We start from the raw sequence: 72,089 nt of genomic DNA, 5'->3' as shown, positions 1-72,089 counted from the left end.
AGGGGCAAAAGTATTTATTTTAGAAGGATTTGTTTATGGAATGGAAGCTTATTTGTGCAACGCTTTTCACACAAGTCACCGATAGCCTTTCACACACACTGACATCTTTCACACTGGCCTATTATACATGTTTTTAGTGCCTGGGGGAAATCTATACAGACACAGGGAGAACATGCAAACTCCACAACGAAACTCAAACCATCACCTTCTTGCTGTGAACTACCTTTTTCAGAAATTCAACAAAACGTCCAAAATTCTATCAATAATAATAATAATAATAATAATAATAATAATAATAATAATAATAATAATAACAATAAAGTAGTAATAATGTCAACCTGCGCATCCATGAAATATGCTTTTTTTCCATATAAGAATATACATGATTGAAACCAAGCAATATCTTTTTTCGTGTATGCCAGCGATCTGCACCAATAGTTTCAAGGGGATATCAATCGCTAAATTGATTTCAGTTTGTTCTCCATTCACCTCGCCCCATGGTGCCATAATGTGAATGTTTTAGATGCATGTTGAGAGGATACTGACCATAAGATTCGTCACAATCCGTGGACTTGATACAGATCAGGATGTGCTGGTCCAGGAGATACTCAGGGTCCGAGATAATAGGAGTGAGCTGGAAAAAAACCAAACATCTCCAAGTATTTACAAATGCAATTATGTAAACAATACAATCCCTGCTGTAAAATCCATTTGCCAATGTTAGTTTGTGATTATTTGTTAAGTGCATTGTGGGAGGGCTTTCTTTTTGGAGTTTGCATGTACATATTTGTGTGCATTTCCTAGGTACTCCAGGTAAACTCCTGGATATACTTTATCAAACCTTGCTCAGTTCTAGTCCTTGTTGCATTTAAAGGGGTTTTTTTCCCTATCTTTCCCATAAAGAATACTTAAAGGGACTATACAGTTTAAAAATGTTAAAATTATGTATTTTCCTCCCCCTACAAGTTCCAGCAATGTCCTAATGTCTAGAATGAGCCCAGACCTGTTCACCAGAACTGTCTTTAAAATCCTGCACTGTCACTCAAAAAGTTGTTACTTCGGGTCCAACGTCATTCACAAGCTTAATATAGAAGGTGCAATTACACACATGACCTGAGGTGGCAGTAGTGAGTATAAAATGGCCAACTTGCATCTAGTCTCTTTAAAGTGCATATGACACATTAGACACCATTTTTGCTAAAACATAGTTAACACGATTATATTTAAGATTTTGCTAAAGATTGTACCCAGCTTTCTATAGTTTGACCAAATTTGTGATGTTTTTAGTGTCTGTTCCTTATTGGACACTGACAGGAAGTGACATAGGAAGGCAAACTATTTTAAACTGTTGCCGTGCCAACCATGTTAAGTCAATGGGAAATTAGTGAATCAAACTGCTATTGAACTTTACCTCTATCTATGTAACGTCCTGTCAACGGCTTAAAAATTCCAATAAAAAAAAAAAAAAATCAAAATTTCTTCAATAAAAATGCTGCTTCACTGAAATAAAACGATAATTACGCAACTGATGAACTTTGTTGCAAATGATGTTATCCATCTAAGTAAGTCCTATTTTCAAAAGCATTAAAACCTGTAATTTGCACTTTAAACCTACCTGTACTTGATTCTCAAACCACACTTTTATGTATCCATCTGTGTGCTGAGTATTTTCTCCTTGTGCGGTTTTAACTGGTTCTGTTTGAGATTGAGAAAAGATTTTACGGTTTACATTTTTAACATCTGACTTTTTAACACTGTTCCAAAACACGTACTCTCTAAGCAGCTGGAATGATACTCGATGAAGAAGCGCGTCTGTGATTTCGTCAGCAGACTGGCCATGCAGTTCATGATCTGGATACCGCCTTGAGGCGCACACTCCGGGTCTGAAAGATCCAAAACCTCATGAATCATTATTTGTGACCCACTCATTTGACAAGCAGCAATTTATCTCTTCGGACAAATGTACCTTGCTTGGACACAAACTGCGAGGCCACTCCTACTTCATATGAGGCAAAGACTGGAGAGTGGTCACTGGTCACAATGTCATTTGTGCACCCTGCATGATAAAAGGCGATTTATGTTCAGTGAATAAACGTTTTAATGAAATGGGGAGGCATTCCACTTACCATACGCGTGGCAGATGACATGAGCCAAAGGATAGGACTTCCGTAACACTCGATCACACCAAGAGGGCAAATTATACTTTGTCTGAAGAAACAGATGAAGCGAGATTTCTCATCATGCATATTCAACGTTAGCCGTGTTTGTCCATTGATTAGACCCAATTTAGCTTTGGCAATGTGTAAACCTAATTTCAGCCTTATTGTCATTGTTGTGAGAATGTGCATTGATGAATCTAATAAAACTTAAACAAGTAAAACAATCTCAATGCTAAAGTTAATTCTGGACTAAAATTTTGACAAAATATACAATGATGTGAGTAAACCTGAAGTGCATATGACAGGTTTAGTACTTATACTTAAATATTACTTAATTAGATGGATAACATCAGTTGCAAGTAACAATTATCATTTTATTTCAGTGAAGGAGCAAATCAATGAAGAAATGTTATGTTTATTTGAATTTTTAAGTTTACTGACAAGAAGTGACATAGATGGAGGTAAAGTTCTCATCAGTTTGACTCATTGACTGAACATGGTTGCATGTTATGTCAATGGGAACATAACATGCAATGTTATGTTGGGTTAGGGACATAACAGTAGAGAGGCAAACCTGTTTGCATATATATATATATATATATATATTCACTATATATATATATATATATATATATATATTCACTATATATATATATATATATATATATATATATAGTGAAATTATAACCATCACAAAAAATGTCAAACTGGGTTAAATTTTTAGCAAAATCTTAAATATACCCATGTTGTTGCAAAACATGTATCTATAATGTGTCATAATGCACTTTAAAGGGATATTTCAGGATTTTAGACATAGGGCCTCATTTCCTAGTTATCCAGAGTGTTGTTGATTTTTTTATATTCTTATATTTGAAGAGTTTAGTGGTGCAAGACTAGTAGCCTACATTCAAAACTTTTTCAAAATCATGGGGTCGTCCTCCAAACGTTGCCATATCAGATTTGTAGAAAGCTCCACGTGTAGTAATGCTGGCTGCAGGTAAACAAACTACTGTAGATCCGGAAACCTATAGCAGATCACTCCGCCGCTGCGTAGCTTACAACCAGAAAGCTGATGCTGCTTCTTTTCTGTTCTTTTAAATGCAAAATGGTTGTATTCAAAAAATGGTTCAGTCAACACAGACATTTATATGGGTAGTCTGATGTTATAAGTGATTTGCCTCAGGTGCACTGTGCTTGGGTCAGATTGTTTTTAATGCAGGCTACTAGTTACCATAAACATGCACTAGCCTAGCACTAGCCTAGCACCACTATTGCGTCCATTGTTTTACCTTGAGTGTGTGCGGTGTGCTTGTGTGTTGTGTCTCTGGGGCGGTGGGTGGGGAGAGTGTGAATGCGACAATGTGTCTGTATTTGTGGGAAGAGGTGGGCGTGAGAAAATGTTTTTAAATCTGTAAAGGCACTTTGTGTTACATGAAATGTATGAAAAGCGCTATATAAATAAAGATTGATTGACTAAACTCTTCAAATATATGGACTGCATGACTTAAAAAAAAAGAAAATCTCCAGAAATCAACAACATTCTGGATGTTCACTCTGAACTAGGAAATGAGGCCCTATGTCAAAAATCCTGAAATATCCCTTTAACTTAAAAACAGTATATAGAAATTGTCCATGAAGAGTGTAAAATGAACAGATGAACTCACGCCGGTGGCTTTGGCCTTTGTGTAGGCGTACTTCTCTCGTGTATATCTTTCAAAGCGATATGTCGGTGCAAATGTGATTTCCTCTTCGTCTGGGAAAACAACACCACTAAAGGTTTAGAAATACTCACACTGAATGAGCTTACAGTAAATCTAAGTTTGTACGTTTTACAAGAGTGTAATGTTGCAGACGTCTCTCACCGAAATGCAGAAACACCTTCTCCTCGCTCCTCTCCATGTTGAGCTGGTCTTTGCTCAGCAGCTCGTGATACTGCTGCTGCTTGATCTTTGTCACCATGTACTCGGCTTCCTGCGCACAATGACAGCACGTTTTTCTTTAGTATTCCAATTTAATCTATTATTATATGCTTGATTAAAGTTGTGCCACGTGTTTTTGGCTTACACTGGACTGCATTTCCACCCTGTAGTTGAGGTCTCCGAGCCAGAACAGGTGAGTGAACTGGTTTGTGATGTCGAATGGAGTCAGCTTCTTGTCTCCCAGGTTTAGAAACCGCAGAATGGAGATGTAGTTCTGATTACGCCTGCAAAATCAGGTCAAGGGTCATGAAAATACAGAAAATATATTGCACATACAAGATAGGTTTATATACAGTATAAGGAGTATAAATACTTGTTTGGTTTACCTGAGTTTCTTCTCACTTCCGGAGGTCAAGTGGCTGTTAACAAAACCAAACTTTGTCCCGTTGAACATAAAGGAAACACCCACGGCTCCTTTGTTTCCTATAGAACAACATTTTAAATCTGGAAAACGATCTTGCTGTATAATTTATGAAACTGGGAAATGATTATGCTGACCGAGCGTATTAGCGATGCCCGTCTTCACACTGTCGGAGAAGATGTGGGAAATCCTGTTTTCATGTTCGGGTTTTGCCAAAATCACGATGCGGATGCTCCACAGCGTCTGAATGGCCACCTGCACGACAAATGGTGTTTCATTTATTTGTCACTATATAGGAAGCGCCCTTTCCCCTCCATACCTTTTATTTATTTGTATTATAGCCTATTTATTTATCCAAAGCTCTGCCGTGGTCCTTCCCAGTGGTTTTGCCCTTATTAGCCTTATTAATCAATAAAATCCGAAATGAACATGCCCCTGGTTAGTTCATCGTGTTGTCAATGCCCCGCCCATCTGCAGCAGCGGGCAGAGGGCATCTCCTGCACAGAACAATGATCTCTGCACCTTGTGCTTTAGATCGCTCTTTACTTTTTATCAGTCGGCCTCATAATCGCGGACCAATGAGGTCAAAAAGCCGACAGTTTTGTATGATCTAAAAATAAACCATGTGTCAGACGCGAGCACTATTTACCGTATCCTTGCAACGTATTTTTGTCAATATCTCAGCTCTATGTTCTCTCAAAACAAAGTGAAACTCACGCCCAGACATTCTCAATAGTCTACGTCCTTTTCTTAAGCCCCTGTTTTCAGCCACGACCAAATGAAGTGAGTGAAATGAGGGAGAAACTTGTGAAAGTCTGTGTTTCTATAGGGGCGCTGCAAAGACACTTGAGGCCTGTGGAAGATGCCCCATGCAAAGTACCCCACTACCAAAAGATACTGGCAAAAAACAGATTTGATAACATTAAAGGGGGGTATTATGCAAAATCGACTTTTTTCAAGCTTTCCATCATGTTATTATGTCATTCCCTCATTAAAAAGTGTTGCCTTGGCACATTCACGTATTTTTGAGTAATCTGTAAAAACTCTGATGGCGGCCATCTTAGGGATAGGTTTGCCTGAGTCCTCCTAGGAACGCCCCCACCTCCTGGAAACGCCTCCGAGCTTTCGTCACCAGCCGAGTAACCAACCACTGCTCCTCAGCAGAACCCCCTCCCCACTGATGCCACAGACAGCGTGTGGAGGGGGCGTGTCGGAAAGGGTCAGAGGTTCTTAAAGAGACAGAGGCCTATTTCAAGACATTCGCTACAGCCATTTTGAGAGAGCAATTTTATACAAAGCAGTTATTCTAATTTACTGCATTTACAGACCAACAGAAGGTTTTATCATCATTGTAGTGTGATATAGACTGGTGCTATGTGATTGAAAAAAACATAATACCCCCTCTTTAAATAATAATAATAATAATAATAATAATAATAATAATAATAATAATAATAATAATAATAATAATAATAATAATAATAATAAATTAAAGCAGTTAGCTTTCCCCAAATATATATATTTTTAGCTCCTACAGCTCCTTTAACTTTAGAATAAAATAAATAAATAACAAGAATTGAACAATTGACAGAAGAATTGACAAGTTGAGGTATAAGGTATGTCAGTGTCAATGTCCATGTCAACTTAATTTGTATAGCACATTTACAACAACACTGGGTGCCAAAAGTACTTCACATGCAAGGCAAAAACACACAATGTATAAACAATATTTTTTAAAAAGTGAGTAAAAAACACACATGATCAAAATGCAGCTCAGCTTGAATTAAATGCCAATGCAAACAGATGTGTTTTAAGGGCGGGTTTAAACGTTTCTAGAGTTGGAGCCACTCTGATGTTTTGGGGGAGATTGTTCCAGAGTTTGGGAGCTGCCACACTAAACACCCTATTTCCTCGCTCAGAGAGATACTCAGGGGGCATTAAGGCATTTAAACACAAGCATCAAAATCATAAAGTCAATCCTATAGCTGACAGGGAGCCAATGGAGGGAGGCCAGCACAGAAGAAACTCTTTGAAAAACTTCTTTATGGCTTTATTGAAGCAAATGAGTGGATTGTTGCGATTGTGAAATAGTGGCAGATTCCCCTCACCTGTTTGAAGCTGATGTTAGTGATGTTCCTCAGGGTGCTCTTCACCGTCTCGCCCCACTCCCTGTCCCCCAGCGGGTCCTCCTGCGTCCCGATCACGTAGATGTCATGTGGGATGTGCTCCGCCGTGTCGTCCCTGGTCTTGCCCTGCCCTTTGCACTGGAACCACGAGCTGATGTTGAGCGGAGGCGCAGCATTTCCTACAGAGATAATGCAAATTCAGTCGCAGAGGAAAAAGTATATTACAGTGAAGCCGTTCAAAGTGAAACATGGATTTAGATTGAAACGCTCAGTGAAATGCACCAAAGAGGCAACGTTATAACACTGATGTAAACAGTGACTTTCATACAGGCTAGTGCTTTTCTACTTCATTCACTTATTCACTCATTCAATCACCAGTGTACACAGATGTTGGAGGGAAGGGTGGGGCCAGGTGTCTTGCCCAAGGACTCAACTCAACATTATGAACTGAATTAGTGCCTCATCCTGGCCCCTTTAAGGCTGCCATGCTTGTACATTAGGATGTGAAGCAAGGGAAGAAGGTAAAGAGTAAGGATTGTGGTGGCTATACGACTGGGTTTGAAACTGCAGATCTTGTGAGATGTTTCTGTTCGTCAGTAGTCAGTATTTATCAAAAGTAAGGGAAGAAAATGTTGAATTTAGTGAGAAAAGGCACATGGTCATAAAGTGTTGCCCAATCAGTGTATTTTAAAGACACACTGTGTAACATTTTTGATTACACTGTTGTAAACAATACAAAACTAATGATCAGCTCGACACAGAAAGTGCTTTTTTGCAGTGGGTGATCAAAGAATGGATTTGGATGAGGGTCTAAGCTATTTTAATCTCATAGATACAGACGGCATCTCTGGAATCAGCCATATATGGTCATGTTTGAAAACAGTTAAGGGGGGAAACAATTTGGAGAAACATCTCAACTTTTTCTAATTATTCCAAAACTACTTTAAAGGAATAGGCCACCGTTTTTACATACTGAGATATGTTCTTACCTTAGCTTTGACGAGTTCTTTAGGACCTGTCTGGTCTTCACCCGTGCCTTCAATCACGTAAACACAGCGCAGACGGCGTTAGCATTTAGCCTCTCCTGCTCTCCAGTATAGCTCCAAAACAGGTCAAGATAGAAGCTACCAAGCTCTTCCACGTTTTCCCTATTTATATATGGTTACGTGAAGTGTTCCACTACAAAGTATAACTACACAAAATTAAACAATGTGGATTTTCTAAGCGGATAAAAGGGGGAACTATATTGTAAGGCGTAATAATACCAGGAGTAGTTCGAAATCCGCGCAGTAATCTTCACTTTACTGCGCAGTAATCTTCACTTTACTGTGCGGATGCCAAACTACTCCTGGTATTATTACGCCTTACAATATAGTCCCCCTTTTATCCGCTTAGAAAATCCACATTGTTTAATTTTGTGTAATTATACTTTGTAGTGTAACACTTCACGTAACCATATTTAAATAGGGAAAACGTGGAAGAGCTTGGTAGCTTCTATCTTGACCTGTTTTGGAGCTATAGTGGAGAGGGGGAGAGGCTAAATGCTAACGCCGTCTGCGCTGTGTTTACGTGATTGAAGGCACGGGTGAAGACCAGACAGGTCCTAAAGAACTCGTCAAAGCTAAGGTAAGAACATATCTCAGTATGTAAAAACGGTGGCCTATTCCTTTAACAAATGCTGAAATATGAATATAATTTTCTACTAAATAAAGATACAAAGACATGGGGAGGAGCAAAGTGGTTCTGTGGCCCATAAATACATAAATAATGGAGAATGCTAATTTGATGCTTCATGTTTGCATCGGGCTAATGCTAACGGTTAGCTAGCGCTAGCTACAACAGCCGTTTTTTCACTTCTACTAAACAATCTGTTGTGAGAAAATATCCATATGGGCCCGATTTACACTTGACTTTATGTATATGTGATAAATAAGTTCATATTCCACCAGAAAATGGCTAAAACAGTGGAAAATTGGGTTTCTCTAAAGATTCTATTTCCCCCCACGCCCCCTTCTATGACGAGATGCCGTCTGATCTATATTTGGCTGCCTTTGGTCAACATCTCCATGGAGACGAGCTGGAGACATCCCTCTCCCAGGAACGTTCTATTCATTGGGGTGAAATGTTATGCGGTGTGGCTTTAAATGACAAGTTACTGTATGGACAATAAGCAAAAGTAATGTCAAGATGGATCTAACCCATGTTCCAGGTGCCGACAAACACTGTGATCATGTCAGGTTCAGGTTTCTCTGTGTGCTTATTCTTCATGAGTTGTAGCAGCTGACAAAAGCCTTCCCTTTTCTAAAAAAATAAACAAAACAAATCACTTCATGCTGTAAATATATGAAATTGAAAATAAAAATGGTCTTTTAAATGGGAACTACCTTTGTGTCTTCAAACACAAACTCTTTCCGCACAACTTTCTCTTTCTCCGTCTCCATGTTGATGCTGATCTTGGCCGGCATCTTCTGCGATTTGACCAACTGTAAAACTGAGGGAAAACAAAACATGCAGTATTAAACATTTACTTAAGAAGGTTTAGGGTTGGTAAGGAGTTGAAGTGTCTGTAATGTAATCTTCTTTAACAAAAATGTATAGACTTGTTTTGTACCCATTGGGCATTCAAGCGGCAAATATCTTCCACACAAATCCGTCATCCCATGGCAACTCACGCAGCAGGTGGGAAACTTACTATAGTGGTTCAGACAACACCCTTTCATGCTATAAACGTTTTCATAAAGCTGCCCCAATCACTGGACATGGACTAAATTACTACATAGACATTTGATAGAACCTTGAGTGGAGATAGATAAAAAGACTTCAACATTGGTCAACAAAATAACATACTATAGACTTAATGGAAAGGGTGACAATCTATCATAGGCTTTTGTTATTATCATTGCAAATAAAAATGAATGCTTACTTTTATTGTGAACACAGTATTTATCTTCTGGACCATCTTTGGATTTTTTTTGGAACAACTTTCCACTCTCTACGTCCACTTTGAGGAACATCTTTGTGGGTATGCCCAGGGATTCCTGCTTCACCTTTAGTGAAACAAATCTTGTTCTATTATACTATGCTAAATGTGCTTATATTCCATAGAGTATTCGGTTACCTCAAATATCACTGCAGGAATGAGGGATTTTCTATGGCCTCCTTCAAAACCAGCAGACTCGAACACAACACCTTTGGCCTAAAAACAGCGGCACATTGTGACATCGTCGGTTGCTATGTAGACGAAGAAGATTTTGTTCTCGAATAGTTCTTACCTTGTCTTCAATGGAGTAGAGCAGTTTGGTCAGATGATCCAAACGAAATGATGTGGACTGGAGACAGTCTACAGAAATCTGGAATGCAATAGAGATTTGAACCAAATATTCAGAATAAAATGTCATGGGCAAAATCAGCAATGTCTTTTTTTAAACAAGCTGCAGCATCTGTAGATTTGCATGAACCAAAACTATATAAAAAAGGAAGCGGGAGAGCAGCTCGTTCAACTGTCATGTCACACCTAACTCACTATAGTTTTTCACAATTTCACTGTCAACTTGTTGAAAAATATTGAAAAATTACACCATATTTTACTTTTACTTTTAAAATTGCGATTGTTTTATAATCACAGGGGGAATATACGGTATAAAGTAGTAACCACAGAAATTATATTACTACGAAGTTCTTTTTTACGTGCTAAACATTACTTATATTGATTGATTCACACACACCCTTTTCAGTTGCAGTTTTGGAATTGAAAACAACAATTCTCTTTCCACTGTTTGATGTGATGTGTTTGCAAATCTTAAAGGGGGGGTATTATGCAAAATCGACTTTCTCAAGCTTTACATCATGTTATTATGTCATTCCCTCATTAAAAACATGCCTGAAGTGTTGCCTTGGCACATTCACGTATTTTTGAGTAATCTGTAAAAACTCTGATGGCAGCCATTTTAGGGATAGGTTTGCCTGAGTCCTCCTAGGAACGCCCCCACCTCCTGGAGACGCCTCCGAGCTTTCGTCACCAGCCGAGTAACCAACCACTGCTCCTCAGCAGAACCCCCTCCCCACTGATGCCACAGACAGCGTGTGGAGGGGGCGTGTCGGAAAGGGTCAGAGGTTCTTAAAGAGACAGAGGCCTATTTCAAGACATTCACTACAGCCATTTTGAGAGAGCATTTTTATACAAGGCAGTTATTCTACTCTGCATTTACAGACCAACAGAAGGTTTGGTCATCATTGTAGTGTGCTATAGACTGGTGCTATGTGATTGAAAAAAGCAAAATACCCCCTCTTTAAGGAATGAATTATGTGTAAATAAAAATCTGCATTTGTGGCATTAAAATGTAGTATTTGGGCATTTAAATAGCATTTTTAATCATTCATGAGAGCCGAACTAATGCAAAGGGCCTATCGGAATTGAAGTGGCCTTATGTAGGGTTGGGGAGCCTATATTTCATGGTTAGCTCAGGGGCCTATGGGTAGGTTAAAGCGGCCCTGATGGTCCTAACATTAACCTGTTAGTTGTTTGTGTGCGTGTGTGTGTGTGTGTGCGGGGGGTCCTGCTGTGAACCGCTTTGAGTGTCTTGAAAAGCGCTATATAAAGAGATTATTATTATTATTATTATTAAAACATTGGTTTAATGATGTTAGTTTGGGTGCTGTATTTGAACTAAAATATACTGTTTTCAAAAATACACCAAATTCAATGTCAGAAATGTAAAAGAAATATTGTATCAAAACTAGAAATTTTTGCAATTGCTGCGCAATTGCGATTGACTGCGGAATAGTGTTGCTGCAAAAGTTAGGTGAAAAATCCTTGAAAACTCCTGAAACCTTGAAACACCCGAAACCGTGAAACTGTTAAAATTGTTGAAAGTCCTGAAACCTTGAAACACCCGAAACGTTGAAACTCTTAAAATCCTTCAAACCCCTTCAAACTCCTGAAACCTTGAAACACCAGAAACATTTGTCCTAAAAGTTCTAAAATCATTGGAATTTCTGACACCTTGATACTCCTTAAATCCTTGAAATTCCTGAAATCCTTGAAACTCTAGAAATCATTTGAACTGGTTAAATTCTTGAAACAGTTGAAATCCTTGAAACGCCTGAAATTTAAATTGTCCTTGAACCTGTTGAAATTCCCCACACCGCTGAAATTATCTGGTTCTGGTAAATAGGGCAACCTGGTCTAGACTTGGCCCGTTTCTGTGGTTTGCCTGGATCTGATTTTGGTTCTGGTTACTATGGCAACCTGGTCTGGACTTGGCCTGGTTTCTGTGGTTTACCTGGGTGTGTTTTTAATTCCGGTAACTGGTTGTTTAGTCCGGACTTGGCCTGGTTTCTGCAGTTTACCTGGTTGTGGTTTTTTTTCCGGTAACTATGGTAACTTGGTCTGGACTTGGCCTGGTTTCAATGGATTTCCTGGTTATGGTTTTAATTCCGGTAACTATGGCAACCTGGTCTGGACTTGCCCTGGTTTCAATGGATTTCCTGGTTATGGTTTTAATTCCGCTAACTATGGCAAACTGGTCTGGACTTGGCCTTACTTCTGTGGTTTACCTGGTTATGGATTGAATTCAGGTTACTATGGTAACTTGGTCTGGACTTGCCCTGGTTTCAATGGATTTCCTGGTTATGGTTTTAATTCAGGTTACTATGGTAACTTGGTCTGGACTTGGCCTGGCTTCTGTGGTTTACCTGGTTATGGTTTTAATTCTGGTAACTATGGCAACCTGGTCTGGACTTGCCCTGGCTTCTGTGGTTTTCCTGGTTATGGTTTTAATTCCGGTAACTATGGTAACCTGGTCTGGACTTGCCCTGGTTTCAATGGATTTCCTGGTTATGGTTTTAATTCCGGTATCTATGGCAACCTGGTCTGGACTTGGCATTACTTCTGTGGTTTACCTGGTTATGGTTTTAATTCAGGTTACTATGGTAACTTGGTCTGGACTTGGCCTGGCTTCTGTGGTTTACCTGGTTATGGATTGAATTCAGGTTACTATGGTAACTTGGTCTGGACTTGGCCTGGCTTCTGTGGTTTACCTGGTTATGGATTGAATTCTGGTAACTATGGCAACCTGGTCTGGACTTGGTCTTGGTCCAGGTCTTGGGTCGGATCTATGTCTGGGTCTTGGTTTGGGTCTTGGTTTGAATCTTGGTCTGGGTTTTGGTTCGGGTCTTGGTCTGGGTCTGGCTTTTGGCTCCAGTCTTGGTCTTGGTTCGGGTCTTGGTCTGGGTCTTGGTCTGGGTCTTGGTTCGAGTCTTTGTTCTGGTCTTGGTTCGGGTCTTGGTTCGGGTCTTGGTCTGGGTCTTGGGTCGGATCTATGTCTGGGTCTTGGTTTGGGTCTTGGTTTGAATCTTGGTCTGGGTTTTGGTTCGGGTCTTGGTCTGGGTCTGGCTTTTGGCTCCAGTCTTGGTCTTGGTTCGGGTCTTGGTCTGGGTCTTGGTCTGGGTCTTGGTCTGGGTCTTGGTTCGAGTCTTTGTTCTGGTCTTGGTTCGGGTCTTGGTTCGGATCTTAGTCTGGGTTTTGGTTCGGGTCTTGGTCCGGGTCTTGGTTTGAATCTTGGTCTGGGTCTTGGTTCGGGTCTTGGTCTGGGTCTGGCTTTTGGCTCCAGTCTGGGTCATTGTTCGGGTCTTGGTCTGGGTCTTGGTCTGGGTCTTGGTTCGAGTCTTTGTTCTGGTCTTGGTTCGGGTCTTGGTTCGGGTCTTGGTCTGGGTCTGGCTTTTGGCTCCAGTCTTGGTCTGGGTCTTGGTTTGAGTCTTTGTTCTGGTCTTGGTTCGGGTCTTGGTTCGGGTCTTGGTTCGGGTCTTGGTTCGGGTCTTGGTCTGGGTCTGGCTTTTGGCTCCAGTCTTGGTCTGGGTCTTGGTTCGAGTCTTTGTTCTGGTCTTGGTTCGGGTCTTGGTTCGGGTCTTGGTTCGGGTCTTGGTTCGGGTCTTGGTCTGGGTCTGGCTTTTGGCTCCAGTCTTGGTCTGGGTCTTGGTTCGAGTCTTTGTTCTGGTCTTGGTTCGGGTCTTGGTTCGGGTCTTGGTCTGGGTCTGGCTTTTGGCTCCAGTCTTGGTCTGGGTCTTGGTTCGGGTCTTGGTTCGGGTCTTGGTTCGGGTCTTGGTTTGGGTCTTGGTCTGGGTCTTTGTTCCAATCCTTTAAACTGCAGAAGTGCGGAAGTATTTGAAACTGCAAAAGTATTTGAAACTGCGGAAGTATTTGAAACTGCAGAAGTATTTGAAACTGCGGAAGTATTTGAAACTGCAGAAGTATTTGAAACTGCAAAAGTATTTGAAACTGCAGAAGTATTTGAAACTGCAGAAGTATTTGAACTGCAGAAGTATTTGAAACTGCAGAAGTATTTGAAACTGCAGAAGTATGTGAACTGCAGAAGTATTTGAAACTGCAGAAGTATTTGAACTGCAGAAGTATTTGAAACTGCAGAAGTATTTGAAACTGCAGAAGTATTTGAACTGCAGAAGTATTTGAAACTGCAGAAGTATTTGAACTGCAGAAGTATTTGAAACTGCAAAAGTATTTGAAACTGCAGAAGTATTTGAACTGCAGAAGTATTTGAAACTGCAGAAGTATTTGAACTGCAGAAGTATTTGAAACTGCAAAAGTATTTGAAACTGCAGAAGTATTTGAACTGCAGAAGTATTTGAAACTGCAGAAGTATTTGAAACTGCAGAAGTATGTGAACTGCAGAAGTATTTGAAACTGCAAAAGTATTTGAAACTGCAGAGGTATTTGAAACTGCAGAAGTATTTGAAACTGCAGAAGTATTTGAACTGCAGAAGTATTTGAAACTGCAGAAGTATTTGAAACTGCAGAAGTATGTGAACTGCAGAAGTATTTGAAACTGCAGAAGTATTTGAACTGCAGAAGTATTTGAAACTGCAGAAGTATTTGAACTGCAGAAGTATTTGAAACTGCAGAAGTATTTGAAACTGCAAAAGTATTTGAAACTGCAGAAGTATTTGAAACTGCAGAAGTATTTGAAACTGCAGAAGTATTTGAACTGCAGAAGTATTTGAACTGCAGAAATGGCTGAAAGACCTAAAGTCCCATTAAAATGAATGGGCCTATTAAAATGAATGGGGCAGAATTCCCCATACAAATCAATGGCAGAATTCCCCATACAAATCAATGGCAGAATTCCCGATCCCGTAGAAAAAAACTAGAAAACTGCAGAAGGCGGAATTTTTCTGAAAACTGACAAGCTGCGGAAGCTGAACAAGCACAAACTGCAGAAATCGCTGAAACTGCGGAAAAAACTGCAGAATCTTTGAATTTGAGGAAGCCCCATTATAAGTAATGGGAAAAATCGGCCGAATTCCGGCCCGATTGCGGAAAAAACGGAAATCGCTGAATTCCCAAAAGTAATAGCACAATTCTCTCCAACATGCTGAACGTTTAAATGTATAACTTGCTGAAATTGCTGAAACAGTGAAAGCTGTGAAAGCTGCAGAAAAACGGGAAAAACATAGATTAATAATAAAGAACATGAAAACCAATGGTTGACTGCGGAATGTATTCCGCAGTCAATCAATAAGGGATGCCTGTTCTTTAGATGTGGTGATGCTGTATAGTTTTCTGAGTGTCACTCACTTGTCTGGACAGGTGCCCGATCCCCGGAGAGAGCTTTTGGTCCAGGACTCTATTCACCATCTCCAGAGAGGGCAGCACGCGGGTGATCTCACTGCACAAAACAGAGAGGATAAACACTGTGGTGTGTGTTGTTAAATACATAATACTTTGATAATGTATGGAGGGCTGGTACTTGTTGAGGGTTTTGCAGAGGATCATGGTTAACTTCTTCAGCCCAGGGAGGTTGGGGTTGCCATTTTGAACTTGTTCAACGTCCAAACAGATCGAGGTCCGGAAGTACTCTTGGAGGGCCAGCTGATGCTCCTCTGTTAATCTGAAGAATTAGAAATGTAGGCACAAGGTGAGAAATGTATGGATTTAATAAAAGAAAACATAGTAAGAGAAGAGGATATACTTTGAAAATGATACAGGTAGAAGAGAAAAGTCTATATATATTCTATATATTTATGATGAAAATGTAGCTGAGAAGTATGAATGAGATCCTTTTGTTGTTTGCCCTGTTTTAACCAGAGAGAATGCGGTGAGTATGAGGCACACATAAATAGCACATACAAATAGAAGCTCATAAAGTCATTGTTCCATCATGAAAATAGGTCTATAGGCTCAAAACAGTGCAAAGGAAATATGCAAACTGAATATTCAAATATTTTAAACATGCACGAATGTTCTGCTTTGTGTCTGTGGGTTTCCTGTAGCAGATATATAAGAAAGTTACTGAAATATGAGATCTCTATTGATAACACACAGTTTTCAAATGCTTTACTCCAACTATACTGTCATGAGGCAGGGTGTACCCTTAACAATAGCCATCGAGTCACTGCGTAAAAATTTGTAGGCAAACAAACATGTGCACTAACATAGAAAACCAATGCGACCCGATCAAATCACTTTATCATAGTTAAGTCAGTCAGGAAGACCTTTCTGAAATTAGATGTTAACTAACTTCCCTTGGTGTAAGTCGAGCTGAAAACAAAACCAAAATGAAAGAAAAACGGATTAAAGCGAAAATATGCAACAGTCGAAAGTTAACATAAACCCAGTAGTAGCTGAAGTTTGATGAGGCTATTTTTTGCTTACATAGTCAGGTCCATGTGCTGCAGTCGGGCCAGGTAAGTGTCAGACAGAGACTTCAGGGCTTGTTCTGTGTCGCTGGTCGAGAAGTTTCGCGGCGGGAGTTGAGGAGGGAGGCTGGAGTCTGCAGAGAAAGAGAGAGAGAGATGGAAACACGTATTTGTCCTGTGTCTGTAGCCTATTACATATCCAGAATGTGAAGTCGCTCAATATGAATTTTAAAGCAACACAGGTTCGAGAAGCCAAAGTTTACAGGCATCAAAACACTACGGCTTACCTTTTCAAAATATTTGATTTTTAATTTGGGGTTTGTACAAGCTGAGCCATAATAATCAAAGGCTACATATCTCACTTTGCATTTAATGAGTATCATATATTAGTTTCATGGTTTAAAAATAAAAGGAAATGGATGCACTTTTTAACGATTCTAATTGTATATGGCCGAGAGTCAATGAGACTTATAAACTGGAGCTATGTTTAACCTTAGTATGGTCAGTGGTTTGACACATCACCTATATCGGCCTCTGTAGACACAGTTATGTAGCTGTAGCTGTAGCTGAACCGTTACTCACGCATTTCCACTGTAAAAGCTCCAATAACATACACAAAGTAGACAACCCGAAATGAAATAATAAATATAACATTATTTTATTTACAGGTACGTACACTCCTCTCCTGTTTGCTGACCTTGTACAGGCAGTACTTACCTCCATCTTCATCTGTCTCCTCCTCACGCTGAACGGGATACTGGAGCCGCGTCTGCAGGCCCATGTTGGGGCTGTAGTAGGCATCCACCAGCTCCAGTAACCCAGAGAAGAACCGAATCGGGACCCCCTCTGAGGCCTGTGGAGGGTAAGCCGTTATGTACTGTACGCAAGTTAAAGCACATAGGCATAAGCGGGTTCAACGTGTTCCCCCATTGTTCAGCAGTCAAAAAAAAGTGTTTGCATTGTGTTTATTTGCGTGCAGACTTTATTGTCCCAATAGGGAAAATAGTCCTCTGATTTGACCCGCCGTTACACCAGTCCCTCAGGGCGGCCAGGAGCAGTGTGCTCACTTCAACCAGGACCAGCCAATGTATTAACCAATGATGGCCACTGATAGGGGAGACCGGGGCTATTTGTCACGCCAGGTTAATTTGTCAAGTTGCTTTTTATAGTCACACTAGAGGACGCTGTACGCTGGTACTGATATATAATATGTGTATTGCTATTCCTGATGTCTTCCAATAATAATTTTCTCATTTGGACTGAAGACATGAGGACAGGGCACATTTGAATGTTTTTTATGCCTTTTCCCAAACTTTAATGTTTGGGCTATTTTTGTAATGAGAGCTTTCCTTTTGTTAGCGCCGTAAACAAAAGCACGCAGATGCTAGCATTGATTTGAGCCGTTTTAGAGCTAACATGCTAAAGCCGTTTGTTAGCTAGCTTACATTGTTCATAAAGTGGACACACAGTTACAGTATTTGTCACAAAAACTGAGGGGTCATTTGTCACATGGGGTATAGCATGGTGGGACATTTTATTCTTTTCAGTCTAATATGTTTTTATAATCACTTTATTTTGACATTAGCTTTTATAGAGGCCGTATGCTTGGGTCATTTAAGTGAAAAAAAAAAATCAGTTAGAGATTACGAACAATAGTGACAAATAACCCCACGCATTGTGACAACTTGCCTCGCACATGGGGCACGTTGTCACAGTCGATTTTATCGTGTTTGACGGTTAATAACTATTTATCGCAACATGACAGAGAAAAGAGAGCGGGGTCTCCTTCAAGTCAAGGGTTCAAGCTTTCATTTAATGCAGGTCTGACTCTTGTGGGGTTTTCTGTTGGTGAGCTCGGTGAAGTGTGACAAATAGCCCCAACTCCCCTATATTTACCCACTAACTATAACATTGTAAGTGTTGTTTTTGTGACCTTTGTTTAAAGGCACTATCTATACCTGATTTTTTTTTTTTTGAGTAGTGGAACAAAAAAAAAATGTTTGTCCTTGTTTTAGTATTATAAACCTAGACATTGGTGGCAGAAAACCCCCCCCACTGTGCATCTAATTATAAAGAATTTGTATCAATTTCATGAACTTGCGGGCTAGTTTTCTGGCATTCATGTGAAAGTGAATATAAAGTGTGAAGAATTGGGAAGCCACAAATATGTTACGAAGGTTAAGAATGAGTTTGGACTTTAATAGTGTCATCAGTAATGTTAACATTCGGTGGAGTCCCTTTGGCAGCTACAACAAGGACTTAACCAACTCATTACATATTCTTCTTATCTTCTCAGCAATCTTTCCCTTGCAGATGTACTTTGGCATGAGATAAACATACTAACAGTTTCCATTAGATATTTCAAGGCTGTAACCAAATGAGACCAGAGCTTTACGAGAGGATGTTTGATAAATAGCACACTATGCAAATGCCACACACAAACTGCACTGTACCTGCACAGAAAGCTTTTTGTCCTCACTGGGCAGAATCCTATAAGTGTACACACAGTTCTGGTATCTGCGAATAGTAGCATAGACATGAATTTAATTGTAAAGCAACATCAAAAAACTTTAGTATTAAAAAAAAAGAAAGGTTTAAAGGGCATAGCGGTAGTTGCATAGACAGAAAGGTGTTGCTTGGTTGTTTCTCTCTATTCAAATAAAGGGGAACTAAGCTTGCATTGTGCTACATATGTGTAACCAGTTGCACACTTTTTACTGTGCTTTCCCCCATTGTTTAATATTATAAATGTAGTTTTTTTTCCATGATATTCTAAAACACACTCAATTTCAGCTATGATGAATATGCAAGTTAAATCAGTGGTTTTTAAGCAATAAATAGGAGTCATTTCATGTTAAACCTGATATTTCTAAGTCAATAAGTACTTTCTACTTACAGGACGCAGAGGGCATATGCTCCCTGTATCGACTCGCTGTCCCGTATAAGGAAGCTGCCATCTCGAGGCTCTCTGGATAGCAGGTCTTCAGCCCGGGACCGTGTTATCATGCCATGGTACCAGGGCTGGTGAGTTGGCATCTTGACCCTCCTCCTAGAAACTGCTGCAAGCGCACTTACAACTCCACCATCAAGCTCAAAACGCCGGTCCCAAATGTAAAACAGCCCCCGTTCTATTTAGCAATGTTCATATTTAAGTGTCTAGCTCGGCCCATGTATCAGAAACCTGCAAAAGGAAGTAGCTAGTGGCTCGCAGCTTGACTTCCTCATTTCATGAAGTTGAGAGAGGACGTCCCTATTCCCTCTATATGCATCGAGTGGTTTATCTTATGCTCTCCCCAGACTTTTGATTCAATACTTAAATATAAACCAACATTGCTGGCTTTATAAATCGATCTGCCACATTAGTTGTCGATGATATACTGATTAGAACTCAACAGTGTGTCCTTAAAAAGCCTCAAGAAAAAGAGGAAGTAAGACACACAGTACAATGCAGCTTAATAAATTCACATCTGCAATTACTGGTCATTCACGAACTTTCATCTTCACTATGAGCTCACGCGGTATGGCCACATTGTTTGGTAATGTTTTAAGATGGAAACAAGGAAACGCAACTGTACTATGGCTTGTTCATGTGATGGACAGGAAGCTATGCAAAAAAAAAGAACCAAAGGGAGGAGAAATAAGGCAGCCCTCAAACCACAACTTTGGTCACGTGACGCAAAAGGAGAGCGGAGGAGTGACGAGCGCCACAAACTGTAATCCTCATAAAGACAGGACGGAGCACATAAACAACTCATGAGTCAATTATTTTATGTAGCTTTTGAAAAAATCATGAATGTGACAAATGCCAGCTTTCATTTGTTTCATCATTTTGTTTTGTATTTGATTTTATATAAACCAACAGGGACCCGAAGAAAACATTTTCTGCATAAAGGCTGCACTTACAGCTGAGTAAGAGCAGGAGAATAAGACAGAAATAGCCAATAGGCACTTAAAAGTCTAATAACATGGTAATTGTGGTTATTACAGGACATGCAATTTGAAAGCAGGCACTAAAGCAGATTTTTTTTTCTTGTAGTGGAACAAGTTTTATAATAGGTTCCCCTCTGGGGCCAGGACTCTCTTGTAAAAGAGATTCTTAATCTCAGTGGGACTTTCCTGGTTAAATAAAAGTAAAAAATAAAAAAATAAAAATCCTTTAGTATATCGTAAACTCAGACATTTGTGGGAAAAACACTGTTCATCTTATGACAAAGCATTTACTACAATATGAAAAGTTAGGAATGAGTCCACAACTAATATAATAATTTACTGGCTTCCGCTTTCATTGTTTGTAATCAAATTATCAGGTATAGGGCCTTTAATTGTTAATTTACTTCAAAGTAATATTATTTTTTATTATCCTTACCCCCCAAATCCAGTCAATAAAGTCAGTTGAAAGTGAGTAAAGCTTTTATTGAAAACAATAAATAATTTGAAATAGTTTTGCAGCTGATTAAAGGTTTAAGACCACAAAAGGTCAAATCTATAAATCTATGCAAAAATGTGGATTCAGTGTAATTTTCTGTCAGGTATTCACACTGTCATGACGTCCTGATGGCAAAGGCAAAAAGAAATTATCATTTTGAGCGTGGTCGGGTTGTTGAGCTGCACAATCAGGGCCTCTCGCAGCGCGGCATCGCTGCTAAGGTGGGATGCAGTAAGTCTGTCATTTTGAATTTTTTTTTAAAGATCCTGACAGGTTTTGGAACAAAAATGTCAAGTGGAAAACCCAACAAAATGTCCCCAGTACTGAGCCGGAGGATACGATTGGCTGTCTGTCAAGACACTGGACAATCCTTGACCCGGTTACTGGAGTCGACTGCAGAAAGCACATTTTAGCTCAGATTTGGCCTTTTAAAGGCATGTGGTCATAAACTTGTGATCAGCTGCAAAACTGCCAGTTTTATTGTTGTTTTCAATTAAAGGTTCACTCTTTTTTATGTCTCACTCCCTTTTCTTCTTGTTGCATATTGAATGTATGCTTGGAAACTTGTTAAGATCCAACCGTGCAAAACTTTGGCAATTTTTTAAGTGGTTTGATCCAGACTGTATTACTAGGAAACATGGGCAGTATTTTCTTGATAATGATGTGGAAACAGGGCTGCAATATCAACTATTCGCTGTTATTGCCTCTCATCATTACCATGTTTGTTACTGTGCTCAAGTGAACTGCAACTGTGAAAAATACAAAACTACTGTGAACAGTGTTTGACACTTTAGTTCTGCATTTGAAGTCACTCTCCCATGAACAAAACCAACGCACACATAAAACTGTGACTCATGCATTTCTATGTAAAAGTACTTTATTACAAAGATTATTCAGTACAAAAGCATCTTCAATAAGTACAATATACAAACAGATTAAAAATGATTAGTGTTAGTGAAGTGTTATATAAAGCCATAGTGCAATACGTGGGTTTAATAATAAATGCATAGAAAATGTCCAGAACGGGACAACATATGGTAGAATTGTCAAGCACAAGAAAAGTAAACAATAAACACTTTCAATAATAAAAAAGTCATTTCAAACATATACAGTTATAAATCACAGTAAAAAAACAGTAAATGGTAACATTTGAAAGTACATTTTGCATGTGGGGTAACAAATTAATGGATTCACAATATACATACATAGTGTTATCTTCAGAATACTGTATACAAACTTAAAATTACAAAAATGTTCACATCCTGTAATACAAAATAACAAGCACATTATGTCCTGATTTCCAATAGTGGTTAAGCGCTTGACACATTTCAAGTGCTCTACATTTTCCCTAAAAACATTGATCAGTGTTGATGAACCTTGCTGTATTTCTCATCCAGGAGATTTTAAGCTGCTGTTTTTGCTATTTAAAAATAAGTTTAAAAAGCCACTGAATGCCAAGATGTATTATTTTATTTTAAAGTAACCGGCAAATGGGAGTGCTTGTCTCTGAGGCCTTAGTGGGGCATAGTGAGTTGCATTTACAAACTTTACCACCAGATGTTGCAAGGTTCTTGACATTGTACATTGTAACTTTAAATTGTGGAAGTTAACAGGAAAGACACAACAGTCATTTGATTCTTTGGAAGCATTGCATTTAAAGGAGCCATATCTTGCTAAATCTTTTTTTTTTTTTTTTTTTTACCTTTAAAGGGGCTAGATGCAAGTTTGCCATTTTATACTCACTACTGCCACCTCAGGTCATACGTGTAACTGCACCTTCTATATTAAGCTCGTGCATAACGGCACTTCGGACCCGAATTAACACCTTTTTGAGTGAGTGAACAGGTCGGGGGTCATTCTACACATTAGGACATGACTGGAACATGTAAGGGGAGGAAAATACATTATTTTAACATTTTTAAACTCTGTATTGTCCCTTTAAACCATGTTGTAATGTTACCGGTCGCTTCTTCTTGGTTTCTTCTTCTACTGTACTTCAGTCTGTACATCCCTGGTTGTAGCATTGTATCTTAGGGAAAACAACACAACTTTCCTCCACATTTTGACCTCTTAACCCCCACCTGAACCGAGCACACTTTGTTTGGCTTTACCCAAATCTAAAAGCTTAAAAAATGCATCAAAATAGCGATAAAAGCAGGGATTAAACGCAACAAAAAAGTAACACAAAAGAGAAAGAAAAATGGAAGAAAAAGTGACAAAAAAAAACGCAAAAAATGCCAAAAGAGCGGCCAAAACATGACAAGAAAAGCAATGACAAAGTAACAAAAAACAACAAAAACATGACAAAAATGAGACAAAAGACGCTGCAAAAAACACAACAAAAACATTCACTGCAAAAAACGACAAATGTAACAGAAACATGACAAAAAAGCAATAAAAGACAAAAAAAAATGACAAAAAAGTGACAAATACGCGACAAAGGAGCGACAAAAACGCAAAAAAGTGACAAAATCCAACAAAAATATGACAAAAGAGAGACAAAAGACGCAGCAAAAAAAACAAACAAATATTAACGCAGCAAAAAAACGTCAAAAAACGACCAAAACGTGACGAAAACACGACGAAAATGCTTTAAAAATGTGACAAAAACAAGTTACAATCAGTTTTGTTGGTCTAACAACATATCACTGCAGACATGAAAGTCAGCAAAAGTGTAGTGGCTATCGGCTAATTTAAGCTAGACTACTTGTCATGTGTTGCTGAAGTTAGCTTCGCCAAAGTTATTTGATTGATGTAGACATGCTTTTTGAGGGGATGACATGACAGACCGGTAACGCAGGTCATGTGTGAACTGACACAACAGTGTGAGCGGATGATTAATTTTTCTTGTTCTGAATCGTGTCTCAAATCGCACAATGTCTGCTCAGCTTTAGCTTTCAAATGAGGTATTACACTGTTCCTCTCCAGTTGAGAAGCTTTTAGATTTGGATAATACCAAACTGGGGAAAATGCACCCGGTTCAGGGCGGGGGTAATCGGTTAAGCCCCATTATCAAACATTGATTCCCTCTGAGCAGTTCTGCGCTCAAAGCCTGTTCACTGCGACACACACTTTCCACTGCTTCCTGCGGGGGGAGCTCCAGACACGCTCCCTAACCAGCCCTAATCCTTAAAGGAATAGGCCACCGTTTTTATATACTGAGATATGCTCTTACCTCACTTTAGCCAAGTTAATATATCCCCGTCTGGTCTTTGTCCGTGCGCTCTGCCAGGCAAACGGAGCACATACGCAGCCTCTCCCACATGTCACATAGCTCCAAAAAAGCTCACGATAGAAGCTACCAAGCTCTTCTACGTGTTCCCTATTTAAATAAAGTTACGTGAAGTGTTTTCATGCGAAGTATATTTACACAGAAATGTAACATGTCGATTTTATAAGCAAATAAAAAGGGGGACTATATTGTGAGGCGTAATGATACGAGGAGCAAAACGTCCGCGCAGTAACTCCTAAAGACTTCCCCCGCTCACTTCCGTCAATAACCTTTAGGAGTTACTGCGCGGACGTTTTACTCCTCGTATCATTACGCCTCACAATATAGTCCCCCTTTTTATCTGCTTATAAAATCGACACGTTACATTTCTGTGTAAATATACTTTGCATGAAAACACTTCACGTAACTTTATTTAAATAGGGAACACGTGGAAGAGCTTGGTAGCTTCTATCGTGAGCTTTTTTGGAGCTATGTGACATGTGGGAGAGGCTGCGTATGTGCTCCGTTTGCGTGACAGAGCGCACGGACAAAGACCAGACGGGGATATATTAACTTGGCTAAAGTGAGGTAAGAGCATATCTCAGTATATAAAAACGGTGGCCTATTCCTTTAAATAGACACTAAATCAATCCTCAGCTACCCAATGTATGTTTTTAAACCCCTCATGCATGACTTTAGAAATTGTCTTGTTAAAACTCAGACTTGGCGCTGACCGAGCTCTCGTGCGTGCCCTTGAGCTCGCCGCTCGTTGCCGCTGACATGTTGCCTTTGCCCTTGCAGAGCAGCCTGGTGAGCGTCCCGCGAAACTTCTCCGCCCCGAACAGATACACCAGCGGATCCATGGCCCCGTTCAAACAGGTGAGCAGCGACGTGAGGCGATTGGCCAGACTGAGCCCTCTGCGCATCCCACACGAGATGTCGGGGTGGTTGTATCCCAGGATGAAGGTCGCCCGGCTCACGTGATAGGGCAGGAAACAGACCACGTAGATGAGCAGGACGAGGCCGATGGTGCGCAGGGCTCTGAGCTTCAGGGTGGGCTCTAGCCTGGAGCCGTGGTGCAGGCTTTTGATTATGAGAAGGTAGCACGACAGAGTGGCGAGGAAAGGCGGGGTGAAGGCGACGGCTAAGGATATCAGAGCATTGCGTGTTGCTTTTTCGCGATACAGCTGTAAGCACACCGTCACACCATCGACTTCGGCTGTTTGGTGAGAGACGAGAAGCGGCGCCATGGAAACGGTGACCAACGCCCAAAGGGAAAAGCTAATGATGTGCGCGTAGCGAGCCCGGCGGACTTTGAGCGACCTCACGGCGTGGACGACAGCGAGATACCGATCCCCGGCCACGCAAGCCAGGAAGTACAGGCTGGCGTACATGTTGACGTAGAACAGGAAGCCGGCCACCCTGCAGGGCACCTCCCCGAACGGCCAGTGGCCGCCCGTGAGGTGGTAGGTGGCGCGGAGTGGCAGGATGATGACGTAGGACAAGTCGGCGACGGCGAGGTGGACCAAAAACACATTGGCGGGCGAGGAAGAGGTGCCGCGCTGGTGGGAGAAGATCCACAACGCCAAGCTGTTCCCGTTCAGAGCCAGGAAAAAGACCAGGACGTAGACGAAGCCGAAGATGGTGTTCTCGGTTGTCATGTCGACAGGGGGGCAGCTGTCCGACTGGTTGGAGAGGGGCGAGGGAAGCGAGGTGGTGAACTCCATCGCTTTATCCTGGGGAGAGAGAGAGAGATTAGTCTTGCGAGATCATTTGAAATAGCACGTCTTAGCACGTCAAGGTCAAGGCCCGCAGGCCACATGCGGCCCTTAGAGATGATTTAATGTGGCCCTTTGAGGAGCATCAATTCCTGAACATGTCAAAAAAAAAGCAAGTCTCTTGCCCATTCCTGTGCGGGGTTATGGATTTAAATAAAATAACCAGTTTGCTCACTCCAGCCATTAGGGGGCAGCTTAAATTTAAAAAAAGAAAAGAATTCAACATAATAATAGGATATAAATATAATAGGATATAGACAGCATATTATAGCCACGTGGTAAGTCGTCATTCTGCCCCATAGCGGCTGTGGCTACAATAGTAACTTACTGCAATCGTCTATCGTAACTCTTATCGTTTCATGTCAGTTGCAGAGCTGGGTAGTACTCAGTTACATTTACTCAAGTACATGTACTTAAGTAACTTTTTGAAGTAATTGTACTTTAGATGTAGTTTTTTCATATAGTACTTTTTACTTCTGCTTGAGTAATATTAAAATTAAGTAACTGTACTCTTACTTGAGTAAAATAAATAGTAACTCATGCCACAGTGGGTAAATCTTTAAGTGACAAATGATACGTAAAAAAATATGGATTTCTTGATTCGTTTACTTAATTCTTTATAATGATTTCTTTTTATATGTTTTTTTTTATGGTATTTTCTTTGACTTTTTCATTATTTCATATGTTTTGTTTATAATTTATGTCACTATTGAAAGACTTTCATGCTCAAACACAGAACAAGTACTTTTTACTTCTACTTATTATTTCAAAGTAACGTTATTCTTACTTGACTGCACTGTTCTTTTAATTTTATACAATGTCTTTTTCTTTGTTAGTTTATTATGAACAGCTCTTCGGTCAACTTGAGCTGTCATAAAGTGCTTCAGAAACATGATGCATTGATGATGAGGCAAAGGTGATTAAGTGATTCTTTGAAAGGTAATGTAGCAAGAAGTACAAACATGCTGACTCATTACAGTTGATTTACTGTGTTATGATGTTTGTTTTGACGAGAACATGAAGTCTCTGTGGTCCAGTTTCATCTACAATAATATGTGGTTTAGTTTCAACAGAAAACCATGGAGACTTGCACAAACCACTGTTTCCACACAGAAGCACTCAGATTGAGAGTTAGATTAGACTAAGTGAGTACATTGAGTTAATTACACAGTTAAAGTGCATATGGCACATTCGACACAATTTTTTGCTAAAACATAGTTATCACGATTATTTTTAAGATTTTGCTAAAGATTGTACCCAGCTTCCTTTAGTTTGGCCATTTCTGTGATCTTTATAGTTTCACTTCCTTATTGGACACTTACAGGAAGTGACATAGAAGAAGGAAAACTATTTTAAACTGTTGCCGTGCCAACCATGTTAAGTCAATATGTTAAGTGGTCACAGCTCTACTTCCTGGTTCGCATAGACCGGCAGATGTGTGAGAAACTACAAAAAAACTCTTCAATACCACAATCAATATTTCTCTAACTCAACAGAGAGTTACTGAACATACGTATTCATCAGGCCCATTAGCCAAAACACTATAAAAGTAATATTTACCAAAATCGCCACATCCGGGTTTAATGGAGAAAAATGCTAATGTCCGAGGCGGCGCAGCAGCTACGCTAACCCGGAAGTAGCAACTTTAGTAAACAATGCTTCTGTAGCAGTAGGTGCAGCATTTTTGGCTAATGAGTCTGAGAAATAGGTAAGTTCAGTAACTTTCCGTTGAGTTTCAGAAATATTGATAGTTGTTTTTAAGACTTTTTTAATGTTTTTTTTTTTGCATATTTGCCGGTCTGCTTGGACCCGGAAGCGGAAGTCGTGATGTCAGACTTAACAAACGTATGCGAAATGAGTGAGTCAAACTGCTATTGAATGTTACTTTCTTCTAATGATACAGACGGGGTCTCTGGAATCGCCCATATATGGTCATGTTTGAAAACAGTTCAGGGGGAAAACAATTTGGAGAAAAATCCAAACTTTCTTTAATTATTCAAAAACTACTTTAACAAATGCTGAATTATGAATATAGTTTTCTACTAAATAAAGATACAAAGACATGGAGAGGAGCAAAGTGGTTCAACAGCCCATAAATACATAAATAAAGGAGAACCTCATGCTACATGTTTGCATCGGGCGAATGCTAACGGTTAGCTAGCGCTAGCTACAACTGTTGTTTTTTCACTTCTACTGAACAATCTGCTGTGAGAAAATATCCATATGGGCCCGATTTACACTTGACTTTATTTATGTGTGATAAATAAGTTCATATTCCACCAGAAAATGGCTAAAAAGAGTGGAATATTGTGTTTCTCTAAAGACTCTATTTTCCCCCTCGGTGAAGCCACGCCCCCTTCTATGACGAGATGCCGTCTTTAGCTTAAAAACTTTTCTGGCCAACATTTCTTCATTAAAATGGCTGCTTCACTGAAATAAAATGATAATTATGCAACTGTTGAACTTGCAACTGATGTGTTATCCATCTAAATAAGTCAATTGACAATCTGGCAATCTACATCTTGCCCAGGGACTACAGTTGAAAACTAGCTTTAGAGCTAACACTGGCACATTTGCTGTGGTGGTAAATAATGTGCATTGTCAAATAAACTAATTTGCAAAAGCATTAAAACCTGTCATATGCACTTTAAGTTTAAGAAGTCACTATAGCTAAATCTTCATTGCAATGTACTGGTCAAAAGTTTGAAAACGCTCATGTACTGTTTTTCTTCTATTTCAAAACCATTTACATTATAGATTCTCACTGAAAATAGAATTATGTTTTCGTTTTTGTTTACATAATCCCATCTGTCTATTTAATGTCTTCAATAAGAATCACACAATGTAAATAGTGCTGAAAATAAAGAAGGGCCAATACATTAAAAGTGTTTCCAAACTTTTGACCAGTTGTGGTTTAATTATTTGACAAGGGTAATGCAAAGGAACACTCGAACCTTACAAGAAACGTGTCATTCTCCTGGTTTTAGTAAAATTACTCGTTTACAGCTCTGGGAGGAAGCCTGAAGCCAATCTGATTTTTCCAACAAAATCATACGCAACATACTTAAAGCATGACAAGTGACATGCCCAGAGACAGTAACATAAATCAGACATGACATTTGTGGAGCCTCAGTAAAATGAATGGATGGTTGGAGTGTGAGAAGACACTGGACCATATTAAAGCATCCTTTTATGGAGCTCTCCCCTCGGGTGAACCGTCGACCTTTGACCGCTCTGAGAAAGGCTTCAGGGCGTCACAAACACAGAGTCTTTATGAAGAGGCTAATATTTACAACTGCACACTCCAGGATTTATGTAGAGAGTATTGTGACATTTCACTTTTGGATTACTGTATGACATAACATAAAGGATTCATACTGCTGAACTCGGTTAATAGTTGTTTATTATTATATTTAGTTATAATTCTCATTTTAGATAAGTTCAGTTGCATTGCTTTAAACCTACAAGATAGTATTAGCAAAATAGTAGAAACCTTATTGACATTAATAGCTGACGGCTAACAAAATTACCACAGAAGTCAGGATGAGGACGTCCCGGCCTCCTTCAGTGCCACACAATGCTCCAGGGGGAGATTTTACCGGTGGCGTCTGCAGGTAACAATAGCTGTCAGTGTCTTGGCTCCTTCTACACAGGACTCTCCTGCATAATGAGTCCAGTCTGACCCCAACAAGTGGACAACTTCCCCTCTCTTTCTCTCGCGCTGTCTGGGAATTCAGCACATTCAAGCTACATTTTAACCTGAGACAAATGTTCTCTTAGTTATTAAAGGTGCAGGTTTCCAATTTGTCTTATGTGTTTCTAATAACAACCCCATAGTTATGTCCCCTGGTGTTTTCCTCAGTTTCTGGCTTTAAATTAATGTAATATATTATTTGAATGGCATTTTCTATAACCTATGAGTCCAAAGGAGTCATTTGTCAGTCCTGTTTGTTCCACTAACAAGCCTGGATAAATATTTAGCCTCTTGTGATAAACATATTAAAAAAAAACTTGTTATGCAAATTATTGTTTTAAGAGGCATATATTTCCTGAAAAGAAATAATAATCTGTTACTAAAACAATGTGTAGTAAGATATTTCTCAGCCTATCTGCCAATAGACGGGGTCAAAACTGTGGCTGAAGCACATATGCTGGGCACTTTGCCAGCCTCAGTGTCCTGTCCAATAAAGCCTGCAGGTTAAACAAAACAAAACTATAAAACTGTATAGTGAAACCAGGGCTGAACGATATTGAAGTAGCCGGCGATGTGCATTATCCCGGTAACGATATTATTGAGATATTTCACTATTCACACATTCAAATTAAACACACATTGTTTTTTTCAGCAAATTGTGTCAAAACAAGACTTAGGAAAGACTACACCAGGATCAAAACAAGACTAAACTGGAACTAAGTTAGGAAATATTTAACTAAAACTGAACATTTATAAGTTCAATGCTTGTTTTTGGCTGAGTTTTCAAAAAATGTGTCGATCTCAGTCAGATGTTGCGATATACTGTATTGTGGCTTCTTGTGATACGAATATTCCATCACCTAATATCATGAAACAATATTTTTTGCTATATTGTGCAGTCCTAATTGAAACTTTATTCCGTCTTTCAGCGACAGGGTTACATTTTTGATGAATAATAAACAATTTATTGCATTCTGTTGAACAGTGTTGGGAGAAACGTATTACAAAAGTAACGAGTCACAAATATATAGGACTTTTTTCAGTAACTAAGGAATATGACATATGACACAAAAAATACGGGAATATATTAGTCATCACAGGAACTTGAGTTACAAGTGCATTTGAACGTATGAATGACCGTCAGTCTTTGCTAAACATTCGGGCTTCACATGCAGCCTTCATGAAGCACTGTTCTATTCAGCAGTCTTCATGTCCACCACCCCCGCCCCTGTTAGCTTCTATACCAGCTTACCTGCGCACCACTCCTCTTGTTGTACCCCGGAGGAGACGCGCGCGCAAAAGGGGGAAACGAGGAGGTGTGTTGGTTAAAGTCCGGACTTACCTGCGTTCAAGGAAAAATGGCCTTTCGCCCCACTACGGACAGTCTTCTGCGTTTCGCTGGCTGGTTCCCATACCCGTCACTGGCGCTCCAACCGGGACTCAGGCGTTGCCAGCACCGCTGGGGCGGCTCCTCTCCCCGGGACGCCGAGTTCACCGTCGGGGTGTCAACCAGGAAAACCTCCGCTTGCTAGCTCGTGCCCGTGCTCCGATCAACGAGGATATACTCCGTATAGCGCTGTTGAACGTCAGGTCATTGACCAACAAGACTTTTGTGCTTAATGATTTCTTCCAGTCCCGGCATTTGGACCTTATGCTTTTAACTGAGACTTGGCTTCGTCCCGGTGAGTGCTCGGCATTCTCTGAACTCCTTCCTCCAAACTGTGCATTTCTTAGCTCTCCTCGTACCTCTGGCAAAGGCGGAGGGCTAGCCTCTGTGTTTAGATCCAGTCTGAAATGCCGTCAATATCCATCTAAAACCTACTCCAGTTTTGAACTGCAGTTGTTCGAAATTCAGAGTAATGCGCCCGTCCTTTGCGCACTCATCTATCGACCACCTAAATTTAATAAGGATTTTATTGCGGACTTCTCCGACTTTGTGGCAGAAATAGCCCTTAAATGTGACCGTCTGCTTATCGTTGGTGATTTTAATATCCACGTATGCTGTGACTCTAAACCGCTGGTCAAGGACTTTTTAACTGTGATGGAATCGTTTAATCTCATGCAGTGGGTAACTGGTCCGACTCACGAAAAGGGACATACACTCGACCTCGTCCTTTCCTACGGCTTAAATGTTTGCATTGAGGACCTTTGTGGAACGCCAATTTCGGACCATTTTCCTGTCCTGTTTTCTTTAAAGTTGCCGTGCTCTTCGGCTGAGCCGTGCGCTTTTACGCGCAGGCGGCGCGTGATTAACTCTTCAACGGCTGAGGAGTTCTGTGAAAGATTTATTTCTTCTGCTCCTCCGTTGAACATTTTGCACAGCCAAAACGTTGATGACCTGTCTTGTATGTTCAGTACTGTGTGCTGTTCTATTCTGGATTCCATTGCTCCCTTAAAGTTACGGAAGCCCAAAAATGCATCCCAGCCTTGGTTGAATGACACAACTCGCGCGCTTAGGCGAGAGTGCAGAAGTGCAGAGAGGCGTTGGAAAAAAGACAATCTTCATGTTTCTCTGGGTATTTTAAGAGCTAGTTTGGATAACTACCAGAAAGCCGTTAAGTTTGCAAAAGCTGAGTATATGTCAAATATGATATCTATGAATGTGCACAAACCCCAGGTTCTTTTTACTGTGTTAAATCGCGTGATAAACCCAAGTGAATCAAACATTATTGTGCCATCTGATTCAATGTGTGAAAACTTTCTTACATTTTTTGTTGATAAGATTTCTGCGATTCGAGATTCTACACAGCCTTGCACTGGTGCAGACCCCTCTATTAACCCTGTCTGTTCTGCCATTTTTGAGCACTTTGAGCTTGTGTGTTTAGATGATTTGTCAAATATTGTGCACCAGTTAACACCCACTGATGGTCCACTTGATTGCCTTCCTCCTAAATTATTGAAAGATGCCTTTGATGTAGTTGGGCCTTATATAATGAGCATTATAAACTCCTCATTGAAGTCAGGTTGTGTCCCAAATGCATTTAAGCATGCTGTTGTGCAGCCTCTGTTAAAAAAACACAACCTAGACCGTGAAGTGCTATCTAACTATAGGCCCATTTCAAAGCTCCCTTTTGTGTCTAAAATATTGGAGAAATTGGCCTACGTGCAAATCCAAAACTACCTGGAAGCTAATAGCCTTTTGGAAAAATTTCAGTCTGGTTTTAAAATGTGTCACAGCACTGAAACAGCACTTTTAAGAGTTTTTAATGATCTTATTTTATCCGTTGATTCTGGTTTTTCCACTGTTCTTGTGCTTTTGGATTTATCCGCCGCGTTTGACACTGTGGATCACCAAATTTTACTCTCACGACTCGAGGACTGTGTGGGCATCAAAGGCACAGCCTTACAATGGTTCAAGTCGTATCTTGAGGGTCGCACTTTTTCTGTCAACTTGGGCCCTTGTAGCTCAAGGGTGGCCCCTCTTAGTTGTGGAGTGCCCCAAGGCTCTATTTTAGGCCCTTTATTGTTTTCCCTGTATTTGCTGCCCCTAGGGTCCATTTTCCAAAAACACAATATTTCATTTCACTGTTTTGCCGATGATGTCCAAGTCTATCTGCCATTAAAACCCAATACAGATAGCGCCCATGCCCTGGTAAATTGCCTCCAGGAAGTCAAACAGTGGTTGGCTATAAACTTTTTAAAGTTTAATGAATCAAAAACCGAGGTTGTAATGTTTGGTAATGCTTTTGATCCTTCTCTTTTAGGCCCTCTGAGTCAACACTGTCACCGAGCAGTCAGAAATCTGGGTGTGATTTTTGACAGCTCCTTTAAGTTGGATCAGCAGATCAGTTCGGTAGTTAAAGTTGGTTTTTACCAGTTGCGCCTTCTGAGCAAAGTAAAACCCTACCTACCACATGCGGACCTAGAGCGTGTAGTCCATGCCCTTATCTCGTGCCGGCTGGACTACTGTAATTCTTTGTATTATGGATTGTCCCAGGCCTCCATCCATCGCCTGCAGCTGGTCCAAAATGCCGCTGCACGTTTACTCACTGGCTCAAGGAAATATGAGCATATTACTCCTGTTTTGGTGTCTTTGCACTGGCTCCCAGTGAGCTACAGGATCCAGTTTAAGATCCTACTGATTGTTTTTAAGTGCTTAAATGGATTGGCCCCGTCTTACCTTTCAGAGCTTCTGTCTGTTTATGTCCCAAAGAGGACAACGAGGTCAGCAGATCAAATGCTGCTAGTTGTTCCGCGATCTCGGATGAAAACTAGGGGTGACCGAGCTTTTGCTGTTGCAGCACCCACACTTTGGAACAGCCTTCCCTTGAGCGTTAAAACAGCTCAGTCTTTGAATGTTTTTAAATCTCTTTTGAAGACCCATCTGTTTGCACTGGCCTTCAACACAAGCTGACCTGATTTTCTTTGGTGGTTATTATCATTGCTTTTGTTTGTTATGTAATGTATTTTAACTTTGTTGAAACCTTGTATTGCCTGTGTACAGCACTTTGGGCAGCGATAGTTGTTGTAAATGTGCTTTATAAATAAATTTGACCTTGACCTTGACCTATGAATGAAAAAATCCCCCCACATAAAATGCAGCACCAAATCAAGTTGGAGGTTGGTGAATAAGATCTGTAGTTAATGTTGTCAAAACAAAACATGAGAGAATGGGGGAAAGTGAAAGGAAAAGGAAATCTCTGACTGCACTTTTGCTCCATTGCATTATTACTATTTTCAGTTTATATTTTGTGAAAAGTAACTCAAAGTAGTGTAACTCAGCTACATTTTTGAAACATTAATATATAATACAAACATATTACATTTTTAAAGCTGTAACTACTAATATAGAAAACATTGCCCAACACTGCAGTTGAATCTTAAAATGTTTTTTCCGATAATAGTTTCTGTTTTCAGCAACACAAGTCATCAAACCTGGATGCAACACGTGACATTACCAAATGATCCAAAGGCTGAAACTTCCAATATCTGAAACTTATAGAAATGTAAAGCCTTGTCTGCATTAAACCAAATATATGGGGCAAAGACAGACCTACTGTTTGCACGATTGTGATCAAGCATCTGCTCAATGCCATCTTGCTATCATTGGCCTTGTGTAAAGTCGTTAAAAAGTCATTAAAATGGATATTACTATTCTATTCTATTACTACTATTATTAAAAGTCGATGAAAAAATGCATTAAGCTCCACTGTTCTGCTACTCACCAAACCTCAGTTTACCTTAAAAATCTGGACAATGCATTTGTTTTAGTCGTAACTAAATCTAGACTTAAGCTCCTGTTTATTGTGAGGAATTCCTGCTAAACCACTGACTCACACTGGCTCATAACACAAAGAATTCACAACATTCCTCTGAGACGGCAGTTTCATATTCAGCGTTAACACTTTGACCCTTCGCAAGAAATAATGATTGTGTCCCAATGCAGTGTTTGGCAAAGCCTGCGCCTCCACTCCTTCGATTGTCCATTATAGATCTAATGAGGATAACTCAGCCAGGACATTTTTCACCAGGGCGGTCCTCCTTTGTATACTGTGATTACTTCCAGGTAGTATTTAAATAAGCAACGTACACAACCTATGTATGTATTCCAGTAAAAATAGATCACAAAAAGGAACAATTTTAAGTTTGGGCAGGTGTTTAGGTCCATTGCAAACCAGTCAAATGCAACACTGACTTTTATCAATGCCTTTTCAGTGAATTCAATAGAATTCGAGCCCACTTGGCGCGTGTAGCCCGCGCTCAGACTGCGACTTTAAAGAGGCAGAGGAGTCTGACAGAAGAGGCAGTGGTCCCGAAGAGATTACAGATTACAAAACAGAGAAAACGGCAACAAAACGTGTCTGGTCCTGGAGATAATCCTCCTCAGAGACCAGCCTCACTGCAGAGGGCGAGACCTGTGCCAAATTAGGCTCAAACTACTCAACCAAACCTGTAACTAACAGTGTTGGGCAAGTTACTTCAAAATTGTAAAGTATTCTATATGAGTGATTACACCTTTAAAAAATGCTAATGTTTCAACAATGTAGCTGGGTTACTCTACTTTGAGTTACTTTTCGCAAAATATAAACTGAAAATTGTAACAATGCCACCGAGCAAAAGTGCAGATTTCCTTCTCCTTTCGCTTTCCCCTCTTGTTTTGTTTTGACGACATTAAAGGTACACTGCGTAACATTTTGAACTATACTGTTGCAAAACAAAATATGTTACTAATGACCAGCTCAACACATAAAATGCTATCACTGCAGTGGGTAATCAAAGAATGGACCTAACCTGTTTTAATCTCAAATCCTACTGCCTTTCATCACATCTCCATGGAAACGGGCTGGAGACGTACCTACTCCCAGTAAAGTTTACAGTCACATCTTAGGAGGGGTGAGCCTCACAAATGTTTGTTTGTACATTTATGAGGTATTTTTCAATGATGAAAATATCTGTCATGAAATAAATGATTTTATTTAGATTTTATTTATTGGGTAAAATTCTACACGGTGCGGCTTTAACTACAGACTGCAGATTTTATACACATGCTGCATCTTATTTGGGGGTAGTTTGGCATTTTTTTGTTCATACATTTAAATGAACTTATGACTCGAGTTACTTGAAATGTAATGACTAATATATTCCTGTAATTTGTGTTAGTAATATGTTGTATTCCTTAGTTACTGAAAAAAGTCATATATTATTGTAACTCGTTATTTTGTAATATATTACCCCCAACACTGAAATTACAGTGTCTAAATCCTATAGTGACGTCCCAAAGAGGAATTCACTCAAGACCTCTTTGAAAACTACAGATTCTTCCTTAAATAAATGCTATACATTTTGGACTGTTGTTAGAAAATGGACATATCAATGTTGATTCAAATATAAAATGGGCTGCAGTATTTTACTAGTATTACATTAGTATAAGAAAAATTGGTCACAATGTATGACCGATCTTAAATTGTTAATAAACATACATCATCAATGCTTTATACTGGATTGGTTCTCCCATGCAAATATTAATAACTTTATTAATTACCCTGAATCACAATACATCACATTTATTTGGGAAAAGCAAAAGTCCCTGTTAGTTTTATAAAATACTCTATGTAAAAAGTATTAAATGCAGAGTACTGACCTTCGCTGCAGAGCTGGAGAAAGTCTGGTGCAGAGTGGGACAATTGCGCTGCAGACGCTGAGCAGAAGAGGCTGAACTGAACCAGGCCTAACCCTAACCCCTCTGCTCTGCTCGCTGTGGGACTCCCAACTGTAGCCTTTTCTGTCTCCCGACAAATTTGATAACAGAGAGGGGGTCCCGTTGCGAGGTTTTCGTTTGAACTCTGACCCAGCCCCCTTTCTTCTCCATCCCCTTCTCCTCTGAGAGCCACTTGTGTTCCCCCCACAATAGCTTGAGTCAGGGCGCGACGCGGGGTTTTTCTTTTTTTTTTTTTTTTGGTAGAATGGCGTGCCACAGTCGCCACGATTGGTCCGGCAGCGCTACTCCATGGAAACTCAAACCGCGCGCCCCTCCTCTATCCCCCTCCCAAAGATAGAAGATTGCCTGTGTTGTTCATTTACAAGTTTATGAGTAAGGTCTCAGAGATGATGGGTTTGTAGATAGAGGGCCCCATGCTCTATAGGAGAGAGTGAAAAACAAGAGAAGGGGAGGAGAGGGGGGGGCGGCACAGACAGAGGCCCTTGTTGCTGGATACTTGCCTGCTGGGGACGTCCTGAATTGGAATGCCCCAAAATAATCGGTCACATAGCTGCAGGACAGATGTGCAGGCGACCCGCTGGCTTCGTTTTGTGGGGGGTGTTTGTTTCACGTCGCAGCTGCATCAAACACTCTGCCCCTTTAACTCGGACATGCAAACGCCTTTATGTGCGACGTGAATGAAGCTTGTATACAAACAGGGCTGGACTCATCGTCTACGGCCAAACAGCTAATTGAGACGACCCGCCCTTTTTGTTTTGCCTCTCGGCTCAGTCTGCGAGACGTTTTTGGTTATTTATCTCAGTGTTTTTTGTCTCTCTGCGATGTTTTGGTAATAAGCTGGATTTACTCTAGAAGCAACCCCAAACAACAACAAAAAAGGCATTATAGCTTTAAAGGAACAGGCCACCGTTTTTTCATACTGAGATATGTTCTTACCTGAGCTTAGACTAGTTGATGTGCACCTGTCTGGTCTTTGTGAGTGCGCTCAGTCACGCAAAACGACCAAAGATGTTGTTAGCATTTGGTCTCTCCCAACATATCCCTATGACTCCAAACGAGGGTGAAGTTGGAAGCTACCACGCTCTTCCACGGGCACAATGACCAGAGAGGTACGTATCAACTCGTCTAAGCTCAGGTAAGAACATATCACAATATGGAAAAACGGTGGCCTGTTCCTTTAAGAAGCAGCTCAAGTTATTTTATGGTACATTAACATTCAGAAGAATTTAAAAACAAATTCTGTAATATTCCTATACGTTTGTTAAGAGACTAAATGCAAGTTGGTCATTTTTATACTCACTACTGCCACCTCTGGTCTTACGCGTAGCTGCAGCTTCTATATTAAGCTTGTGCATGACGGCACTTTGGACCCGAATTAACACCTTTTTGAGTGACAGGATTTTAGAGGCAGTTGTGGTGAACAGGTCTGGGCTCATTCTACACATTAGGACATTGGTGGAACATGTAAGGGGAGGTAAATACTTAATTTTAACATTTTTAAACTCCGATAGTCCCTTTAAGCTACTTCTGGGTCCAAACTGTTGAGAATTCTACAGATAAACACAGCAAAAAACACAACTTTATCCTAGTCTACTGCTGAAATAACAGATAAAATTAATTAATTCCAGAAAAGCCTTACTTGAGAAAATCTGGAGTAAAAGTAATATTTCAGTGTGATCATATGTTTGAAAAGAGCCTTGTAGTCGGCTCTACAGCAGGTTACAATCAGCTAAATCCCATTATAGTGAATACGACTGAATCTCTGTTGGAGCGGGAGTGGAGCAATGACATCATCACTTAACCAACGTATCGTAACTGAACAAAAAGCTTGATTATGTTACTGTGTCTGAAAATGTATGACGTCTTGTATTTGATTACGTGTAAAGAAAAAAAAAACTCAGGAAGAGTAGCTGTAGTGGTAAGCCGTCGACGCTAATGCAGTTCTTAATAAACATAAACATAAAAGTTATGAAATGAGCTAAATAAACAAGTCAGTAAATATATCCTAACAAGTCAAAACTACAAAAGCAGTTTACTGTCAAACCAGCACGATTCTATTAGCTGATCTGGAATGGCTCATTAAATAAACTTCGGGAGGAAAAACATACAATTTGGTGCATAGTGATGGCACTGAAACTTTAGTTTGGACAGTAAAATGTTATACTTACAACAAACCTTTATTTTTACATAGAAATTACTTCAGTATACACTACATACGTCTTTTGAAGATGATTTTTGACATTATTAAAGATACTGTTTGATTGTAGCATAGGCTGTGCTCATTTACACATTGTCAACTCATAGATTTTGGTCAAATTTCCTAATGTATTGCATTGTAAATAAAACACATAATACCTTTAACTTTCTGAAACATAATTAAATTATAGTATTTCCATGTGAGTGTCAGATGTCGAAGCGTGAGTTCCTGGTCTGCTGAGCCCGTCTCTCTTTCAGATACATGTTCACATACGACGTTATCAGGTCGTCCATTTTGTAACCCTGGAAAAATAACATCAAAATCAATGCACCGACACATATCGAGTTGAGATTTGAAAGTTCAGTAGCTTTTTAGAGGGTTGGTGCCAATAGAAATGAAACCTGTTCTGCGGGATTTACAGATATATTCAGACAGTTACCATATAAAGAAAATTAGTTGCTGATGAAGCCCCCTTATAGTGTTGGTGTTTATGACTTATTTTGACTTTTTTTTTAATGTCCCGGGAAAAATACTCACCAAAGAGGTTTCACACAGAAATTTGCTTCCCTTGACCAGGTTTCCTATGGTCATGTGGAAATACGTGCTCCCACTGCACCAGTTTGCAATGCGGTTGAATGGGTGACTAGCAAGAACCTCCTGGAATATCAATGTTTTGTTAAAAAAGAAAATACAAAATAACTATCCAAGATTTAAGCAACGTTACCTTTGTTTTGGGATGGATCATGGTTAGCCCCTGTTTGCTGATGGCTATTCGTACAATGTCAGGGAAGTTTGGTTCAGACGTTTGCTGTGAACAAGACATTTCTGTTTGTAATCATGCATGTTTTAAATAAATCTGTTTGCAAAGCTAGTTCATAGAAGAGACAGGTTTTTGAATACCTTGACTTCGAAGAACGCACAGCCGAACGTGGGCCAGCGATAAACTATTTTCAGAAACGCGACTTTGGCCTCGTCCACCGTCATGGCGGCCTGTTTGTTGAAGGCAGCAGCTACTGTCTGAAATACAAATATGACATTTAGAGATATATTTTACATGTATGTACAGCGGGTTTAGAAAGTTGTATAAATTATTTCTAGTTTAGTTTAACCTTTTAACTAAGTGCATTTTTTCCACTTAAGCTTTACCCAAATCGACTCATCTAAACTGACTTTTTTTCCCCATTTCTTTTTAATGCGTTTTCATTTTTTCCCACATTCTCATCGCTTTTTGTCACTTTTCTGTTACTGTTTTGGCTTTTTTTTGTTGCATTTTTCTCCCTTTTTTGGAATTTTTTTTGTCACATTTTTGTTGCTTTTTTGTCACTTTTTTGTGTCACTTTCTGTTACTGTTTTGGCTTTTTTGTTGCATTTTTATCACATTTTTGTCACATTTTTTGCAGCATTGTTGTCACTTTTTCATCATTTTTCTGTTACTCTTTTGTGGCTTTTGTTGCATTTGCATCACTTTTTCGTAATGTTTTGTCACATTTTTTGTTGCATTTTTGTCACTTTTTTGTCACTTTTCTGTTACTCTTTTGTGGCTTTTTTGTTGCATTTTCATCCTTGTGTTTGTGTAATTTTTGTTGCTATAAGCCAAACTGGAGAGAACGTGCTCGGTTCAGGCGGGGGTGAAGAGTTTAAGTTTGACGTCATACACATTTCTTTTCTGTTGGTAAAATCTGATCTACTGATTACTTTACAATAATACATTAAAAATAGAACAAATATGTTGAATTTTGCTTTGCTTGAATTGACCGTAAATGCTCCTAAAACAAGTCCAATAACCTGGTAAACCCTGGACGTGCCCTGATCGTCACCGCTGCTCTGGCCTGTGCAAAGAACCATCTTCAAAGAGGTTAATGATTTCCTCTCTCTGCCTCAAGCAACGTCCGAAACAGCTCAGAGTCGACCTCTTCACGCATCACATGAAAAGAGTCAGAATTTAGCTAAAACTTCATTGTAAGTTGTTTGGGATGTTCGCAAAAAAAAATTGCAAACAAATACACATTGCAAATCCCCCCAAATACTAAATATAATCATTCTCAAGCAAAATTCAAAGTGATTGTGAACCTTTTTCCACTCGTTCTCGGACATGGCCTTGAGCTGGTCGGCCGGCACCAGCTCCTTCAGGATCTTGGCGAGCGTCACTAACTGGTTCTTGTCGTTGTTGGCTTTTATTCTGAAAAGCAGAACCGCGATCGACACCATTTCGTCTTTTGTGCAAACGTGGTAACCTCTCAGGTACTTCGGCAGCTCCTTTGAAAGAAAAAAAGGAATTCAGAAGTTTCTTGTTGATTTTTGAAAACAGGAGAGATAGATAATCAATCGATCATTCTTTCTTTCCCTCCTCCATTCTTTTTTCCTTCCTTCTTTCTCCCTTTCTTTCCTTCTTTTTTCCTTCTTTCATTCTTGCTCTTTTCTGCTTTCTTTCTTTCCTTCCTTCCTTCTCTATTTTTCTTTCTTTTGTCTGTCTTTTTTTCTTTCCTTCCTTATTTCTTTCTTTCCTCTTATCTTTCTTTCCTTCCTTTATTCCTTCCTTCTTTCTTTCTGTTTTTCTTTCCTTCCTTCTCTCTTTTTCTTTCTTTCCTTCCTTCATTTCTTCCTTATTTCTTTCTTTCCTCTTATCTTTCTTTCCTTCCTTTATTCCTTATTTCTTTCTTTCCTCTTATCTTTTTTCCTTCCTTTATGCCTTCCTTCTTTCTTTCCTCTTATCTTTCTTTCCTTCCTTTATTCCTTCCTTCTTTCTTTCCTCTTATCTTTCTTTCCTTCCTTTATTCCTTCCTTCTTTCTTTCTGTTTTTCTTTCCTTCCTTTATTCCTTCCTTCTTTCTTTCTGTTTTTCCTTCCTTCCTTCCTTCTTTCTGTTTTTCCTTCCTTCCTTCCTTCCTTCTTTCTTTCTGTTTTTCCTTCCTTTATTCCTTCCTTACTTCCTTCCTTCCTTCCTTCTTTCTTTCTGTTTTTCCTTCCTTTATTCCTTCCTTCCTTCCTTCCTTCCTTCCTTCCTTCTTTCTGTTTTTCCTTCCTTCCTTCCTTCCTTCCTTCCTACATAAATTAATGATACCAACCTGGGGGAAGTGGAAGACCACATCCGCCTCGACATCTCGTCCCGGGACAACGTTAAACCAGAGCTTCCTCATGAAGAAGACCATGTAGGAGATGTTCACTGGTCCAGCCACTGAGCGCACACACACAAACACACACACAAACAAACAAACAAACAAACAAACAAACACATAAACACACACACACACAGCGCATGGTCACAAATGTGGACAGTGATAATAAAAATGTCAGCTGAAATCCATGTTCGTACCATCTTTGATCCTTTTGGCTTTTTTGGACCAGTCTGTGATTTGTCTGAGGCTGTCGAAGAAATAATCCGTCTCATTCAAACTCAGCACCTGAAAAAGATGAGCTGGATTTGTTATAATTTATCGCACTTAAAAACTCAATTAATTGGCTTTTGTCAGATTTCACCTTGTCGTGTGTCTTGACGAAGAGGCTGAATCCATCGGCTGAAGCCAGTTTCAGTTTTTTGGTGATGTTTTGGATCAGGTCTTTGATCTTGGTGTTGGTGTTTACTTCAAAGATCTGATGAGAATAGGAAATTTGAGTAAAGCATCTTAGTAGCAAACAAAAGTGGATCTGGATCCTAGCACATTCAACTAAAGTCTTGACCAATGATGGGTTTTTAATCGATTGAAGTGGTTTGCAAAGGTTTGGGCACCCAAGCCAGTTTCATAGATCTAGGCCAGTTTAGTGCTCTCTGATAAACAATACAGTTATAGAAGTACAGTAAATAATATTATACAATGGTCTGGGTGAATACTCGATTCTGATTGGCTGGAGGGTGTCCGTTAAAAAGTGATAATGTACACCTAGCCCGGCAACAGTTAAATAACGTTCTAGTGGTGCGTTCATGTAGTCCCTGGAGAACTCGGGCGAACGAGTTGGGGAATTCACGTGAACGCTCGCTCAACTGGGGAAACGACATTCCGACTTCTGCACCTGACGCGGAAATCAGCTGATCTGTTCTTTTATCATCTAATGTGAGCTTTTTATTTAAACACTGCTACTTTTTTTTGTTCAGTGTGAGCTGTCGCCATCCTCGTTGTAACAAAATTGCGAGTGAAATGCCTGACATCAACGTTAGCAAAAAGTAAATTTACTAGGGATGCACCGATACCACTTTTTCTAAAACCGATACGAGTACGAGTACTTTGATTTAAGTACTTGCCGATACCGAATACCGATACGAGTACAAGGCATTTTCTTCAACTTTCTTACTTTTTTCACAGCAGATTGGTTTGTAATTAGTTAATTTACTCATTTACATTTCCTTAAAGAGACTATAAGGAGTTTAAAAATGTTAAAATTAAGTATTTTCCTCCCCCTACATGTTCCAGCCATGTCCTAATGTGTAGAATGAGCTCAGACCTGTTCACCATAACTGCCTCTAAAATCCTGTACGGTCACTCAAAAAGGTGTCACTTCGGCCCGAATTGCCGTCATGCACGAGCTTAATATAGAAGGTGCAGTTACACATATGGCCTGAGGTGGCAGTAGTGAGTATAAAATGGCGAACTTGCTTCCAGCCCCTTTAAGTAAAGTAGGCGACACATTTAAGAGCAGTTATATTAGAATTGTGCTGATGCCATTTATTTATTTATTTTATTTTCATTCAATATATTTTTTTCATTTTTATTGCACTGTCCATCATAGACAGAAAAGCCCATGTCCAAAAGCTCCCCAATGCCTGTGCTTTATTCATTTACAGCGTTTTCATTGTTCTGCTGCAGCCCATTTTCGCTCAATATGGACATGCTGTATGTCTTTATTTTGGATTTTCTGAGGACTTTTTAGGCGCTGGGTTAGTTTTTTCAGATGAATGAACTCCTGGGCATAAAACGGCGTCAGAATGGCCAAAACTGCTAGCCGCGAGTAAGCAACGTTAGCAACATTAGCCTGTATGTTGTAAACAACATTAAGCTCTGGTTAAATCCAGCACAGACTCTGATTTAGAGAGCGCAGTCTGTAATAAAGTCAGCTCTATGTGGATTATTGTATTTGCACTAAAGAATTCTCCAGTTTGTTGCTTCTTCTCTCCTCAGCTGAGAGCTGCGCCTCGTAGGTGCGCTGGCTGCACGTCAAATGGTATCGGTTTCTGCTATCTAAGCAGCTGAGAGCTGCGCCTCGTAGGTGCGCTGGCTGCACGTCAAATGGTATCGGTTTCTGGAATCGGGACCTCATAAATGAGTACGAGTATGAGTACAAGCATGTGGTATCGGTGCATCCCTAAAAATTACGCTTTTTTTTTTTAAACTAACAAACTAACGTTTAGCTTTTGAGATGCTAACACATTTAAATGATGAATGAACGCTGAACCGTTTTTTTTATGACATCAAAATCCCCACATTCCCACATAAAAACCACATGAACACAAACCAACTGGGGACAATGACGTCACATCTCGGGAAAACGAGCACCCCAGTCCACATGAACGCACCATATCACTCCACTGCAGCTGTTTCCATAGTAACGATAAACAATTGAGCTGGAACTAGCTTCAGGTTGTGGAACCATGGTTTAAGCGGGATAATGCACTCTGAGGTGTCCATTATCAGAAATAACTGGATGACGCGGAGTCCCTTAATGGACACCTCGTCGTACATTATCCCTTATGTAATAGTACCTCGTCCGTGTCGTTGGGGAAGCAGATCTTGTGGAAGATTTGGAGACTGTTGCGTTGAATGGCGTCCACTTCGACCTGATGAGGAGGCAGTTTCCTGGGCTCCATCCTAAAACAAAACAGGATCAGCCGATATGTTTTGAATAATATACCTTTGAATTTTTGAATACCTTTGAAAGTGGGATTTGGTGCTATCTAAGCTATTGATCTTTTTCTTTCCCTGACCCTCTTTCTGTAGTTAATGAGCCTGAGCTTTGAGGAACATCGGTGGTTTCTCTTGCAAATGTAATTCACACCACATTGATCAGTTTATCACTTTAGAAGTCCTTTCCCTGTTTGCATTTTTCACTCAAAATCATGCAAGCCTAATACGCACTCACTGAACCTTTCGCCAAGCAATGATTAGGATGATTCATTGCAAAACTCTGCAAATTTATCACCCTCACCAAATCATACCTCCCCTATTGAGTCAGGTAAGGTAGGTTTGTGTAATGTGGGAGAAACTATGAAAAAAAAGCTCCAAGACAAACATTTTTCGGATAAGCTAATAATCTGCTCCAGCCACATTTTTAAACAGATTGCTCCTTTTTAGTGAGTACTATTTTATGGCCATGTTTACAGCCTGTCCTTCTGTAGTTTTTATAGTATCAATATGCCACGGCACATAAAAGTAATTATAGCCTGCTGTCCGTTGACTCAGTGTAGCAAATTGTCATTGGCCTGATTGCTGTGACTGTCCCTCTGTCTCTGGGAACAAAGAGGGGTCAAAGCCAGGCCTGGTGGTACACTGGGGGTCTGCAGTCACGCGTTGGCCATGCGTTTTACCCACATCAACAACAGCATCACGAGGGCACTGGATATAGGGGGTGGCTGGGCGAACGCTTAAGGGACTTAAGTTCTCTGTCACGTCACGAGTGTGTATTTGTGTGTTGAATGGCCGAGTCTACAATAGCACAGTGAGGGCTGTTAAACAAAAGTAAACTATTGGAATGGAACTAATATATAATTTAGTTGTAGCTTCTTTTTTATTGCATGTTCAACATTTTTCATCAAATTTAAAACAGACAAAATCTCTAAGCTTAGAAATGTTGTGTATAACTTTCACGGTTCATTGCCTGGAAGCGTCTGACTAAAGGAACCTTGAAAGTTACACTAATAAAATGACAACTGAGAACCATTTGATAGAGAATCTATGTTTGGTTTTCAAGACTGAAGGGCTTGGCTCTCGTTGTGCGACAGTGAGTTCTTTAAGATCCACTAGAGTAGCTTCCCCATATGACTGCATTGAACCTTTTCGTCACTCCACTTTTGATCAGCCTTTGACAATATAAAGACAGATCCAGAAATCCAGTGTTGCATTCATTCTTCACCAAGATCTTGTATTGATGATGGGAGAGTGTGACCACTGCGCAAAGCCTTATTTTGGACTAAGTTTTGGCCAATCCATGTGTGAAAATTATCTCATGCTCCCTGAACCACCCTTTCACAATGCGAGAGATCATAACAGTTCAGATGGTGACTGTTTTTTTGGTTTTGTGTCATTAATTTAAACTTAATTAGTCCGTGTGGCTGTTTCTCTTGTTTGGAGGTTCATATTACATTCCTAGTTTGAATTCAATGGCTTGCTGTGCTTTTCTTTTCTTTTGCGACCATAATTGTTTTCTTGTATACATTATTCGCCACATTTACTGGTATATGTCTTCTCTGACCTGAGAGAGTTTTGTATTCGCTGGAGACAGTCGGAGGCCAGTATTTCTCTTTCTCTCGTTTCCAAAAACTTCTGAGCGTGTTTAAGCAGAGAGCGGCTCGGGGGGAACAGGCCACAGCAGAGCCACAGCAGCTGCCAGCCCTGCTCCAGACTGAACCTGCGCACAGGACAGAGAGGAAAGGGAATTTGTAACGGTTCAAATAGATACAGAAACAAAAGTAACACTGCTGTATGGGTCCTACCTGTTGTTATTGTTGGTCATCTGCTTCATGATCTGGCAGTAGATCTCGTCCCGGAGCGGTTCGTACTGGGTGGCGGGTCCAAAGATCTGGTCTGTGAGATCCAGGGGACTCTGGGTCTGTTTGGTCGGATAGTCCCCCATGTACTTCAGGATAGGTGCGCCGCAGTCAAGGAAAAATAGTCACAGTTCATAATAACAACCTGATAGTCCAAAGTAAAGCCCCATCAGTGACCTACTGTGGGTTTTGAAGGGAGATTTGAAAGGAATGGACAGCATTTCCTGTATTTCACTGTACTTTATCTCTGATGTGATGTGCGTTCTAATCTTAATCAAAATCAAATCTATGGGCCAGTATATCTGTAATTACTGGATGAAATGTCGCATACTGTGGCTGTGAGTGAACGCTGAGTGCAGGATATCAGTGAAGGCGAGGCAGGCTTTGTGGCTGAGGTCGGAGTTGCCCATCAGCTTCATGAGCAGAGGTTGTCTGATCGGCTCCCGGGAGTTCACCCACAGTCGCTCAGGAGCAGCGTTTCTGGAAATCACCTGCCGGTTCACGTCTTTTGTGGGCTGTCTGTTGAAACAAAGATGAATTAACATAACTTTTGGTGATTCTCTGAAGATGTAGGGTTTATAAGTTGTCCATTCTTCCTTCAAATTTATTCTGAGACACAATTTGGGGCTATCCTTTGCCAATTACAGCCCATACAATGAATACTTATAATTTTCACATGCAGTTCTAACTTTTTCCATACCTGAAATTCTGAAGGGAGAATTCTCTGAGTGTCGCTGGAGCCACTCTCTCCACAGTCCCAGACTCTATGGGGATGTTCTTCCTTTGGTTTGGGGGCAGGTTCAGGAGGCTCTGAAAGACACACATTGAATAGTTTGACCTTTTTCAAGTGGAAGTGAAAATCTAACCTGGAAGACATTACTTCCTACCTCCTGGCGGTGACCTGTTTTTTTTGCTGTCAGCCACAGGTCATTCAAATAAATGCACTCTCCCAGCTCCTTTTTCATGCTGTTCCATGCGCCAAATCGTTTTCCACATTTTTCCAGCATCAGGTGAACCATCGGCCACCTTCACCTTTCAATCTCTCCATTCATCCCATCCAATTTCTATACTTCAGATAAGTTGTCACAATACTGCCTCCAGACTCTCAGCACCAGGGTTTATCCCACCCCTAATTCATTTGTCTTTGTCTCCTCTTAAAAACTGGCTGCCTTTCTCTTACCATGAGCTCATTGCTTGGTTTGGTGAGCGTTGGTAGGATCATAATGGCTTCCATTGGCACCGCCCCGGTCTTCCCTGTGTTTCCATGTTGCCCCTTGATCCAACCGCGTTGCTGAGCAAATTCATTGTCCTTAACTATGATGATGAGGTCTCCCTTTTTAAAGCGAAGGAAAGTGGGGTCATCTGTAAAGCCAAAAGGATCAGTTGCCAGAGGTTCAGAAAGATACTTGAATGAGGATTATGATTATGATATCAAGGGGAGATGACATGGAGTTCCTTGGTGTAAGAGAACGAGCAAATTGTGACTGTTTGACCCTGACCTTGGGTGTCCCCGTCCTTTAGGGCCACAGCGTACTGGGACCTCTCTGTCAGACCACTGAGGAACATAGTGACCAGCTCCGCCATGTCGTCTGCCGTGGAGCCGCTTAGAGTGAAGTCTCCTTTCAAAGTCACCAAGCTCACTTTCTGACCAGCACCTTTCCCCTCCCTATAGACAAAGAAATCAGAAATTCAAATATGAATATACAATACAGTTTTCTCAGCTCTTTATGTGTATGATTACTTCATCACGTTGACTCCGGTGACTTCGGGATAGCTTAAGTTTAGCAGTCTCCTTTCTCTCTCGTCCAGGAAAGTGATGCCAGTCCAGTTCACGGCCACAATGAACTTGTTCTTTGGTAAAGTTGGCCCTAAACATAAATTCATCATTTATGAAGTGTGAACAACAGGAAATACTGGTCCTGTGAGGCAACTCCCATTGTGATATTGGGCTATGCAAAACCATTGTTTGATTGATTGATTAAATATACAATGTATGTGTTGCACACCAAAGCTCTTCTCTTTGGTCCTCATGGCCTGGTGCTGACATTGCTGCGATACCACCGCCTAGTGGCCACTCTAGAAGAGACAGCTCACCGTAATATGGAATCCTATGGGGACTTTACACCTGTCAAAAATAACTTAAAAGCCTGGCTCCAAAGACTATTATTGTTTCTAGAAATAAAGTTTCCTCCTGTTGCTCCACTGAGGAAAGTATGTTTAACACCGCTGTTTTTTAGTCTAATGATTTTTAAACAATTAGGTTATGAATATGTTCTCATACAACAGCTTTCACCTTGTTATTGTCCATTTGTACTTCGGCAAACCACACTGACATTGAGCCTTTTTCTGCGTGGGCAATGCAGGTGGAAACGTGAATGACATCACTTTGTCTGCACAGCATTGTAAAAGAATGTGGCTGGAACTCAATTAAGTGACTTATCTGACACTTTTAAGTCTAGGTCAGTAGACAATGCAAGGAAAATCCTTGCTGACCCTTCACACCCCCTGCATGGGCAGTTTGAGGCACCGTGTGTCCAGGGGTCATACCAATAGAGTAAAGAGTAGAGTAAACACTGTTATTGGGTTTTTTAATAGGTTCTACATATTTTTACTGTTGTCCTGACTGCTACACTAGATGAATTTTGATGTATGCTCCGCACTTGCTTCCATTCATTTTTAGTAGTGTTTTAATTATGATTATAATGTTTGTCTTTTATTGTTTCTATTGTGTCTCTTTGTTCCTGCTGGCTGCACAAATTGCCCCTCGGGGATCTAATAAAGTACTGAATGGAATTGAATCAAACAAATTGAGAATCAAGAAGCGTAGTCTGAACAGAACATAAATTGCACAGGTGACTGTATTGTGAATGGCTGTCTATGATTGTGTGTACATGTGTCAGGTACAGGTTGCCCCACTGCCATACCCAACAAAGGTATAGTTTTGAAACCTTTGATCAGTGCTGTGTTGTACTAACCTGAAAGCTTCACCACCTCAAAAAACCTGGAGAAGAGCATGGGCCACTTGTCCCTTGCATAGTCCACCATCTCCGCTTTCACTTCTTCAACTTTTGGTCTTTTGCTCACAAATGGACTCTAATATTGGGGGAAAAAAAAGATCAAAAAGCTTCTCAACATATTTCATTTGTTTTTATAGCGGTAGTTACCTGTGAATGCGCCGTGCTGACCATCTGTATCCACTTGGCTTCAGATTTGGCCTCGAGTACAGTGTTGTTGATGCACTCCTGAACGGCCTCCTTCACACTGGACGCACTGCTGTCTGAGCCGTGCTGGATGTAAAGATGTTTGGCTGCGAGGTCAACGAGGTCGTCTTGCTGCGTGGAAAATAATATATCAGTAAACACAACAGTGGTCCATATGTGCAAAAGCTGAAGGTGGTTATCATTTTGAAGATTAGATATATTACTTTGACCGCAAAGAATGATAACGTAATTTCAGTAATGTTACCATAATATACCTGTAGTCTTGGAGTTTATTCCTTTTTAGCAGATGTGATTGAAAAATGACTCTTAAATTAAATAAATGGCTTATAATTACTTGAATTACAGTGGGGCAAAAAAGTATTTGGTCATTTCCCCATAGACTTCCTATTAGATTCCAGCCAAATACTTTGTTACCCCAATGTATGTCAATTTGAAGAGGTTTTACTGGTCTTAAAGTAAGATTGCCAGATTAGGAGAATCCTATCTTTTTTTCTCTTTCTCATTTCTAGTGGATAAACATTTTATTTGATTTTAAAGGGACTGTACGCCTTTACTTTCTGTCACAGTGGTCTCTAAGTCACTCCAGGATCAATTGTTGGTTTTCTCTGCTGACCAGAAAACCTACAAAACAATTGCTGAAGCGTTGTAAAGACCACCCTGATGGAAAGTAAAAGCGCCATGCTGACCACTCATATAGCCACTGTGTCACTACAAGGTCAATTATGCACAAACTTTATTTTCTTAAATACAACTTTAAGTTAAGCTCATTTAAGTCAGATTTTAATATGTTTAAATTATGGAAAAGTAATCATGATCATAAAGTTGAGCCTCTGTTTGACCGCTCAGTCCAAGTTTGATGATGCACCTTGGGCGTCTGGTACTCTCCAAACTTGAGTCCGTGAATGATCTGTTTGTAGATGAGGCTCGTGCTGACGTCGTCCTGGCGACAGTCGTGCCACGGAGTGAAGATCTCCTTCCTGAAGAACAGCCTCCAGGGGGTGTGCTGCTCCTGCCCGCCCCTGCGCTTCACCTCCTGCTCGCACTGAGAGATCGCATCCATCAGGTGCTCACGACCGCTGCCCAGAGCCCACACCTGCCCCGGGAAACCACTCATTTAGGATGGGTATGTGCTCATTTATTTTGAGCCACATAGCAGCACTAGTTTTATATCTCATAATGCAAGCTAGTGATACCTACCAATTGTTTCCACTCTAAAATGTGCAGTATTAGGAAGAATGTACCCTAAAAGTAGCGTACCTTCTCATACAGAGCCACATAGAGGGAAAAGCCGAACGTGTCCTGTAGTTTTATTTTATTCGCGAGCATTTGGCAGATCTCTTTGGAGGTGGAGGCCGAGTCCACGGGCAGCGTCATGGAGCGACCGTCCAACAACAACAGCGTCACCATCATCGGCTTTTTCGTTTTGGTTGCCTACAAATACAGGAATGTTTAAAAATAAATCCACAAATAAGACAGACTTAGATTCTATTTTGGCTCATAATACTTTTGGCAGTTGTGTTTTATGCCTAAACCTACTTGTTCTTTAAAGGTGCTGTTCAGCTTGTGTGTCTCACCTGCAGCTCTAGCCAGGCTGGAGGCTCCTTGCGAACGCCATTCTGGACCGTGCGCCTCAGTCGCTCAGCGCAGTACAATGAGTAACCACTGGGAGCAAACCGGATGAAACTTTGGAGGTACTGCAATTATAACAGCAATTAGTAATATTCTACTTTTCGAATTGTCAAAAGTCTTTAAAATGCTGTCCATGGCATTAACTAACAACCATTAACAAGGCGGAACTTAATTGCATTATGCAACTTTTTATGTGAAAAAAAGAGTTTATATTTGTGTATATTTTTGACCTTGTAGTGACCCTATATGAGTGGTTAGTGGTCAGCATGGCACCTTTACTTTCCATAATTGTGGTCTCTACAATGCTCCAGGATCCATTTGTTGGAAGGTTTTTGGTGCTCTCACCAGAAAATCTACAAAATAATTGATCCTGGAGCATTGTAGAGACCACTGTGATAGAAAGCAAAGGTATCATAATAACCACCCATACAGCCGCTGGGTCACTACAAGGTGAAATACGCACAAATATATATTTTTTCTTCTGCATTAAAAGTTGCAAAATGCACCTTTAAGTCCATTTCACATTTGTGCTATCCTTAAGTGGCCCGGAACAATTCCATTCCATTACTTTTGCGCTGCATATGGTTAATACCAACCCTCTCCCATTCATTTGTAATGGTAAATATGGATGCAGTACACTTTTTGGCCACCAGCGTCAAATTGGGGGCGCTGTTTCACTCCAAAGTTAAGGAAACGTTGTAGTGTCTTGGTGTAAGAGCTTTGTAGCATCAATGTTCCCAGTTTTCAACTTTTATTCAAATGTTGTTGACATCAAAAAATGACTTATAAAAGAAATTATGCTGAACTGACACTTTCAAAATGATCTAATATGGCATTTTATTTGAGTTAACAAATGAATGAGGTAAAGTCACTGTCTGTACTGTAGATGCAGGTGTTGTTGTGTACATTTTGCATAATATTGCTACAATTGTTGATTTTGGCATAGCTAACATGCTACATTAAAACAAAAGTTATTTGCAGAGATAGAATCAAATGCAAATGTAGAGCCTACCAAAAAAAATAAAAAAATAAGTAACTATTAATATTTGCAGTTATATGTGCTTCACGCTTCACACCTCCGTGCTTGGCCCTCTACCCACAGGCAATTTTTCATTTTGGCCCTTTGAGACAAAAGGTTTGGGCACCCCTGCTCTGGAGAATCTCTAAAAATCCTGACATAACTTAAAAGAATGCCTTGGAGGTATAGACATTTGTGAAAATGACTAAACATATACATTTGAAAAGTAAAATCTTACCTTAATAAATTTCTCACTCGGAGGGAAAATACCCAGACACAACGAAAGCAGGATCCACCCTCGGAAATAACTGTTTCTGTTGTTATTGTTCTGAAGCTGTTTGCAGATCTGACTGTAAATCTCATCTCTTCAACAGAAAAACACACATATTCAAATATAAAATAATAATCTAATGGTAAAAGGCTGCGGCTGTGGCTGTGGTTGTGGCTGGGGCGTACCTCAGGTTACTTCTGAGGATGGCGTATCTTACGATGATGTGCAGCTTCTCCATAGAGTTCAGAGGTCGGTTCAGAGTGGGGCCTTCTCCGATCAAAACATCAACATCGTTTTGTTTTCCTTCTTTCCTTAGACCCCTCTGGGAAAAAAAGAATCATTAATTAACTGTTTGTATAAATTCAGCATTTTTTAATACACTCAAGATACTTGTATTAATATTAACACATTTGTTTTGTAGAAGGCTTTTTAGACACACAAAATCACTAATCACCAGTCAGCATTAATAGACGGAATGTTTTTTCCCAAAGACACAGTTACAGTGAAATCATTTTCAATAAGTAGAACTTGGGATGTCACAAAAACACAGATTGCAGGGAGAAGGAGTCTGGGAAATAGCCCCAGGTCTGACGTGTTATACAGTAATTGATAGCATGTGCCATATACACTGCGTTCCAAATTATTATGCAAATGACATTTTCTCTGATTTTCTAAATTGTCAACTCAAATGAGAGACAGCATAATTTTCAAGTGTTTTAAATGTGGTGGAAAAAATTTCCTAGTGATAACAGTATTTTTTTCAAAAATAAATATAGTAAAAAGCTCAAAATCCACTGTTCCAAATTATTATGCAACTCATCGTTTCAATACATTTTAAAGCTTGTAATTAACTGAAAATGATCATTTGTTGTATTTGTAGCATTAGGAGGTCATATTTACTGAAATCAGAAGCTATTTCAATCAAAAAAATATTAACAGGTCAAGTTATATTTTACCAAAGGAGCCCTTCTGTGATAGCAGCTTCAAAATTCTTAAATCCATTAAAATTGTGAGTTTTTGGACAGTTTCTGCTTGGATTTCTTTGCAGGATGTTAGAATAGCCTCCCAGAGCTGCTGTTTGGATGAAAACTGCCTCCCACCCTCATGGAAGTGTTTTTTGCGGAGGCTCCAAGGTTCTCAATAGGGTTGAAGTCAGGGGAGGTGGGGGTCCACATCATGAGTTTCTCTCCTTTTATGCCCATAGCAGCCAGTGATGCAGAGGTATTCTTTGCAGTATGACATGGTACGCTGTTGTGTATGAAGCGGATTTTGTTTAGGGAAAGCACGGCTCTTCTTTTTGTAGCATAGAAGACAGTGGTCAGTCAGAAACTCCACCAGTCACCTTCAGGGAGCCTAAAAGGGCCTAATGGGGCCGACCAGCTCTCTCCCCATGACTCTGGCCCAAAACATGACTCTGCCACCTCCTTACTGACGTCACAGCCTTGTTGGGACATTATGGCCATTCACCAGCTATCCACTACTCCATCCATCTGACCATCCAGGGCTACACGGCCTCATCAGTGAACAAGACTGTTTGAAAATGAGTCCTCATGTATTTCTGAGCCACTGCAGCCGTTTCTGTTCATCAGCTTCAATTAACAGTTTAGGGGAGGCCCGGATAGAAGGTTTATGCACAACTGCAGCCTCTGGAGGGTCCTACACCTTGATGTTCGGGAGACTCCAGAGGCACCAGCAGCTTCAAATACCTGTATGCTGCTTTGTGGCATCTGTTCTAATAATCTGATGTGTTTGTCTGGCAGAAACCGTCCATATTGTGCCATTATCTGCACAAAACGGAGTGTGCTCTGAATCATCCACAAATCTCTTCATCAGTATGATGATTACACTTAATCTTTCATGAAATATCGAAGGTTTTCATACCTAGACCAAGGCATTCAACTATTTCACACTTTTCATCGGCAGAAAGTCCCTTTTTCTTTCCCATATTGCTTGAAAATGATGATCTGCATAATAAAGTGGAACATCCTTTTCAGCAGTTTTTTCCTTAACTGGGCTTGACCTGAAAACTAATCATCCCAGGTCTCTGAGATTAATGTCAGTGATTCATAGAGCCCCGAGACACGATACCATCCATGAGTTTCATTATTATTGGTTTTTTTTTTTACCTTTTTGACACAAAAATACAATTTGCATAATAATTTGGAACACAGTGTATATTGTCTCCTTCAGAAGTGGGAAACATGCAAAAGTTTGGAGTAGCTTCTCTCTCCCATAAATTAGGTGTTTTTGTGAATGTGATCTTGTGAATTGTGGCGTTTTCCTGGATCTTAATGCTTTTGTTGTATCTTTCTGGACTGCAGAGAATCTACACAAGCGCTCGTCTCCACTTGCAGAGACATCGTACGCTCTTGTGATATTAAGCTGGACTACGCTCATCTGTGGACCCTTGTTGCTTAACAATGATCTGGACAATGCCTGTTGAACCATCCCTGCCTTTTCAGGGAGAAGATAGTGGAGTCTTGATCCGTGCCATGTCCAACTGGCTGAAGCACATCTTAATCCACCAGACTGTCAGAAAGCTGAAAACTTCCCCCTCTCTACCTCCTCCTTTTGTGCACATACAGTATACAGTGTTAACTGTATACAGAGCAGTATAATGTCATTATACGAGGATGTCATTTTGATTATCTTTGTGTGCTTCACATGGGGTCAAATTGACAATAAAAGTAACTGAAACTAACAATATTAAATGCTATAAATTTTGGGTTCTCACCTGATCCACTTGCACTGGACTCTTTGGTTCAGGCAGGTCTCCCATGAACCTCAGAATGATCCACCACACAGTTAAAGCTGCCTAAAACACACAAGGCCACAACGTCAGACATCTTCCTTTGTTTATTTTTCTTATATTTCGAGGTGCGCTTACCATCATATCCCTCTCGTCCTCGTGGTACAGCAGCGGTTGCTGAAGCCTCTGCCGAATGTACGTATGGTTGGCTGCTCCCTGGAAATACATGGAGGCAAATTTGGAGAAGGGATACTCGTCCAGGTCGTCATAGTCCTCCTCAGGGATGTCATCCTCCATCGGCATGTCGTCTATGTCGATCTCCTCTGACATCATCCTCCCACCAAAGTTCTGCACAAATAATGGATACGAATCAATCAATCAATCAACCAATCAATCAATCAATCAATCAATCAACCAATCAACCAATCAACCAATCAATCAATCAATCAATCAATCAATCAATCAATCAACCAATCAACCAATCAATCAATCAATCTTTATTTATAGAGCGCATTTCATACACAGGTGCATCGCAAAGTGCTTGACATTTAAAAAGACATTAAAAACATAATCGCCCGTCAAACCCTCCCAATATATAAAGTTATCACAACACACATACACACACCTACACCCCTGCCCTTTACTCTACACTCACACACAGAATCAAAATCAAGAACATGAGGCTGGGTACAGATGACCAAGGCGGGGGCCAGGTATCAGATTGGCCACTTTAGGGGCCACTCCCACCTAGAAGAGACAGCTCAACATCTCAACGTAGTATACAGTACATGTGTAACTACAACCCCTTACCCAGTGAAAACATACAGTGTCCTACAACCACAAGTCAAGGTGGGAATTGTCTATTCCATAAACATATTATACAAGAGATCAATGATTATCCATTTAGCTCCTTTCATGGTAAAGAGCCCTTTTGGGCTTCAAGTTTTCTTTTTCAGATGTACAAACACCAACGTGTTTAAAAGTATGATACCCAGAACAGCGTTGTCACATAGGGCAAAGCTATTTTCAGAAAAAAATTAACTCTTTGGAGCCCTGGGAGGTGGATGATTTCAAGATTGAATAGAATGGGAAATGTCACTGTTTCTAAAGTAGTAAAACAGTGTAAAGTAGAATAAGAGGCAATATCTTTCTAGAGTGCAGGTTCTCGATGATGCATGGGAACCCCTGGTAAGGGGTTAGGTCATAGCACAAATGGTGCACTGTCTTTCATGAAAATGATTCCCGACTTCCCAAAATGTCCAACATCTTTACACCATTACTAAATGTTATGCTTAATACTACAGTATATCTATATATATACAGTATACAGATTCTAGATCATAAACGACAATAACCAAACAGGAGAGTTACACAAAGACCAAAGGGGAAGAGAGAAGAGTTTTTTTCCCCCAAACCTCAAATCCAGCTGGAGCCTGTCCCTCCTGCCCCCCGATGACTCCAGGGAGGAAGCCAAAGATCTTGTCGAGCATCTCCAGCTCTGTGACGGAGTCGGTCTGCGCCAGCTTCTCCTGCTCTCGCTTCTGCCTCAGCACCTCCTCCAGGTGCCTCTGCTTCTGGAGGATCAAGCGCTGCTCTGCCTCTCTCTCTTTAGCCGACACCTAAAATGGCATTAATTTAGTCAATACAATGTTCCTTTAGAATTATAAGGTTCAAAGCTTTGTAGACGTAGGTGCATATTTGAGGTTTTATGGGCAAAAACATAAGACCTATTTCCATTTTGTTCCATGAGTGGTCAAAACTTTAAACCTAAATATACCAGAACCACTTAGAATGCAGACAGAACATTATGACTCAATGAGGGAACTATCCAAATGCTTCTTTAATAATTAATTATTTATACTCTTGAATCTCCATCTGTGTATTATTAAGAAATGTGCCAGGAATGACAGTAATCTTAGCAGTTTTGAAGACACACTCTCAATAAACAAGCTCAATAGGGCACTGAGTTGTCACAAACATTAAGTTATTTGTCATCATCTTCTAATTACCGTCCTGTAGATCAAAAATAGCTTGTTTGCATCTGACAGAGCGGAATGGCTGGGTGTAGTCATGTTCAAAGTGCAAGGTTTATTGTTCCCGCTAAAATGAAACCAGGACGACACACCGATCACACACCTCGCTTATCTTTCAGATCATATAGAGGTTACTTGGACTTGCCTTTTGCCTCTTCTTTCTCAGGGCCTTCCTGGCCAGTGCGCCCCGGGTGTGCGCCTGGAGCAATATGACAGCGTTCCTCTTTCGTTTCCATTCCTTTCGGGCCAAATATCCCCTGATCTGAGTCTGTAGTAAGATGGCCGCCTCGCGCTTCTTCTTGTAGTGAAACTGCAGCTGACGTGAGCGAACCTTTGCCTGGAGTCTCGCGAAGCCCAGTTTGACCTACGATAACAACAGATGGATAAAACAGCCTGGTATTTTTAAACTTTGAGAAGCAGATTTCATATGTTGTTAAAAATAGCTTCTTCCAGCTCAAACAGATAGCCAAACTAAATCAAATCCTAACACAAAAGAACCTCGAAACATTAACACATGCATTTATCACTAATACACTGGACAACCTTCACTTTTAAATCACTTCACGCACTTGCATAGGAATACATCACTGATCTCTGAAAAACCCACTCAGATCAAACTCTCTCCACTTACTGTCCGTCCCCACAACCCAACTTAAAACCAGGGGCGATCGAGCCTTTTCTGTGGTGGCCCCAAGCCCTGGAATGACCTACTTCAATTAAGATCGTGCTCCTTATTAACGCTGAAAATGTTCCTATTATGAATATGTTTGTTTGTTTTTTCTTGTGTTTAACCTTTTTCTTGAGATTTGTAACAGTGTTTTGGAAATCTTGTTGTGCTGTGTGATTTTTTTTTAACTGTTTGGTGCAAAAAAAGTGCTCTTACCAGCCGTCTAGTCAACGCAATTTACCGTCTGTTTAAACTATTTATTTCCGAGCCGATTTTCTCCAGTTCGGCTTTACCCAAATCTTAAAGCTTCTTGACAGGAGCTTAAACCCTATAGGCCTCATTTGAAAGCTTCATTTTTTTGTCACGTTTTTGTTGCGCTTTGGTCACATTTTTGTGGCTTCACTTAGGTTACATTAAAGGGACCATACGGAGTTTAAAAATGTTAAAACTAAATATTTTCATCCCCCTACATGTTCCAGCCATGTCCTAATGTGTAGAATGAGCTCAGACCTATAAACCACAACTGCCTTTAAAATCCTGCACTGTCACTCAAAACTTTGTTATTTCGGGTCCGAAGTGCCGCCATGCACGAGCTTAATATAGGGACTGCAGTTACGCATAAGACCTGAGGTGGCAGGAGTGAGCATAAAATTACCAACTTGCATCTAGTGTCTTTAAAGGCACACTGCGTAACATTTTGGATATACTGTTGCCATCAGTACAAAACATGCTCCTAATGACCAGCTTGACACATAATATGCTATTTCTGCAGTGGGTAATCAAAGAAAGGATTTGGATGAGAACCTAACCAATTTAAATCTCAAATTCTGCTGACTTTAGTCAACATCTCCGTGGAAACGAGCTGGAGACGTACCCACAATCATGTGTTAGGAGAGCTGAACCTCTCACAGCAAAGGCTCATGTTTGTTTGTACATTTATGAGGTATTTTTCATTGCTGAAAATGTCTCATAAACGAAATGCTTGTATTTCAATTTTATTTATTGGGTACAATTCTACGCGGTGTGGTTTTAAAGTAAACGAAACGCTACAAAAAGCGACAAAAACACGACAAAACAAATGCTATAAAAATGATTCGATGAGTTTTGTAGACCTTAGCTTTTAAAATGAGGCGTTACTCTGGCCTATAGGCTTTAAGCTCCAGTCGAGAAGCTTTTAGATTTGACTAAAGCTGAACTGGAGAAAACGTGCTTGGTTGTGGTGGGGTTAATGCACTTTCCACTTAGGAACTATGATCAAATAATACATAAATTCCAATGCCTTTCAGTGCAAAGTTAATCAAAGTTGCTGTTCATAATGTTTCGGCTCTATGTGATTCATTACCGTTCTATACAACTTCCTCCCCTTGTGTCCTCTCCAGTATTTCTGTATAACCAGAGCAGCGGCCCTTTTCCTTAAGAAGGCTTTCCTGAAAATGACACAAAACCAGAATTGAAACAAGGTTGTATTTGAAAGTGTAGTCAAATACAAAGACATATACTATATACAGCTCCATGCCTGTATTTGTAGCCTCTTAAAACCTTCTGAATCAAGAGTGCTTTGGTGTGTAGAGATTCCATGCGCTCCAGCTCAAGCATAGTGTCGTGGAAATCCTATGAACAGCATAAGATATAGTAGTAAACAGACTGCTTTAACACAGATTTTCAATGTTGTGCAACGCGTTACTTTGATGAAAATCTTGGTCTTGCCGGTTTTCCAGTCGCCGTCTCCTTTCAGCACGGTCTGGCAGATGCTTTCACAACATTTCTGCTTGCTCTCCTATATCAAAAGAAATGTGTGACACACGTGAGGTTGGGTTTTGGGACCTAAATATCTCAATGCAGGGGTTTATGGAGAGACCTTTTTGGGATCGCAGAGGGAGGAGTTGAGCAGCACCCTGTAACGTTGCAGGAACTCGCTGAAAGTGTAGCGCACGGGATATCCAGCCTTACGGATCCGAATGGTCTCCATCATCCCGGAGTACCGCAGCTGACGCATGCACAGGTCTCTGTCGAACAACTGGAATCAAATACACAGTTATACTTCTACGTTTTTGCAGATAAAGTTGAATAAATGCACACAATTGCCATTCTTAAAGGAATAGGCCACCGTTTTTACATACTGAGATATGTTCTTACCTAACCTTAGTCGAGTTAATATATACCCGTCTGGTCTTTGTCCGTGCGCTCTGTCACGTAAACGGAGCACATACGCAGCCTCTCCCACATGTCATATAGCTCCAAAAAAGCTCACGATAGAAGCTACCAAGCTCTTCCATGTGTTCCCCATTTAAATAAAGTTATGTGAAGTGTTTTCAAGCGAAGTATATTCCCCCCGCTCACTTCCGTCAATAACCTTTAGGAGCTACTGCGCAGGCGTTATGCTTCCTCGTATAATTACGCCCCACAATATAGTACCCCTTTTAATTTGCTTATAAAATCGACATGCTACATTTCTCACTTTTTAGGTTCGTTTTGTCAGACACTAAGGTTAGAGATGTTAAAGATCTTTTCATCAGGAGTGAGTGCACTTCTGATGACGGCCTGCAGATGGCGGCTGAATCATGTAAAGGTAAAAAGATCTTTAACATCTCTAACCTTAGTGTCTGACAAAACAAACCTAAAAAGTGATACTAGAACACAAGTAGACACAATGAACGTTACGAAGTTTATGTTACATTTCTGTGTAAAGATACTTCGCTTGAAAACACTTCACGTAACTTTATTTAAATAGGGAACACGTGGAAGAGCTTGGTAGCTTCTATCGTGAGCTTTTTTGGAGCTATGTGACATGTGGGAGAGGTTGCGTATGTGCTCCATTTGCGTGACAGAGCGCACGGACAAAGACCAGACGGGGATATATTAACTCGTCTAAGGTTAGGTAAGAACATATCTCTGTATGTAAAAACGGTGGCCCATTCCTTTAATATGACAGATTTCAAGGTATGTGTTTAGGGCGTGGCCAGGTAAAGATTAGTCTGGTCACGCAGTAAAGTGAAGATTACTGCGCAGTAAAGTGAAGATTACTGCGCAGTAAAGTGAAGATTACTGCGCGGATTTCTCCTGGTATTATTACGCCTTACATTATAGTTCCCCCTTTTATCCGCTTAGAAAATCCACATTGTTTAATTTTGCGTAATTATACTTTGTAGTGTAACACTTCACATAACCATATTTAAATAGGGAAAACGTGGAAGAGCTTGGTAGCTTCTATCTTGACCTATTTTGGAGCTATAGTGGAGAGCAGGAGAGGCTAAATGCTAACGCCGTCTGCGCTGTGTTTACGTGATTGAAGGCACGGGTGAAGACCAGACAGGTCCTAAAGAACTCGTCAAAGCTAAGGTAAGAACATATCTCAGTATGTAAAAACAGTGGCCTATTCCTTTAAGTTGAAAAACAGAAATGAATGCACTTTTTAACAACATTAAAATTTTCCAAGTTTCACCTGTATCTGTAATAAGGATTCTTCCAGAGGGGATTTTGGATATCTTTTTTTTTGGAGCCTGTAGGAGCTACTAAAGTGGAGATGTTTCTGTATTTAAGCACATTTATTTATCCTGTCTTTAGTAGCGGGTGTCCCCCATAAAGGGAATGACCATATTTGGATTATAGCGTCATCTCAGTCACCCTTTATGGACATAAAAAAATATGTCAATATTTGTGATTGAATATGCGTGGAGTGACTTCTGGGATATCTCCAGCTCCCTCATAGTGGAATACATGGTAAGTCTTTTTTATACTCTTATATACTTCTCTTGTACCATAGGCTTCTTGAAGTCGTTGGGTTTGATGCAGCGGATGAAGTACGGCTGACACACGGTGAGCGTCTTCATCAGAGCTTCTAGCGACTGGCGGAACTGGTAGGTCAGAGTCGGCACGCGCTTCTTCCCATCAGTCATTTGCTGTGGAAAAACAAGACCATTTGTGTTTGAAAAATGTAAATGTGCCCAAAAACAACAACAATGCAACTCTCTTTCATCCGCTCTGTCATGGATCACACTGACCCTGAGGCTGCTCTTGCTGGAGTTGATCATCATCTTGGGGTTGGAGCCGGGTTTGGAGTTGGTTGTGGAAATCTCATTGTGAAAAGCCTGTTTGAGGAGTTTGTTGGTCGAGGTTTCCACCACCTGGATCAGATCTGAGCTGAGGGCGTCACGGTTCTTCTCGAGGAAGCCTGGTGGACGAAAACATCAGGACAGAGCAGTATATTTCAGGTTGAGTCTTGGTGAATTATGATAAGATATGAATTAGGAGAAAATAGTTTTTGCCTTCAGAGTAATACCTTTCGAGTCATAGTAGACCTCTCCGGCAAAATGTCTCACACCAAACTGCGTCTCGTAGTCGTTTTTCGGAGGAATATAAACCCCCCCTTTCCCATGGACTTGATTAATTTTTTGCAGCATGGTTGTATCTGAGCCCTGAAGAAACAGCAAACATTCATCTCTATATTAAAAAACAAAAAAATCAACTCCATCTTTCTACGTTTTCTTGAGAGACTCGCCTTGGGGAAGCTGCTCTCCTCGTCGATCAGAGACAGCATGTTCATGGGTTTACTGGCCAGGACGTCTAGAGTTTGTTGGTTGTCTTTGTAGTCGATCCGTTCCCAGACAATGTTTTCTCGTGCGTATTCTTCTTGTTCCAGTTTGAAAACATGGCGCACGAAGAACTGCTGCAGCTGCTCATTAGCGTAGTTGATGCAGAGCTGCTCAAAACTGAAATAAACAGTTTCATATGAGGACAAAACGGCCACAATGATAAGTGCCAATAGGAACGAATATGGACCTGTTGGTTGTAAAGTTTTCGAATCCAAAAATGTCCAGCAGGCCGATGGAGTGCGGAGCCTTATCCGAATCTTCCGTCAGAGGTTTGTAAATGACTTGATTGATTTTGTCCACAATCCAAATGAACAGTCTCCCGTAGATGGCCTAGAAACAACAATAATGATCATCACAACCTACACGGACTTATGCATTTAATAAAATCTCTACATCTTTAACCCCCGCCTTAATTGAGGACATTTTCTACAGTCCAGCTTTACCCAAATCTAAAAGCTTCTCAACGGGAGCTTACAGGCCTCATTTGAAAGATAAGACCTACAAAACTAAACTAAGATTTTTACTCACTTGTGGCTTTTTTGTAACTGTTTTGTTGCTTTTGTTTTCATTCTCATCTTGTTTTTGACGCCATTCTGACGCTTTTTTCAAGAAGCTTTTAGATTTGGGTAAAGTCAAACTGGAGAATACATGCTCAGTTAAAGGGACGCTGCGTAACATTTTGGACTATAGCGTTGCCATCAGTGCAAAACACACTCAGCTCAAAAAATGCTATTACTGCAGGGAATGATCAGAGAATGTTTTTTGATGAGAACCGAACCTATTTTAATCTCAAATTCTGCTGACTTTCGTCACACCTCCATGGAGACGAGCTGGAGACGTACCCACTCCTGGTAAAGTTACAGTCATGTCTTAGGAGAGCTGAGCCGCTCACAGCAAAAGCACATGTTTGTTTGTACATTTATGAGGTATTTTTCCAATGATGAAATGATCTATCATAAAATAAATGCTAGCATTTCAATTTTATTTGTAAGTGAAAATCCTACGCGGTGTGGCTTTAAGGCAGGGGTGCGCAATATTTTATCTTTATTTTATTTATTGGTTTATTTGGTCGGGACAGTGCATGTTAATGAACATACGTGGGTCTCATGCATGTAAACACGTCACACCGGATTGTAGCCATGGACTAATTTCCATCAATTGTCCCACATGTGCACTCTCGTTCATCCTGGCCTATACGAGCGATCGCTGTTATTGTTGCAATTTTCGCCGGATGTTTTGGTGAATGGTCGGCAACAGCTGATGCATCCAGGCCTCTAACTCGGTTTTATAAAATAATAGATCTGTTACAGCGCGAGAGAAGCAATGCCCTGTTTATGGACATTGTTTTTGCCGATCATAGGATTTTAATACAATTTTTATCAAATATGAAAACGTAAAATGCCTATCACGGCCAACGGATGTGACGACATCGTGATCGCTCGTATTGTACATGTTTTAAGTGGTAGGGGAAATTGGAGTGCCCCGGGGAAACCTACGCAGACACGGGGACATTAACACTCCACACAGAAAGGCCCCGTCCAGGTGGGAATCGAACCCGGGACCCCTGTGAAGCACGAGCGCTAACCACTGCACCACCACGCCACCCGCTATACTCTCCGATCAAATACAAAAGTGGATAGTATTCTTAGTAGTGTTGTAAAAATGTTACTTTGACAAAGGCGTCCCGTCCGTCCACAGCCTGAGCAGACGTCAGAGACCTGGTCACAATTTCTCTGTTCGTCATAAATGAGCGCTGGGTCAAGCCTTTCTCCAGAGACCCGGGATCCACCTGAGGCAACAACAGGGGTTAAACATAAATGTCATAGATGTCTTTGCACGTTTGGTAATGAAGACTCCCTTCGCCTTTAAATACCTCTAAGAGTTTGCTGGCCACGTTAAAATGAGAGGACTTCCGGATGTCGCAGGCCTCCAGGTTGTTCACAATAGTGCCTGTGGGAATAAAGTAAATCAGTCAATTTGTTTTTGTAAAGCTTGATTTGATTACACAGACATCAAACAGTGAGAAAGAGAAGTAAAGTTATATGAAAGACACATCACGACTTAACAGGGCACTCTGAAGCATAAAAATGTCAAACCAGTCTGAGTCAACGTGCATGTTTTGTAATTTACCACAGAATATGAAGCAACAAGATACTGGTTATAGCTTTAACCTCTCAACACCCGCCTGAACCGAGCACATTTTCTCCAGTTTGGCTTTACTAAAATGTTAAAGCTTCTTGAACAAAGCATCAAAACAGGGACGAAAACGAGGATGAAAATACAACATAAAAGTGATAAGAAAAACAAAAACACAATTAAAAAGTGATTATAAAGCAAAATAAGTAGAATCACATCGTAGGAGAAATCCACTCCCATGAACCGACGGGATATTCCTCCTACTTTGAATTTACACGATAATAATTCCACTCCGATATACGTCCGTACCCTCAAAGCGGACGTTGCCGAGGTGGAGGATCGCAGCCAGTAACTTCGAGATTTCCCACGAGTCGTTTTCTGTGAACATGAGGATCTTCAGAGCGGAGCGGAAATGAGCGTACTCCTTGATATCGTCCCGGCCCTCGCAGCTGGTGCACTTTCCCTAATGATGAAAACACATTAAACCCATTATCCGTCACACATATACTGATAATTCAATACTTTATGACACGCACCATTGTGAGATAGTCGTACTCCGCGGCGCTCCCCAGTGACAGGGTCTTCTTCTGTTCGGCTGACATCCCCATCAGCATGCAGTAGAAGATGTGGTAGTTCCTTTCGTCTGGGGCCTGTTCATACAAAAGCATTCATATGAAACGGCTTTTGGTCGCTCTCTTTGTTTCAGATGCCCTTCCAGCAAGACCCAAGTGTCTTTATGTGAGCGCCAGACCCTTTGAAATAGTATCTGGTCTGCCTGTAATTTTCTTTTGGCATAGCAGTGTTTTTAATGACAAGAATAATTTTAGTGCCATATAACGGCTCATTTTATTTTTGTCCTTTTTCATCACATTTTTGTCAATTTTTTATCACTTTTTGCCATTTTTTCAACCAAATTTTTGTCACTTTTTTGTCAAATTTTCGTCACTTTTTAAATACATTTTTGTCACATTTTTATCACTTTTTTGCAATTTTTTTTTTTTTACCAAATCTTTGTCACATTTTAAGTCACATTTTTTAAATCAATTTTTTATCCTTTTTGGTCACATTTTTGTCACTTTTTAAAATCTAATTTTTGTCACTTTTTTGTGAAATTTTCGTCACTTTTTAATTACATTTTTGTCACATTTTTATCACTTTTTTGTCTTTTTTTTGCCAAATCTTTGTCACTTTTTTGTTACATTTTTGTCACTTTTATAATCAAATTTGTGTCACTTTCTTGTCACATTTTTATCACTTTTTTGTCACATTTTTATCATTTTTGGTCACATTTTTGTCACTTTTTTAAATCAAATTTTTGTCACTTTTTTGTCACATTTTTGTCACTTTTATAATCAAATTTGTGTCACTTTCTTGTCACATTTTTATCACTTTTTTGTCACATTTTTATCATTTTTGGTCACATTTTTGTCACTTTTTTAAATCAAATTTTTGTCACTTTTTTGTCACATTTTTGTCAAATTATTTAACTTTTTTGTCAAATTTTAATAACTTTTTTGTCAATTTTCTTTTCACTTTTTCATCAAATTGTTGTCACTTTTTTTTAAAATCAAATTTGTGTCACTTTTTTGTCACATTTTTAATACAATTTTTGTCACTTTTTCATCACATTTTCATAGCTTTTTTGCCACTTTGTTGTTACTCTTTAGTTGCTTTTTCGTTTGGGCACTTTTTTGTTGCGTTTTCATCACCTTTTAGATTTAGGTAAAGCCAAACTGGAGAAAATGTGCTCGGGTCAAGTGTTTTTTTTTTAGAATAAAGATGGTTGGCACCTATAACAAGGTAAACCCCTCCCTCTCGATATTTGACCGTTATTTAACCAGGAAAGTCCCACTGAGATTAACATTATCTTTTTACGGGGACTCCTGGCCCAAGAGGGGATCCTACAAAAGAAAAGAGAACAGCACATTGACATCTACAAGGGCAGTGCATTTACCTGGTGACAGACTCTGGACTTCTCGAGGAGGTACTGCTCGATGCGGGCGCCTTCGATGGCTCCTCCCTTAGTGAAGTTGATGTCGATGTACTTCCCAAAACGACTGGAGTTGTCATTTCTGACCGTTTTGGCATTTCCAAAAGCTGAAAGGAGCGTTTACATCAACAATCATTTGGCGATCTGTTGTGCAGCCCTGTCCGGTATAGCTTTAATTCTCACCCTCGAGTATGGGATTTGCCTCCAGAATCTGCTGCTCGATCCAGGAGTGTTGACCGCTCACAGCCGCCAAGAACTGCAGCATGAGTTTAGTGCTCTCTGTTTTCCCGGCTCCGGATTCACCGCTGAAGAAAGGGCATGATAGACAGATGACCATTATTTATTTATTTGTATTGCACGAGGCCTGGTGATGCAGTCCTCAAATTCACAGTGAAATCATGCTCATTAAAATTGGTCGTGCTTCTTTACAGATACGATAGGACAATGTTGCAAAAGCTTCTTGAAAAAAAAGGTCAGAATAGCAACAAAACACGGGACGAAAACAAGGATGAAAATTCAACCCAAAAAAAGCAATCAGAAAAACGTAACAAAAGCGTGATGAGAGAGAAACAAAAACACAAAAGAAGCAACAAACGTGACAAAAAAGCGACAAAAACGTGACATGAAAGTGAGAAAAATGTAAAAAAAAAAAAAAAAAGCAACAAAGCAAAAAAAAAAAGACAAACGTGAAGAAAAAAACCCTACATAATACGTCCAAAAAGTGACAACGCAGCAACAATGGGAGGAAAATCTTTGATCAGTTTTGTAGGTCTTAGCTTTCAATAAGGCTTCGCTCTGGATAGAAAATGTGCTTGGTTATGGTGGGGGTTAAGCGGTGAAGAAGATTTGTGGAGGTAAATAAAGAAAGATGACTATTATGTGGATAGATAGATAGATAGATAGATAGATAGATAGATAGATAGATAGATAGATAGATAGATAGATAGATAGATAGATAGATAGATAGATAGATAGATAGTCCCGACCCCCGTCTGACCTGATGACGCAGCACTGGCTCTTCTTGTTACGGCGCATGTTGAAGAAGCAGCTGTCTGCGATGGCGAACACGTGCGGGGGCAGCTCTCCGAGGCGCCGGTCCGTGTACGTGTGGACGTGGTCTGTGGTGTAGATGGGCAGGAGCTGGTACGGGTTCACCGCCACCAGGATGGAGCCCGTGTAGGTCTGGAAGATGCACAACATTAACATGAGGCTATTTAGTTGCACCTATAGGGAAATGTATCACTGAAACACAGGGAGATAGTGCAAAGTCCTCACAAAAAGGAAAGATATTCTGGTGTTTCCATTTCATAATTATATCATATAATATTTGAGGTTGTTTTTTTTTCACATCCTCTATTTTGCATTTGTGTGGCTTCCACCCACTTTCACAACATGAGCACCCAAAGATTGTTGTTGTTAGTGTTTGAGATTTATAAAAAATAGTTCATAATGTAATTTAGACCACATGTGCCTGTCTATTTTGTTTGTTTGACTGCTCTGACAATATACTCTAAAGAGAAAAGTATAGAAAAAGATATAGAAAAGATATGGGGCCTTTATTTAGTAAATAAACATGGATAAGTTGGACATTCTTCCAGCTACGTACGTCAAACCAATTCTGAATCATCAAAACATTATTAGCAGTTTTAAGTAACTCATGCCCCTAGAGGCCATAAGCGAGACTGCAGGTGTCATAGTATGCCGCGTTTTTTTTACTCATTAATTGTCAATGAGAGTAAATACTACGCTGACAGAAAAGACAAAGGGAGAGAGGGATATTGTACATCCAATTACACACAATGGAGATCATCTTTTTCACTCGAACTTGGCTGTAAATGCTGTTTTACCGCTAGCCCGCAGTTGCCTGTTAGCCTGTTAGCAACTTCTTTGTGATTCCATTAGTGTGTATTGCGCCTCCGACTCGTAGGCAGCAAAGTTGCAATTGTGGTTTTCTGGTCAGAGACACCAGGGGGAATCATCCCTTTAACACTTGTATTACCAGAGGGACTATGAAAAGGATTTATTAAGGTAAACAAGTTACTTAGTACTGCTTTAAGTAAACAAATGGTCTGATATTTGTTCATTCTATACTGGTTTAGAGTAATAGTTAGTGTTTTCGTCTCTTTTTATGTCACTTTTTTTGTGTGTTTTCGTCGTTGTTTTCGTCATTGTTCCGTGGCTTTGTTCTGTTTCTATATTGTCGGGTTTTGTCACGTTTTCGTCGCGTTTTTCTCACTTTTCTCACTCTTTTCTTGCTTTTTTGACCCCCTTTTTGAAAGGCTTTGTGCAAGGCCAAACTGGAGAAAGTGTGCTCGTTTCAGGTGGGGGGTTACGAGGTTCATGGCTTAGATTAAGGGTTTGAACTTGAAACTCGTATAGTTTGAATCCTGAAAGACACCAGAGTAATAAATATTAAAATGAAGCCCTTGAAAATTAGGCCACCAATCATTTAGCCTTTTCACTTCTACGCCCTGTTACAAAATTGGGAATCTTGACATACAAAGAGATGTCTGTCCCAGAAAATGTAGCTCCGAGCATCGCTATTTTTCCACCACAAAAAGCAGCACGGTTCATAATCAGCCGAGGCACTGGAGAGATTTAAGAGTGACATAAAAACCCGTCTTTAAACAGAGCCACATTTATCGCTATTGAGACAAACCGCACAGTAATAAACCAGGGTCCAGAGTCCACTGCACACGGGGCTTTGGTGCAGCTGAGGAGTGCGCTCATGTGTGCGTTGCCATAGCTTTACAACAGACCTCATAAAACAAGGTGTCTCAGAGCGGACACCGTATGACATAGCTCGTTTCTAGATTAGACTTCTGACTTGGTGACTGTAAAGTGACACACATGGTTCAGACTTGGTTTAAATCTCTTGTGTTTCATGTGCTCGGTGGTACGTACGTAGATGATGCCCTCTTTGTGGCGCACCAGCAGGTTTCGGAGCAGCCCGGCCTCGTTCAGGTCGCCCAGTCGGATCATGTCGTCCACGCCTTTGACGGAGGTGGGGTGCATGGGCCGGATCGATCCCTCCTTTTTCTTTTTGACTTTATGCTCCTATAAACACAACAGCACAAAGTTCCCTTAAGTTTTCATTCTTTTCACATAAGACCCCTTTATATTTACCTTTTTCTTCTTTGATTGCACATTTCCTAACCATTTGCACCCTGTGTTCTTGAGAGCTTGCATTGTTAGATCAGTAAAGTATTATCTTAACAATTTCTTTCAATATTTATCTACTGGAAAAGTATAAACACACACCTGAATCTGTTAAAATTTCAGGCTTATTTGACTCTTACTTAGTCAACAATAACTTGGGGGAAAGTTCAATTTGGCTGTTGTTTTGGTCACGGTTTGTTGTCCTTGGGTGATGATGTGTCCCGACCATAGACTATAGCAGTGGTTCCCAACCTTTTTAACTTGAAGCCCCCCCTGTGAATGTTGTGCCAAAACATAAAAACAAATGCCAATAAGCATTCATTTCAAGCATACAGGTGCTCGTCATATCATTAGAATATCATGAAAAAGTGCATTTACTTCTGTTGTTCAACTTTAAGGGACTATACAGAGTTTAAAAATGTTAAAATTATGCATTTTCCTCCCCCTACATGTTCCAGCAATGTCCTAATAATATATAGACTGCAGTTACACCTAAGACCTGAGGTGGCAGTGAGTATAAAAATGACCAACTTGCATCTAGTCCCTTTAAAATGTGAAACTAATATATGATATAGGCTCATTATATACAACATGATTAAGGCTTACAGTTCATTTTTAAAATATTCAAATTTTCTGAGATTTTTAATTTGGGTTTTTTACAAGCTGAGCCATAATAATCAAAATGATTACAAATGAAGGCAAACATATCTCACTTTGCATGTAATGAGTCTATCATATATTAGTTTCACAGTTTAAGCTGAATAACAGAAGTAAATGCACTTTTACATGATATTTTATTTATATGACGAGCACCTGTATAATGTATTTTCCAGCCTATAAGTCGCACTTTTTGTCATAGTTTGGCTAGGGGTGCGACTTATACTCAGGTGTGACTTATATATCAAAACATTGACAGCCGCTAGAGGGCGCTCTATGCTTGTGTACCAGTATCTGCTAAGACTGAACACAAATGCCCGAAAAGAGGTTACTCTTACTGCAATGATGAAAACCAAAAAAGCTAATCGCGAGCTAAAAGCTAGACGGCCACAGCAAGAGGAACGAGTTCGCAAATGGGTGCTTGAACAACGTGCTGCCGGGAGAGGCTTGTCAACAGTGCACCAGGATGGCTGGTGGAAACAATGTTGCACGTGTTAACACAAATGCTTGGAGGTAGGAATGACAAGCTTGTGTTCAACAATGACTTAAAGAGGCAAAAAATGAATAAATTGAACTCTTATAAAAAACAATATTGGGCATAAATAAGATAATGCAATTAGGTCATTGTTCATTAAAGATATTTTCATACCTTTCCCTCATCGTCGATCAGCTGAAGTTGTCCAGCGTCGGTGACTTTGACTTCTGCTCCGATGGGAACCCCACTTCCTGTGTCCACCCACACAAAATCGCCCTGATAATGATGAATATAAGTTTACATAAGAAATGAGTGAACCGGTCCTGTTGGAATATGCTGTAGCACACTTACCTTCCCCAGCATAATGGACTTCTGCAATAAAAAAAAAAGTTATGTTGGTACAGGGTTATAAAGAGCTGGTATTGTGAGTCAGACTATGAAAAGGGACACAAAAATAACAGGCATACAAAGCATTGCCCACAACACTTATTTACTGCAGTTTTTTAAACGGTGAACAACTACTGCTGTCAATAAAATCAATTGTTTTAAACTTTTTGAAGTAGTTTGTACAGCTGTGGCCGGAGTAACTTACACTTGGAGTAGTTTTATCACACAGTACTTCTTACTTCTACATAATGCAATGTTGTCTTTACCACTAAATGTAAGTGGCAAAAGCTTAATGTTAAGCGCCACTAAAGCCACACTGCATAACATTTGACCTTGTAGATAAAGTAAGATACAAGCATTTATTTAATTAGAAATTACTGAAAAATACCTTAAATAAACAAACATTTGTGTTTGTTCTGAGGGGTTCACCTCTCTTAAGACCTGACTGTAACTTTGCAGGGAGCGGGACGTCTAGCTCGTCTCCATGGAGATGTCGACTAAAGGCCAAATATAAGATTTAAATGGATTAAGTACTCCACTTAAAGCTGGGATACCTAACGTTTTGTTCACTTAAGAGTATGTTGTAAACACAGCATAAAACAGATGTTGTTTATTGAGCGATGGAAGAATCTAGATTAGTACAATTTATTGGGTGGTCCCCCTGCTTCACGT

At 40.2% G+C, this 72,089-nt stretch overlaps 3 protein-coding genes across 3 annotated transcripts in view; all 3 read right to left on the bottom strand.

Moving 5' to 3' along the window:
• Positions 1-19,484, bottom strand: part of inpp5d (inositol polyphosphate-5-phosphatase D) — a 25,645-nt gene extending 6,161 nt beyond the window's left edge. Inside the window, exons 1-22 of the mRNA XM_079574866.1 lie at positions 19,173-19,484; positions 18,730-18,793; positions 16,994-17,129; positions 16,293-16,410; positions 15,388-15,528; positions 15,216-15,306; positions 9,898-9,975; positions 9,744-9,821; positions 9,549-9,672; positions 9,010-9,116; positions 8,824-8,926; positions 6,608-6,804; positions 4,637-4,754; positions 4,465-4,561; positions 4,224-4,362; positions 4,022-4,130; positions 3,824-3,912; positions 2,127-2,208; positions 1,967-2,056; positions 1,773-1,883; positions 1,616-1,695; positions 547-634 (exon numbers count right to left, since the gene is read on the bottom strand). Coding sequence (XP_079430992.1) covers positions 547-634; positions 1,616-1,695; positions 1,773-1,883; positions 1,967-2,056; positions 2,127-2,208; positions 3,824-3,912; positions 4,022-4,130; positions 4,224-4,362; positions 4,465-4,561; positions 4,637-4,754; positions 6,608-6,804; positions 8,824-8,926; positions 9,010-9,116; positions 9,549-9,672; positions 9,744-9,821; positions 9,898-9,975; positions 15,216-15,306; positions 15,388-15,528; positions 16,293-16,410; positions 16,994-17,129; positions 18,730-18,793; positions 19,173-19,312 — 2,380 coding nt within the window. The 5' untranslated portion in view covers positions 19,313-19,484. The remainder of the gene's footprint in view (positions 1-546; positions 635-1,615; positions 1,696-1,772; positions 1,884-1,966; positions 2,057-2,126; positions 2,209-3,823; positions 3,913-4,021; positions 4,131-4,223; positions 4,363-4,464; positions 4,562-4,636; positions 4,755-6,607; positions 6,805-8,823; positions 8,927-9,009; positions 9,117-9,548; positions 9,673-9,743; positions 9,822-9,897; positions 9,976-15,215; positions 15,307-15,387; positions 15,529-16,292; positions 16,411-16,993; positions 17,130-18,729; positions 18,794-19,172) is intronic.
• Positions 19,485-24,623: 5,139 nt separating this feature from the next.
• Positions 24,624-36,687, bottom strand: gpr17 (G protein-coupled receptor 17; the record flags this gene model as incomplete). The annotated part of the gene is made up of 2 exons (XM_079574978.1): positions 36,467-36,687; positions 24,624-25,649 (listed from the first exon to the last, which is right to left on the bottom strand). Exon 2 carries the CDS (start codon positions 25,638-25,640, stop codon positions 24,624-24,626), a length of 1,017 nt encoding a protein of 338 aa, XP_079431104.1. The 5' UTR covers positions 25,641-25,649; positions 36,467-36,687.
• A 2,260-nt stretch (positions 36,688-38,947) lies between these two features.
• Positions 38,948-69,769, bottom strand: myo7ba (myosin VIIBa; the record flags this gene model as incomplete). Its single annotated transcript, XM_079574845.1, is given in 45 exon segments — positions 38,948-39,043; positions 39,279-39,398; positions 39,466-39,549; positions 39,642-39,758; positions 40,812-40,997; positions 41,806-41,915; positions 42,054-42,141; positions 42,218-42,331; positions 44,433-44,538; positions 46,139-46,294; positions 46,380-46,533; positions 46,798-46,952; positions 47,134-47,243; positions 47,614-47,795; positions 47,933-48,099; positions 48,175-48,301; positions 49,409-49,526; positions 49,598-49,765; positions 50,520-50,747; positions 50,912-51,085; positions 51,229-51,348; positions 52,540-52,666; positions 52,758-52,894; positions 55,307-55,387; positions 55,460-55,669; positions 56,737-56,940; positions 57,490-57,504; positions 57,506-57,718; positions 59,364-59,448; positions 59,538-59,632; positions 59,706-59,798; positions 59,880-60,038; positions 61,780-61,920; positions 62,023-62,192; positions 62,301-62,436; positions 62,520-62,730; positions 62,801-62,943; positions 64,283-64,402; positions 64,487-64,563; positions 65,059-65,212; positions 65,286-65,399; positions 66,704-66,846; positions 66,923-67,044; positions 67,737-67,921; positions 69,644-69,769. Coding segments are annotated over 45 exon segments (6,126 nt in total). The 5' UTR covers positions 69,755-69,769.
• Between the last annotated feature and the right edge of the window lie 2,320 nt (positions 69,770-72,089).

This window comes from Gobius niger (genome assembly GCF_951799975.1).
Source record: "Gobius niger genome assembly, chromosome: 17".
NCBI lineage: Eukaryota > Metazoa > Chordata > Actinopteri > Gobiiformes > Gobiidae > Gobius > Gobius niger.
Note: the sequence above shows the minus strand (reverse complement) of the source record. Positions and strands in the feature narration are given on the sequence as shown.